The following is a 64,028-nucleotide window of genomic DNA, read 5'->3' as shown; positions in this document are numbered from 1 at the left end:
GAAAAAGAAAAAGAAAAAGAAAAAGAAAAAGAAAAAGAAAAAGAAAAGGAAAAGATCTCAAATGCTTAGAAGTCAGGACACATTTCATCTGAAATAAAATCCCATGAGTGGCAGCACTGGCATAAGTGGTTTGTGGTTATCTATTTCACACACACACAAAATGATATGATTCACTTTAAATGCTCAGCCTTTTTCCTTCTTGCACAAAACAATTCCTCTTGACTTTATACAGATGAATGAAGAAACTAAGCTATTGGAAGGGCAAGGAATGAATGATTGTAATGAGATTAGAAACATCAGGATTTTAAGCTTATATTGTATATTAACTAATGGTCAGTAACTAGTGGAGCAGGAAAAGATCAAAAAAGTCAAATCAGGTTCTTCCTTCCCTTGATGTAATCAATACCCATTAGGATTTTTAATTTATTTTTATGAAGATAGCATTTGAATGCTTTCTTTCTGCCTCTATTCACAACCATGCCGGTAGGAAGAAGAGCTCAGGACTGTCAGCAAAGGAGGAAGTTGTCTGAAGGCTGCCAAAGAGCTGAGGGCATAGGGAGAAGATAGAGGAGAGCTCACTGCCAGACAGGGCTCTTCTGAAGAAACAAACAAACAAACAAACAAACAAACAAAACACCTCCAACAAAAAACTGATGGGAGAAAGCATCAAAGTTTCTTTGTAATCTAGAGAGGAGATTGGTGGGAAAGCCATGAGAATACATTGGACAGGGATAGCCTGCCAGCCCACACACTTCAGATGAATTCTTAGGAGGGAAGTGAATATAAAATTTCAGGATACATTGTCTCTTACCCCAAGGTAAAAGGTTAAAAGAATTTCATGTTAAACCATATGTCTTAGTAAAAGATTTCACTTTTATTTAGGTGGGTTTTTTCTCCCCATTCTGGTAGATAAGAGAATGAATCACTGGAATTTCTGTACTTTCCATTTCTAAACAGTGGGAAGGGAGAGCTTGTTATTTCTAGTAGGATCAGCGTTTGTAGTGGTTTCACTCTGCATATTCCTCTTCTGCAAAATCAGCTGCTCTTTGCCAAAGTTCAGAGCAAAACTGTCTTACCTAGAAGAGGACAGACACACTTCTGAGAACTACTGGACCTCCTGTACAAGCCACCACTTAGCCTGCTGGGATCATTGGCACAAAATACAGCCTTCTGCTGGAGACCTAATTTCTCTGCTACTTCCCAGCAAACAAGAAAGTCTGTCACTCAGACCACATCGATAGTGAAAACAAGAACTCCACATGTCTTTGAGTTCTCCAGAAAAATCACTCAGGTTGGCCTTGACTGTTTACCACTAATACCACTGACTTGAGTTAAAAGCCAGCCTTTGGCACACACAATATCATTGTGGTTCATATAGCTTTTCCTAATAACATGTTTCAGTGCTTAAGCAGTATGAATTGCAGAATGCATTTTTTTATGATTTCAGCAAGGCAGCAGAGGGGTGCTTTTCTGTCATGGGCTAAATGAAAACTTTTCAAAATGTTGGTTACCAGCCCACAGCCTTGCTCAAGGTACGATCCAAGACTGAAGCAAAGGAAAGTCTGTTGACTGATTGCAGCAGCTTTGAATCAAACCCTTGCTCTTTCTTACCCCTCTGTTCCATGACAACAATGAGTAAAATCTACAGAAAATAAAATAAAATAAAATAAAACAAAATAAAATGAATGAAAATCAATATAAGAGCATTCTGCGAATATTGAGCTGCTTATATGGTAACAGTGAAGGGCAAAATCATTAATTTAACTTTGTATCTATTTGAATATACCCCACCTTGGCAAACTACTCTGCTAAATGGTGGATAACGGAAGTGTGCTTTTAAAATACAGGTGAAATGAGATGCATGAGACTACTAACTAACTGCAAAGTCTAAACACTCAAACTGCACATAATTTCTTGCTATTCTGCTTAAAGTGGACCCTGTTCCCACTGAAATCAAGGATCTCATTACCATTAGCTTTAGAGGAGCAGTCTCAGACCGATTTTTCAGATACTCGGAGGAAATATTTTGTCTGTAAATTGGCATGTCTCTCTGTATGTGGTGAATAGACGAGGCAAGATCTCAGGAGCCTCTGCAATGGAGTGGCAGAATTACTCCGGTTGCAAACAGCTTTGACCTCAACCATGCAGCACGGATCTAGACCAGAAGTGATAAGGAATATGTGCCTTCATCAAAAAGGTGGGATGATGGTTTAGACCCAAGAGAAGTACCTAGCTCTAAAGAATAATCAGAAATATAGTGGCTTTTGATAGAGTCTTGAGTATTTACTGACAGACCAACCATAAAAACAACAGTAAAAGCTCAGTGTTAAAATGGGTGTCCCAGAGGGGCTGTATAAGGGCTTTTACACACAACCATCCTGTGATTGCTTAACCTTTTGTTGATGACACTTAGGGATTTTCCCTTCTTTCTGTGGCTACACATTTTTTTTTCTGATGCAGGAGGAATTTACCTGGGAAGGCAGGGAGGGGATGAAGTTCTCTTACACAGAAGCTGACACATTAGCACTGCAAAAAAACACTTTACCACTCACAGAGAAAGTATTAGTGTTATTTCCTTATTCAGAGATATAGGGATTCACATCCTTTTTTTATCTAGAGACACTTTCAGATCTCAGCCGAGCACAAGGCATTCCTGCCATTCTCCTTTTAAGTTTATAGCCCATAGATGCCCTTTTATTGCTAAGCCACTTTACCTTAAGAACCAGCGTATTTATATTCAAAGCTGGAGACTGATATTCCAAGGAGAGGAAAAAGGAACAAGCCAGGTCTCAGGATTCCAGGTCTTGCCTCTGTCACAAGCTCCTGGATAACCTTCAGAAAGTTATGTGTGAACTTTGGTCCTTCTTCCCATAAAATGAGGAATATGTTCTTTTCTTTTATCGTGTTTATTTAAGTTGAAAAAATCTTGAGTACAGACACTTTCTTGCATCTGCCTCTGTGCTATGAAGCTGTTTGAACCCTCTTTGGAGTCAGAGAGACCTCCCTTGACCACCCAGGTGAGGAAGACTAACAATTTTACACTGCCTGTATCTCCAGTGCACACAAGGCCGAGTGTCAGACAAAATGTAAGGCAGCTGGCATAATCTGTAGTTGCCCAAGGTTTTTTTTAGTGGTTTTTCACTCACAGAGGATATAATTCCCTTGCTGTGAGTGCAAGAACCTGGCTGTCCTGTAACTGTCCCTTCCACTGTTTATAGGTAATTCCTTAACTGTGTCTCCTAATTCAAACAGGAAGGCTTGGCTCAAGCCTGTAATGACTCAGATCACTCTGTTATGTCAGAACACAGCACTTAGCTCAAATGTTATCTTGCTCTCTACATACATGTGTGCTCAAGTCTGGCAGTGTGTTGCTTAAAAAAATTGCCTTTCTCTCTGTGACTCAGAGGTAAACAACACGGGCCATTTCTATGGGTTTTACCTGAGATTTCAGGTGCTTTTCCTCATCCGTGCTAAATCTCTTCAGTATGGTCTAGAGCACTTTCCACTGTTCAAATTAAAGCTGTGCTGCAGTGAAAAAGGGAGATAATAGGACCAAAGAGGGGCAGAAGAAGAGATGTGGATATGTAATCTAGTGGTGTTAACAGTCAGGTGGAACAAAGGTGTTTTGGCTTCTGGTCCTTGCTCCCAGACCTTTGTAGTTTACCCAGTACCTATAATCCACCTAGCTGACATAGAATTAAAAAAAAATCACATCAGTCCTGTACTTAGCTCCACTTGGAATAAGGACTGAGGCTCACCTGCAGCTGTTATGGAGTGGAAACCTCTTCTCCCTCTTCTTTCTGCAAGTCTGGTGCTGTAACATTTCCCTTACTGCCTTGCATGTACAAAACCCGGGCTCCTACAGTATCTGCATGGTTGTGCAAGATAATGGCAATAATTACATGATGCACACTGGTAACTCCTTTCATGGATGGCTTACAGAACTCCTTAAAAACATCCATTCATTTTCACAACATGCCTGGCAGGTAGATAAGGGTTATTATGCACACAAGACATTATTTATTGTGAACTGAGAGGCAGTACTCTATTGCTGGTACACCAAAGATAAATTACTTGCCCAGGCAGAACCTGGAAGGGAACTTAGGGTTGCTCCAAACCATGTGTTTCAATCCCTGGGCCAAAGCAGTTCTTTCAAAGTTATTCAACCTGGCAGAAGTTAAAGCACTTGCTTATGCCGATGCGATAAATCTTGGACTCCTGGTTTACCACGGTGCGGGTGAGAGAAGAAGTGGAACCTGGAGAGGTGCTGATAAGGCCCTCTGTGCTCCCCGAGCTGCTCCTGGGTGCATGCATGTGGTTCAGCTCCTGCCCCCCCGGGGGGAGCGCTTCTTCTAGACTGCGTGATGAGTCAAGGTATTGTGGCCGAGACTACAAGCATTGGCTCTGTCACCGAGCAGACAGACAGACATTCAAAGAAACCACAGCCCTCTGGTTGCTTTGCCCTTGTTTGCTTAATCAAATTCAGGTTGTGTGCGCGCACAGGCATTTTTCACCCACAGCACAAACAAATGCTGCTCAACACCTGAGGGAGGGTGGCTGGCTCTTAGAAATGCCTCTGGAAATGTGACTCACGGAAGAAGTAGCGGGAGGCTCCTATGGCATTCGCTCTAACGCGGGAAAGATCATTCCCTCTTACTGTAAGTGAGCTAATTATATTACTGTAAATCTCACTCTCACATTTTCAGCTACCTCCGCATCAGCTCACAGGCTTCACTTATGTAATTGTGGAAAACTTTCTACCAAAGAGAAGATTCCTTCTGAATGCCACGTTGTTTGCAGAAGGTTTGAGTGTGAGCGTAGGCGGGGATGGGAGGCTTCGGTGCAAGTCGTAGAATGCACTTCTTTGACTAAAAGTGGTACCTTTTCTAAAGGTCAGGAGGACACAGATTTGTGCATTAAATTGCACCACGAGCCTATAAGAATAACAACAAAAATGAGCATGCTAAGAAAGGAAATATTTTTCTTTTTCTGTGGGATAAATCCAGTTTACATTCAAGTTGTGGATGCCCATTCTCTGGAAGTGTTCAAGGCCAAGCTGGATGGGGCTTTGAGCAACCTGGTCTGGTGGGTGGCATCTCTGCCCATGGCAGAACGTTGGAGGTAGACGGTCTTTATGGTCCCTTACAACCCAACCCATTCTGTGATTCTATGGTACACAAATAGGCCAAGTTTTTTATCCCTAACTTTCAATGAAACACAATATTTCCTTCTACATCCTGCCTTGGTCTTGCCTACTGCCTCTGACCTTATCATTAGGCAGTCCTGACTACATTTCAGGGGTCCCTGTCTTACCACTTACAGGCGCATCCTAAAAGTCAGCTCTTCCTACATAGGCCCCCACTAACATCGTGAGAGGACCTGGGACTTTGGTCAGGAGCATTTGATACACAAGGATGCAGATGATGAGCTGAGATCAGTGAGCACTTTGGGGATAAAGGGTACACCATAGCTGTGTCAGCTGTGATCACTATAGTGAGCTGGGTTAGGCCTCGTTAAGGGTGGTGGGTGTAGAAGCGATTCTGCCATTTGGGCTAACGAGGCAGCAGGTAATGTCTGCTCTGCTTGGAGACAGGGAAGGAAGGAGAGCAGTGCCTGCAAGCCCCCCTCTCACTGAAGCTCACAGACACCACTGCACCTTAAAGGATTTCTGGGAACAAAACACTGGCACTGATGGATGCAGCTGTGTGTGCCAGCTCTTGCTGGAGCAGCCAAGGGGAGTATCAGAGGGACAGAAGTATCACGGACACAGAACAACACTATGAGCATGTCCTGAGAACATCTGAGAGAGCACCTGGGGCAAAAGGCTGACTGGAAAACAAACCTGCATGGCAGGAGAATACTCAGGGCACGATTACATAGCCCGGTGCCCCTGGCTGGTGCTTTTCCACCTGTGCACCCAGCTGGCCTGGGAGGAGAGTCTGAGCTCTTCTGTGCTGCCCCTCTGAGGATGCTGTTGTGCTCAGCTGGTCCGGGTCCAGCTGCCTGGCAGCCCATGCGGAGCAGCCTGTCCATGCCTGATCAAAGGCATGTCTACACAGCCACTGAGCTGCTCCCTTCTTATTTTTCATTTTAATGTCTGCTGTGTTCAGAAACTAAAAGAAAAGAAGGAACATTCCTTGTAAATAAGGTAGAAAAGCTCAAGCAATTGACACCACCGTATTCTCCATCTAACTGCAGCAGCCCACTGAGCTATGCATTTGACATAGATGGCTGTTGTGTAGAAGAGACAATGTTATTTGAAAAATACGGTTTCTAACAGATCACAGAACTTCATCCATTGCCTAGGAATCCAAATGGCAATAGGCCATAAAAAAGGGAGGGAAAGGGTCACTCTAGCCCATTCTTCTAAATTAAAAACAAGCAAAGAAAAAAAAAAAAAAGTTGCAGAACATCAACTGAGGAACTAACATCCGAGTCCAGGAAATTGTCAGACAAAGCAACTACAATTTATATGTACCCCTTGCTGCTTGTTAGGATTGTGTCCCTACACTTGTACCTCTGAACAGTGTCCACATGCAGACAGTGGTGAAACTAAGGAGGGTTGAAGAAGTCATTTTCTGAAGCTGGCACCAAATGGAGGCATAAATAGGGGATTTGTGCCAATGCTGGGCCACAGGAAGAGGGAATAGAAGGCTGTCGTGACAGCACAAGCAAGAAGAGTCTGAAAGCAACCTGGAAGGCACAGAGTATGTGTTTAAGCTCTGAGTAAAGCCTTTTTCCTGTAGCTTTTATTGTCTCTATAAATGCCTGATGAAGAATGTTACATTATGCTGTTTATAAACTGTAACACAGTTCATACTCTGAAGAAATTTTTTATTTTATTTTTTTTAAACTACAATAGTTGATTATTTCATCCTGTGAATACTTCATAAAAGGATATACATAAGCTTTCTTTAAATTGTGATACTGAATTCGTATACACAGGTATTCTAATTCATCCATCAAAACAAACATTTTGGATTTGATCTGTCTTACACTTTATAATTCACACATTAAAATGAGGGGCCAAATAACATAGGGCACTCCTTAGGGCCCAGTCCTTCTCCAGTTGAGTTGAACTATGATGTTTTCTTTTCTTTTATCTTCATAACCTTTAAAGAATAGCTAGGCTCAGGATGCTTTATACTACCTGAGGAGCTAGCGTTACTTCTTTAAAAAAGAATAATAATCTGTTGATCACAGTCAAGATTTAGTGCTCTTCTTTAGCAAGGTACATGTGACAGAAGTCACCACCTCTGCATCCGCAAATGATGCAGAAGAATGCATCTGAAGAAGTGGGGACATTTGATGTTTTCTGATAGTGTCTCCTCCCACACCAAACCCCCATCCGTTGGTGAGGTGAATAACTGATCTCAGATGGCCTTTAAGAATTAAGTTCAAAGATCATAAAGCAAAAGAAGGACCTGACATTCATCGTTTTTTTGTCAGCCAGAAGTTTTTAACACCCACCACTCCCCTTCACGATTTTGAGGGACTAACCAGACAGGCCTGAAAGTTGTTGACATGTTGGTACTGGGCCAGCAGGAGTGGCGGAAGGAGAGGCCGTCCCTTGTGATGATGGCACCTCCTCTCTCTGGGAGCTGGGCGTATCTGTTCTGCCCACGAGGCGCTGGCAATACGTCTCTACTAAAGCCACGTTTCTAGATTCCTATGAGTCACACTACTTTCTTATTAAAGGAGCAGATATTTTTAGAAATTTAAGAGGATCAAGCAAATGGTGCTACTCTTTGTTTTAGGTCCACAATATGCTCTAACATCTTTGATCCCTTAGTTTTTCAACACCCTTTTAGATGTGCAAATGTGTTGTAAGTTAACACACAGTTCTGGATTGTTTAATTGTTCAAGAGAAAAGTATGGAGATTATGGCTAGAAAAGCATAAATATGGAAAAATCTCTGTAAGGCCTGAGCATTGATAACAAACTGAGTGTTTAATCCTTTTATTCACGAGTGACAGACCTATGCTCTCTGTGGTTTACCAGACTTAGAACATCAAGTGACAAAAGGAAAATAAGAGCACTAAGGACATAAAATGAAGACAAAATATTTTATTATTATTATTTTTTTTCTTTAAAAAAAAAAAAAAAAAAAAAGACCTTGTTTAATTCAGCACATTCTTATGCAGCTGGGATGAACCTAACTAGAAGTTTAGTTTTCTAGCTGAAGCAGGGCCGTATCTAAAAACATTACTCAAAATATATTAAGATCTACTACTTATCTTCATTTCAGAGCTAACAAGCATGAAATCTATCTGACCGGTTTAAAATCTGTACAAGAATACTATGACAAATCACAATCAGCTGTCACATTTGCCTGTTTTATGTTTTTATTGTTCATTATCTGTGACCATTTATTCAAGCCAAGTGTTGTTGTATGAATGTTGGTTTTCATTTAACCAAGAAAATTGCTAGGATCAAATAACTATCTAAACACTTGTTGCAAAGATTGATGGATAAAGTGTATCTCCAATAAATTCACAAAGCTGTAATATAGCCCTAACTAATGCTGTGAAAGAACAAGAAATTTCTGTTTCCATAGGAGTTCTACGAAATTAACATTTACTTTGGTTTAAACTAGAATGAAAACAAATTAATTGCCATGACTGAAAAAAAAAAAAAAAGTCCTTCTATCACAATACTCTTCTTTCTGTGACAGAAAGCAAATTACAGTTTGAAACTAAAAGTAGCTTTGCAAAACACCTCCTCCCCCATAGCTTCCATTCCAGAAATGTTGAAATGGAATATTTTGACCTTCTCACAATACTTCTTCCCAATTTTTTTCCCCCAAACAAAAGGTTGTGAAAATCAACATGCCTCAGAGAGCAGTTTTGGTTTGACAAAATGGCATTTTCTGATGGAAAAAAAACATTCCATTGGAAAAATTTTTAACCAGCTCTAGCAATAACTCTGGATTTCACACTCTGGGCTAAATTCACAACCCTTCACTCTCTGAAATGAGCTGGAACACTTGAGAAGTAAGGAACTAATCAGGGGAAAGAAGCACCCTCCCAGTATGGTCTGGAGACTACAGGGGGGCCTACTGGAATGGATCCGCACAGGCAGACTGCTGTACGGGTTCCCATGGTGTCTGGTCCCACCAGCCCAATTACAGGATCAGAGGCAGATTTGTAAGAGTCAGATTTTTTATTATTTTATTTTATTTTATTTTTTTTCTGAGGAAATAGCTTCATTTTGTTTTGTTTCTTGCTGTTCTTGGCATGAAATTCATGTTTTATTGGTATGAAATACAAGTCTGTTTTGACACTTGCGGAGACAACGCAGACAGAGAGAAACATCTTTCTAGCTATAAACTGAAGTTTGTATGCCTTGTAAATAGTTTTTTATTGCCCATATAATATAAAAGAAAAAAAAGAAAATTTGCTACAAACACAGATAAGTTATCTATGTCTTGCTGTGTACTTTCCTCTGTCTTTCAAAACAGGAACCTGGTTCACTGAGAGCATCTGATCCTTTCGTGTACTTCAGCATGAGGCAATAAGCAAATCCCTAAAATCTGAGCACAGCTTCAGTGCATAGCTGTGAAATGTTGCCTCCCATCAGGTTGGGGAGGAAGTTCCTTCTCCCCATGCCTGCCAGCAGCAGAGACAAGACGATCTCGGTGTCTCTTTGACCTGAAGTGGCTCAAAACCATGGGACTAATAAAAAGAGTCTGGAGGTTTGATCTGTGCTGTCAGAAAGCCATCGCCCCTACTTTAAGTTACTTTTGATCTACTGTAAGAGCTACAATGTACAGGGCTGAAGCCAGCACATTTTTGTCTTGGAAGAGACACAGATCTCTTATCTGCATGTTGCTTCCATATCTAATACAGCATAAATGCAACTTTCATCCTATAAGGACTTGAGGCTAAAGCAGGCAGGAAACAATGTTTTCTATCTCTGAAAACTTTTCTTCTCTCTCTCTCTCTCTCTTTTTTTTTTTTTTTTTTTTTTCCCAGTAAGTCTGTACCTCATTAAGATGAATCAAATGTCTTTAAACCCTTTTCTCACACACACAGTGCAGACTTAGCACCCAAGACAGTGGAGATGCAGAAGCCTCAAGAAATCACATTGGAGGACTGAACGGCTACATCTGAACCCAAGAGCGGAGTGGTGCTGGGGCAATCTCCAGCTCTGTGGCACATTCTGGCCAAAGCCACTGTGTTGCATGTCCCCATCCCCAGGAGCAGGGCCTGAAGCCCTGGGGCTCTGACCCATGCTGACTCCTGAGCAATGCTAGCAGGCCTGGGCTAAAATTGTGCCAGGGACCTTTGTAATGCTTTAATAGCATAACCAAGTCCCAGCACCCCAGTCCACAGTGCTGACGCTGTGTAATTAACTAGTATAGTTGTACTGGATCAGTCCAGGGGATGCTCTGAAATCTTCCACTTAAGCTTCGTGTCTCCAAGCTATTGGTGCTTCTGCTTTAAGTTGTTTTAAAACTTGATGACATTGGTTGATCCAAAGTTATAACAGGAGGACACTTTGCCATGACATGTTAAGGGCTCCACATACAGTCAGCTATTGTTATTTCGGATAATGGGAGGCAGAGTTTTGCCTAGGTAATAGAAAATCTTGTATGGGCTCCATGGGATGGAGTTGAAAACCAGCTGGCTATGACTAATCTGCTCAGGTCTACCAGGCTAATTCCAGCTCTGTTGAAATTCTGGTAGTTTTCTGCAATGTACTTTAAATATCGCTGTGGTGTACTCACTTTTCCTCTAGGTTATGGGAGAGTTTTTAAATTGGTATACAAATGTTCCACATATTTGCAAGAGGTAGGAATTACAGACAAATTTTTTAGAGTATTTGTTCAGAGCTGGGGCTCCAGAAATACTCATTTCTTTGTGAAACTTAAAGGGAACCTTGCAGAACTTTGCACTTCACCCACACACCATGGATTTACCTTTTTTTTTTTTTTTTTTTCCTCACCAAAAAGGCATGAGAGTACTGTCTTCTCTTCCCAGAAAACTGTGGTACAGTTTTGTCTCTTCTCCCACACAATGAACCTACCTTTGCCTTGAGCTCTTGAGCTTAAAAAGTTCTTGTTCAGGTTTATCCTGATGAAATCCTCTGGTATATTCCAGAGGCTTTTCTGCCTCCTTGCCAAAAGTTAATTTGTACCTGTTCCTGTACATTTTAATACTCTCTCCCATAGCTGTAGAGATTAGCCTCAGTATGTTTCCTAGCTCCCAGCCCTTTCTCTTAGACTTTGACTTTTCTTCAGAAACCTGACTGGGACCTTTCTTCCAAGGCTGTGTGATCTCGGATGGCTTCCCTTGATAAAAAATACTTAACTGATAAGGGCATGGATTGCTGTATGGTTCCTACAGGTCTGGGAATGAGCTCACTGAGAGCTCAGTGTTCACCTAACTTGAAGCTACCCTTCTCTGGTCTATGAGAAGCAACTCTGGGTGACTTATAAGAACCTGACTCATGTAAAAATGGTCTGTGCCGAATCTGTGTGTGCCTGTCCCCAAGTCTTCAGAAGAAATATAACCACATCATCAATTATCTGTCCCCCTCCAATGACAAGTAGAGAAGACCAGTTATTTGAAGCTCTATCAGACTGAAAGTTGATGCAGAGTAGATTACCAAACTGTTTACTGCCTTTCTATAGTATAATTTGTATACTTTCTAATGTATAGCCTCTCCCTGTGCATTTTGGCTTGCAATCTTAAACAAAAACTCCTAGTCTACAATAATGAGAATGTGTATACATGCTATTTATCTATATCTTTATAGCTTTTATTTGGACAACTCATTAGATTATTGTCTGATGAGTTTAGAGCCTGACCATTATCTCTTAAAAGACTGTGCCTGGTCAAGCATGTGGACCTGAGCTGCCGATCTAAGGCTCAAGCAATGCTAGTAAAAATCGTACTTTGCTGGATGTCAGTGATTCACTCCCAAAATATGAAGCATGATAGAATGAGATGAAAAATAAGTAAAACATCTTTCAGGAAGAAATCGCAGAGATCGCATTTAAGAAGAGACATCTCAGCACCAGCTTTAAATGTTTACTATGTGGAAATCAGAGCTGTATCTCAAACTCCTGTGCTGGATTTAGCCCTTTCACTGAGGCAGAAACCTGTATCAAATGGACATTTCCCAACATTTCATTGGAATGTCATACCTCTCTGAAGGCTTGAATACAACATCTTGGCCTCCAGCTGCAGCCACAGCTCCAAGGATTATTCCCCTGGCACAGAGGTGGGCTGGCACAGTGACTCAGGAATGAGCAGTGGTGGTGTTCACTGGCATAATGTGGGAGATTCACTAATGTCATCACCAAGGACTTGTTTATACTTAAAAACTGACAGAGGTGTAATTAGATTTACTTAAAGCCAGTGTAGTTACATCACTATGAAACTTTGGTTTAATAGTATTCAGAATGGTTGAAACCTCAGTTACAACAGTTTACTTTAATTGTGATTACAATATAAATGAGGTTGAAAACTGATTTAGTTATTACTGGTACTTCTATTTTGTGGTACATCAGGATAAAAATACTCATTCTAGTGTGGTTGCTTTCTTCCCCTCCCCCAACAGAAGTCAAATCTTCTACATTGCTCATGTTTTCAATATCAAAAAATAACCTTTCTCTTACATTAATACAGGAGATGTTTGTTCATTGGAAATTTCACCATTGCATGAAGATGTAAAAAAGCCCAAGATGTTTCTGTTAAGAGAAGGCGATAGATGGAACAAGATGAATAGGAGCTGGACTCGATGATCCTTGTAGGTCCTTTCCAACTCTGGATATTCTACGATTCTATGAATATTTTAAAACTCTTAGTAGCCAAGTAATAAAGATATTTTGGTGATAGAATTGGTTTTATTTCAGTAGCATATCAAACAAGAATTCCTTGTGCCGAGCTCTTTATGTGCATGATCTAGATATGCTTCATTTGATGGATTTCATGATTCATTTGTTCTGCTTTGTAGGAAAGGGTTTCTTAATACATGTGGTGTTTAAATTATATGTATGTAGAATACATACTTCAGCCCGGTGATGAAGTGTGATTGAATTCATTCATGAGACAGTACTGGTGGTTCCAGTCCATAAATATAGTATTACTGCTGTATTTATTTTGGAAATGAATTGGGCAAAAACTAAACATAGAAAATCACACCTACTGGGGCCTATTTTACTTGTTGTTCTTTTAACTTGTTTGGCAAAGGTCATCCATGTAATGCACAATCCAAGCCCCAGCAAACTGGACTGCAAATCTTCTGATGTAAAATAACAGTTGGGGACATGGGACGGGAGATTTCCTGAGCTGTTCTTGGTGCATCTTTACTGATAAACAATGTGAGTGTTTTCCAGCCCCCTCTCCCTTTCATTTACACACATCCCCATAAATTTGTGTTTTGCCACCTCTCAAGAAAGAAAGACACAGGCCCCAAGAGCAAAGTCACAACATGATTTGAATTTTAAAAATGTCTAGCCTTTACTACTGGATTGCTTTTTGTCGTCAGAAAAGCTGCTAATCTAAGGAATAGGTCTAACATGCTTGAAACTCCATGGGAAAAATGGCATGCAAGATGGACTCCAGACTTTATGTAATGTTGCAAGTACCCCATTGTATTTTGAGTCATAAAAAAGAAAGGTTGCATGCACTCCTCTGTGACTCAAAGCTACATGTCTGAAAGTGAATTGTATTTGCTTATCATTCATGCATGATTGTGTTCTTTTTTTGTTGGCCAGGTTTTTGCTTCCTGGAAAGCACTTTTGATTTTCAGTGATCTGCAAGAAATTGTTCTTTCCCAAGGCAATGCTGACATCACACCACTCCTCCATAAGATTGCTCTGGGCATGGCCCTGTGTGTTTTTCCCAAGTGCACCCAACACTTGGCCCAACTCTATATCCCCAGACACTCAAATTGCAACAGACTCACTGAATGTTCTGGATATTCAGAGTATGCAAAGTGGAATCCTTGCATAGGGACTGAGAGGTAATTTTATATTGAATTTTCTCCCTTATTATCTGAGTTCAGTCTATGACCATCCTAAAAATATTTTTAACATTTTAAATATTTTTTTGCCTTTCATCCTTTTTCTAGTCTGCAGTGCCTTGGATCTTCTGTCTCAATCCCCCGTTTCCTCATCACACTGTTTTTCTGGTTCTGGGGTTTTGCTCTGTTGATATTTCTGTCTATTTTTGTCTGTTTTCTCTCTTCTTGTTGTTTTGGCTAAGTTCTTTTGCCAAATTCCATGACCCTTTACTTGACTTACCTCTCTCAATTTTATTTATTAATTTATTTTTAACTAGGAGTACCTTTTCTTTCATTTTTCTTCTCGGTTATCCTGATTTTTCCCGCCCTTTTCTTGTTTGTTTCTTCATTCTGCTATTTGTACTGTGGTTGCTAGAGATCCCTCATTTGTCATGATAAATACATAATATGCGATTAGATACATTCCCAGTTTCAAGAAGTTTCCAAACTAAATTGAAAAGAAACGCAAAAAAGATTTCGGAAAGAAGGGAAATACTACTATCTCCATTTTACAGAGGGGAAATAGTGATAACAAGAAAATCTTCACTGTTTTTTAGGTCCCACAGAAAGCCTGTGAATGAACCAGAAGGAAACACCAAACCTCTCAGGTTTCATTCAGTGTCTTACTTGTAACTTCTTACCATTTTTTTCAAGCATTTGCAGTGTATTGATTTGCAGTGTGATGAAGATAATAATGGCACTGTCCACAAAAAAATGTATTACCTACATTACTATTTTTTTACCATAAAACTTGCTGATTACTTGGCATACACTGCATTACAAAACAATAATTATTTTAAGAAGAACGGTTTTATTTGGTGTATTTTTTTTCCCATGACCAATTCACGTCCTATTGTGAAAGCCCACTAGATAGCCAGCCCTGTAAGTTCTGCATTTAGACAACAAATTCTCTGAAGACAATTTGAATGATCTAGTTTTCCTAGTTTGTCAGTTCCATTAAGATGAACTGTGAAACACATTATAATAAATCCATAAATTCACCTCAGTCTGTGCTCAAAAACTGTATGTTAACTGAAATGGGAGTCATTATTAACAAATAATGATTGTTTCTGTGAGCATTTAATGCTTGGCACTAACTGCAGTATCAGCTGACAATTCTAGTGTTTGTTCTCATGAAGGAGTTGTGGGTACCCAGGTATGTGTCTGTGGGGTTAGCTGGACCTTCATCACCAATTACTGCTTGCTCCTTGCTGTTTTCATCTGCTACAGAAAGGCCACTTCTCTCTGTATCCATTCATCTGGGGAGCTTGTGCATAAATATGTAAGGGGACAAGTCCAGAAAGAGCACAGAGCTTCTGAACCTCCCTATGTATTACAGAGCTACAGGGATTCTGGGGTCACTCAACTTCCTAGGTCCCTAATTATAAGTATGCCTCTGCAACAACTGGGAGGGCCAAATGGGCTCCAGGTGCATGGCAGTATTCACCTTTCCTCATCTAAAAGTAGAGGATTAAAGCCATGATTTGTTGGGTGCACTCAGAGATTCAGCATGTGCTGATCTCAGAATAGTCCCCCTGCCCAGGACATTGGGCTTCCAGACACCTTCTTCCAGCTGACAGAGCTGCATGCTTGTCTCCTGGTGGTGCATAACCAGAAGCAAATCAACCCTGCATTCAGATGTGTCAGCTGTCTGGCAGAAGGGCATTGCTGTGACAGAGTAAATCCCTCTGGGACTGCTAACATCACCTTGTGCAGAGCTTTCCCCACCTGCACTGTGGCCTTGGCCTTTCACAAGCCATAACCACCATGGGGCACACGTGCCTTTGGTGTAAGTCCATTAGCTTGGGTGAATTTGTAGCAGAAAAGCATGTGTATGAACAACAAGACATGTCTCAGTTCAGCTGTGCTTAAACTTCTCTCTTTCCCCTAGTGCATCTGTTACTCCTGAGAGTAGACTGGGAGAACTAGTCATGCTATTTATAAATATAGCCATGTAGTACAGCATAAATATGCTTTAAACATATTTATGCCACCAAGGGGATTTCAGGATTAGTGTAATTGCTCTGCAGTTGCCTCAGTAAATGTGATGTGATGAATTTATATTGGTGCTGCACTGAGGCATGGGGATGGGAAGCGAAAGCAAAGTGCAGAGTCTGCTGAGGCTGCCCCCACTGATGGAGAAGCTTCTCAGATGTCTCAAAGAAGCCAATGCTCACATCCATTCAAACCGAAAAATCAAAAATGAGTGCACTGACATTAAAACAAAAACCAAACCCACCAGCAGCCTTCTGATGAAGACTGAGAGGTGCCAGAGTGAAGATGAAAGCTACGCCAAATTTTGATCTCACAAGCACTAATGTAAATACAGAGCAAGAAATCTATGAAGTGGGTTTGAAATGGGCCTAGAAGGGCTTATTTACATCACATTAATGTAGACACTGACTCAAATCCACAACTTATGAGGCTACATGATCCCTCTACAGTTAGGAGGTAGCTCAGAGGGATGCAGAGGTACACAAGGAAAACTAGTTCTCTAAACTATTCTAGAAGAACCAGTCTGTCTCTCCGTTAATGGTAAAGACAGTCTGTGGAGATAGTCTTGTCACGTTGGTGACTAAATTAGGTGCACAAAATTAGGCAGAGTAAAAATGCCCTGAAGTATCCAGATGCAGAATCCCAGAAAGAAAAAATGACTTCTTTTAAAAAGCTGTGGCTAATGCAAAAAATGTTGGGTGTCACCGTTATATTCCAGATCCCCCCAAAGCCTGCAATCTGCTCCCAGGCTTTGATTATCATTAAGACGATCTTCTCTTTAAGAAGAAAATTTGCAGCTGTTAATCCAGTTTCTCTCCTTCCCTTGTCATTGGTAATCTCACTGGAGCATTACAGCGAACTTCAGTTAGAAGAATACTTGCTTGTAGATGCCACACCTAAAACTCTTGAGGCCTGGCTCCAAGTGGATGTCAGCTAAGTGCTGTGCTGTTTAGCACTCTCTGGTTGTATTGGGATAACAGAGGTGCACCTGCAAGGACGGCCTTTTATTTTCTCCATCTCATATTAGCTTCTTGACTTGTACTCGCACATGTAAAGCCAAGCATAGGTGCATGTAGAGGAGCATGGTCAAAAGGCAGAGCAGGACTCCAGTCCTACAGCTAAGCACACACCTCTATGACACTCAGACATGCTACTCATTCAACTTGACTTACCAGCTATAACCACTTCTACCCTCTTTAAGACAAAGTAAACATCTAAGCTGAAGGTGGTTTACCTAACCAGCTGGCCTCCACCCTGTAATGCCCGAGTCAGGCGATGGCAACTCGCGTTGGAGAGATGGCAGCTTTGTCTCTCCATTGCAGTGGACCTGGTGGCTCCCATGGCCAGCTGTCACAGGTGAGGAGCATTTAGGAAAGTTGCTCCTTGTGAATGCTCAGTGGTTAGTTACCATCTCCGTGCTGAGAGAGAAACCTGGCGGAAACAATGCAGATGGGCTTAACATGCACTGTCTGCACTGTCACACTCGATTTGGCACATTGGCAGGTGTGCAACCACACCTCTGGGTCAAGAGTACAGTCACTTCACCCACTGACACACACCCAGTGTGCTGGGATCAAGGCAAGGACAGGCTCACAGGCAGCACTGGGTGTGAGGGCAGCCTGCATTGTACTGGGTTCAAGACAGCATCGTCAAAGCCTGAATTTCTGCAGGTGTGAGAATAAACCTCTGAAGATTGACACACTGTTGTCAACCACACACTGAGCTTTCTTCACCAAAAAGAAGTGATGGTAATTCCCAAAGGCCTTAATGTGGACACATTTCCAGAGCAACCAGCCATAACACTAATACATCTGCTACAGCAGTGAACAGGCCTTGTTACCCAAAGGAGAGATCTCCCCTTGCTTTTATCCCAGTGGCCTCACAGGCAACCTGCCTGAGCTGACCTGGTTAGAAGTAGGCAGAAGTACATGCTTTTGAAGAGATAAGAGAGTTTTTCTATTACTGTACTGCCTCTGCATTGCCTCTGCAGCTCAGTGCTGTGCTTCCTGCAGATTTCCTGGAAGGTGGCCCGTGTCATCCTGACCTGCTGCAGTGACAGTTTGTCATCCTGCATCTGGAACACAATCTTTTGCCATCAACTGAGGTTTCTTCCCTCAGCTTGCACCCTTCTGAAGTTCAGCAAGTTGTGTTTTTCAAGCTTGAGAAAAGTCCCTTACTGAAACAGCTTCTCAACCTAGTTGTCTTCCTCAGCCTTGTTTACCTCCTTGCTCTCTGCAGCTTCTGCAGCTGTTTTGTGCAGGTGGAGGCAAAGCTGGGGAGATGCCAGCTGCTGAAAAATGCACAGCTGTGTCTGCTTGGGTGATACTGGGGCAAAACTGTTGCTGACCAAAGGTAAAAATACTTTCATCAGCATTTCAGCAGCCCTTCTGGAGCCCTTGGGGTGAGCCTCAGGGTGCAGAGACCTGCCTGCTTGTGACAGACTCAGGTGTTTGAGTCAGTTACTCCAAGAGACCTTGATCCTGACACAGGGAAAGAAAAATCGTGTGATTTTGCCTGTGAAATGCAGTTAGAGTTAGCATTAAATTCTCCTGGGCATCCTGCTGTGCACATCAGAAGCTATCTCACAGTGCACAGGGACCTTGAGCTCTGAGCAAATATCTTAGGGGAAAATCCCTCCACGTCGAAATAAATAGTAAAGTAGAAGTTGACTGTCTGCTTAAACAAGGCTGGGACAACAGGGCTGAACAGATTTCCATCTCCTTCACACTCAGCCCCTGACTCTTCAGCTTTTTCTTTTTGACATGTGACTGGTACCTGGGGCCTCCAGCTGCTTTCTCCTCAAGGACCAGACAGACTTGAGCTGCTTAATCTGCAAGACTGAGTAAGGCTGAGTGCAGTCAGGTCAGGGCAGCCAAAGCCTAGAAGAGAAGAATTAGAATCATAGAATCATAGAATATCCTGAGTTGGAAGGGACCCTTAAGGATCATCAAGTCCAACTCTTGACACCGCACAGGTCTACCCAAAAGTTCAGACCATGTGACTAAGTGCACAGTCCAATCTCTTCTTAAATTCAGACAGGCTCGGTGCAGTGACAACTTCCCTGGGGAGCCTGTTCCAGTGTGCAACCACCCTCTCTGTGAAGAACCCCCTTCTGATGTCAAGCCTAAATTTCCCCTGCCTCAGCTTAACCCTGTTCCCGCGGGTCCTGTCACTGGTGTTAATGGAGAAAAGGTCTCCTGTCTCTCGACACCCCCTTACGAGGAAGTTGTAGACTGTGATGAGGTCTCCTCTCAGCCTCCTCTACTCCAGGCTGAACAGGCCCAGTGACCTCAGCCGTTCTTCGTACGTCTTCCCCTCCAGGCCTATCACCATCTTCGTAGCCCTCCTCTGGACACTCTGCAACAGTTTCATGTCCTTTTTATACTGTGGTGCCCAGAACTGCACACAGTACTCGAGGTGAGGCCGCACCAGCGCAGAGTAGAGCGGGACAATCACCTCCCTTGACCTACTAGCGATGCCGTGCTTGATGCACCCCAGGACATGGTTGGCCCTCCTGGCTGCCAGGGCACACTGCTGGCTCATATTCAACTTGCTGTCTACCACGACCCCCAGATCCCTCTCTTCTAGGCTGCTCTTCAGCGTCTCATCACCCAGTCTGTACATGCAGCCAGGGTTTCCCCGTCCCAGGTGCAGGACCCGGCACTTGCTCTTATTGAACTTCATACAGTTGGTGATCGCCCAGCTCTCCTATCCAGATCCCTCTGCAAGGCCTTTCCACCCTCATTCGAGTCCACGACTCCTCCAAGTTTGGTGTCATCAGCAAACTTGCTCAAAATACCTTCTATTCCTACATCCAGATCATTTATAAAAATATTTAAAAGTACCGGCCCTAAAATGGAGCCTTGAGGGACCCCACTAGTGACCGCCCGCCAGCCTGACGCAGCCCCATTTACCATAACCCTTTGGGCCCTGCCCGTTAGCCAATTGCTCACCCATTGTATGATGTTTTTATTTAGCTGTATGGTGGACATTTTGTCCAGTAGGATCCTATGGGAGACCGTGTCAAAAGCCTTGCTGAAGTCCAAAAAAATCACATCAGCTGGTTTCCCTTGGTCCACCATACAGGTGATCTTATCATAAAAGGAAATCAGGTTAGTTAGGCAGGACTTACCCTTCACAAACCCATGCTGGCTGGGACCAATGACTGCTTTGTCCCCCAGGTGCGCCTCAATAAGTTCGAGAACCATCTTCTCCATGATTTTACCAGGCACTGATGTGAGACTGACAGGCCTGTAATTGCAAGGGTCTTCTTTCTGACCCTTCTTGAAAATCGGCACAACATTTGCCAGCTTCCAGTCTACCGGGACCTCTCCAAATTCCCAGGATCGTTGAAAAATAATTGAGAGAGGTTCCGCGATGACGTCCGCCAGCTCTTTCAGCACCCGGGGATGAATCCCATCCGGACCCATGGACTTGTAGGGATCCAGGTGGAGTAGCAAATCCCGCACATGTTCAGGGTCGGTTGGGAGTTTGTCATCCCCACTGTCCCGGTCCTCCAGCTTGGGGCACCCTGGGTCCCAAAGCCCATCATCGGCAATGAAGACAGAGGCAAAGAAGGCGTTAAGCGTCTCTGCTTTGCCTATGTCATTGTCTGTGAGGAGACCTTCCCTATCAAGGAGCGGCCCTATGTATTCTTTAGTTCTCCTTTTTCCATTCACATATCTAAAAAAACCCTTTTTGTTTTCTCTCACAGACACAGCCAGCTTCAACTCTAGGCGTGCTTTGGCCACACGAACTTTCTCCCTACAAACACGAACAGCATCCCTGTATTCTTTCCATGACACCTGGCCCAATTACAGAGAAAGCTCCTTGAGAAATACCAAATTTTCACCAATGGATCATCCGTCTCCTGTGGGATAACACAGGTCTTCTGCAAAGCCTGTTCCTCCTCAGGTTGAAGCTTCAGGCACATCAGTTTTGGGGAATTACATTTCAATTTGTTCTCCATTGGGCTGAGAGCCATTCACTGAATCTTTTAATATCCTGCATTTCCTGAGCATCATCTCTGCTGCAGATGAAGTATGGGACTATATGAAGACAAAAGCTGATTTAGCTCTCTCCTCCTAGTTTGAAAGCCTTAGGCTTCATCCTGCTTTCTTCCCATTGATACTCTGGCACCCTGGAATCATATTTCTGTTTGGCGCAATGACTACAAATATGGCAAAATGAATTCTGTTGTCAGGCAATAATTCCTGATAGCTGATGGTGGACTTGCAGTGGTGTAATCACGCATAGAGTTTGCTCCAATGTGTTTTTAATACAACTAGGGAGACTCAGGCTATTTATTATGGGAGTCATATAAACAAGTCATTCAAACAAAATCCTTCTAATTTTACAGCAGTCTAGACATGTAGCATATTGCAAAGCCATGTCTAAGGACAGTGTCATTAAAGTTTTTATCCTTATTGCCAGTTCAGAGGAGAACTGAGGATAAATGTGGCAGTCTGGCACCTAACATATTATCCCACTGTACCTAAAAGGAGTGTCAGAGTCATCTGAAAAGCCCTTTGATTATTACACGATAAGAAAGGTTTATTTCATGTTTGCTCTGCTGGGATAACATTGGCTTTACTGTGTTTTGCCAAGTTTGCACACTTTCTGTGGGAAACCTCCTCATTCCAATAAAATGGGATGATAGGAAGCATTTTATTAGAGCTTACTGGAAAAATGTGCCATAAGTGCCAAGGAGCTGGGACTGTTGTCCAGCTGGCTGCAGACAGACACTGTGTAAGTTATAAAAAATTGCAGGATTTCTGGGCCACATGGAAATTCCCATCTCAGCTGGTGCCTGGTCTTCCCAAACCCATACACCTTCCATGAAACACATGCAAATCCTCACACACAAATCCTAAACAATGTCTAAGAAATGCAGTGCAAGGGTTACTTTAGGTCAGTGGTATTTGGAGGAGCTGGGGTTGTGTGGAGCCGACCTCTCTGCTGGAAGCCCCCTGTGCTCCCTGGGACATGGTGACAGCATGATGCTCCAATATACCTTCAGAGTGCCTCCACTCTTTCTTTTTTTCTTTTTGTTTTTATTTTATTTTTTTATGACTGAAGGTCATTTTGCAAAGTAAAGCTCAGCACAGAGCTCTCTTCACAGACTCAGAGACATCTGGAAGTAGAAATTGCCTCCCAAACGTTTATAAGATGTTAGCAATTGCCAGATTACTAGTTTTCATCTAACCTGAAACTTCCTTACTGCATTTTTAGCTTATTGTATATTGTTTATTCATGAAGATATTGTAGTAATTAGAGTTTAGGGCTAACCTTCTAAATGAGGGAATAAAATGAAGTTCAGGGGACTGCAGACCGAAAGAGAGAAGTCCTGAGGAGATGTTTGGAAGAGGAGACTAGGTCTGAGCTGTCCTTTCCTGGCACAGGAAATGCCACGGGGTGAAGGAAGGCAGAAACTGGTTGTGGGAAGAGGCAAAGGAAACTGCAGCCACTAGTGAGTGAGCGGCAAGAGTGAGAAGCATAGTAGTAAAAGAAGCCTCATGCTACATCTGGGTATGATGCGTTATTGGACACAGCATCAGTGGAAAGGCAAACTGAGGTAGAGGGGGATACGGCTTCTTAAGCTATTGTAAAAAGGTTTTAGCTCATTGCCATCACATAAATATTTTGAATGAAGTTCAGGCTCCACTAAAATCTTTGAGAATTTCACCATCAACTTCAGCAGGGCTAAAACTTCAGTCTTTGAATTTTATTGTTTTTGTGATATATATATATATATATATATATATTTATGTTTTGTTTGTTGGTTTGTGGTATCATCCTCCCCCCCCCAAAAAAAAGTGCCAAAATACAGACAGATTGGTATTAAAGCTCTGAATCCATATTTAGATCTACATTCCTGCTTTAACCAACTCAAAAGAACAGAGGCAAAACACAGAGTACTAATGGACTGAACATTCAGATCTAATGTTTAAATCCTTCAGATGGAAGTAGTCCAGTCCTGGAGTGCTGGTGTAGCCTGGGATTGAGATAAGAGACACAGATCACCACTCTAAGTGTGGATCACATTTTATTAAAAATAGTTGAGGTCAAATATACCTGAAGAAAAATAACTAGAAAAAATAGTATTATTATTTTTTTTTTTCCCTGGTCTTTCTTTTTATATCTGGTCACTCCTATTTTCATATCAATATGAAGTAATGATACAATATTGGCTATCACATGTATTTCAGTTTAAACTTTCAAATTTTATTTTCTCCTATATACTATCATTTTAATAAAAATGATGCATAAAAGTAATGATTCAGTGAACTCCCAAAGTGCTTCCCCTTCTATTAGTATATGAGATATATATTTGTGTGAATGGTAAATATTTTATAACATTACTGAGCTGGAAAAAAATGAAGGATGGAATTTTGTGAGAAGGTAAGCAAAATAGAAAACCTATAATATTTAATTTTTCTTTGATCTGAAATGTTTTATCTGAAATAAACAATTTAGTGTTGAACTTATTTAGCTCTTTAAAAAACAAAAACAAAAAAAGCATAAAGTTAATTCTGAAACACAAGCACTGTTTCAAAATGAGAGACTGACCTTTCTGTACAATTGTCCACTCCTTTTTTTTTTTTTTTTTTTTTTTTTTTTCCTGAATGCAACTGCGTATCTTCAACAAAACATCAATTAGCCTCACTGCCATGTAAATGACCTTACACTATTCATGTGATTAGAAGTTGGGCAACATTAATGTATTTTGCAATATTAAGGTGAAACAAGAGCAAAAGAAAGTCTCTGCATTGAGACAGGAAAATAAACTTTGGGAATACACATCAATGTGTGCAAAGAACATATTCTAGCATGTAAACTGTCTGCAAAAGTTTAGCTAGCATACAAACAGTCTTACAATGTGTTTGCATTTTGCAGGCCAACAAACACTCATCGTTAAATCAGTGAGGCCAGTCAAGATGTCTGTAACACAGCAAGACACACAGCAAAAACAGCAGCAATACCAGCAACAAACTTCTCTCTCCCTGCCTGCACACATAACGAACAGCGATCATGCCTAGTAGGCTGTTGGGAAGTGCATTATCTTCTGACCTTAATATCGTAGCAGAGAGAAATCGTCTTCTCAAAGGCTGGTACTTTGATCACACTCAGAAATAAAGATCAGAGGATGACTAAGAGTCTTGGGAATTGGGTTCTTGCTCTCTGTCTTGCTCATGCAGGCACACAAAAATTCACACGAAGGCACATTTTCATGTATTTGTTATTGACGCAGACACACATCAGTGAGAGATCCTTACAGTGCACGTACTTAACTGACACATTACACAAATGTTTGCTGTGTACAGAATAATCAAGGAAACAGACTCATGTTTATTATTACTGAATCAGCAGCAGTCTAATGGATTAAAAACATCCTCATTTTTTTTCCTCTCTCCTGTTGTGAAAGTGCCAGTGTTGTAAACTCTCCCTGCAAGAGAAGTGGGTGGAGAGGCGACTCATGACCTCCATGATCTTTATGCTCCCAATCTCTCAGGTTAGGTCTTCTGGCCATAACCCAAAATCCCAGAAAATCAGCCACAGATACTTGGAGCGAATTGGATTGGGAAAGAAGACAGTAAATGTCTGTTTCCGGTTCACAGGCCCCTTAGCGTCACCACATATTTTGGAAGTCTGTCTGGCTTCCTGACTTTGAGAGCCTCTTGATTTAAACTTCAGGGAACGGTAGTGAAAGGGGGGAAAACAAGGCTTACCTAAAACCTCTTTAATAGTCGGAACATTTTATTTTCTCTTTTTTCTTTGAAAATTTTTAAAGCTTTAATTTATTTGATTATTTATTTATTTATTGGTAGGGCTATTTCTGCTAACTCCTGGTACTAGAATGAATTGCAGTTCTTTACATATATACTCTTCAGATTGGAATAGATGTCCAGAAATGAGTCTGAACTTCTCCTTATCCACTCAGATTTCCACTGATTTCCCTGGTATCAGGGCTGGATCTTAAGGCCACTGTGACCCAGTACAAGAAGGCATTTGGTCTACACTGAAACAGTAATTTCTTAAACCTGCAACTACTGCCAGTCTCATTTAAACACATATGCAAATTGGTCCTTGTGAAGCTTGTATGCATCTAAATTAACTCAATAAATTTGCTCAATCTGATTCAGTCTGTCTGAGCATCTGCTTTTAATATGGGAAGAACGGGATTTAGCACTGCTTTGCATATTGTTATAAAACTATTTTTAATCTCACTGTGATGAGCAGCACAGTACAGTGTCTTGGCTACCACTCAGAGTGGGGAAGTGGTGTGTAATTATGAGGGACTGTACCTGTTCTGGCCCATTCAAATAGCTCATAATAGCACAAGAGCAAGAACTGAGGTCCTACAATGGGCTGAAGAGGGAGAAAGATGATGTGAGAGTTGGCAAAAGGCCAACAAAGCATTGCCCAAACTGGAAGCAGTAGCTAGAGAAAAGCAGAAGGTGAAAGTAAGGGCAAAAGCAAGAAGGGCCCTTTTACCTTTCTAATGGCAATTCCCAGCATTGCCATTCCTGTCACTATTTGACAAGATCTGTGTTGGTGGAGGGGCTGGGTTTCAGGGTTTTGCATCTGCTTGGGTGCACGTGATGGGGCTGTAATTTCTGAAGCCTCATGCTCAATACTGGGTTTTCTTTTATTGTCGTAATCAGAGTACAGACTGTTCCTTCCAGAGCAAGGACAGCATTCCTCATGGGCTCCTCACCACCCTGGCACTATTACCCCACCTCAGCAAGCAACTCCTACCCACGTTTCCATTATTTTCAACATTCTTGCAAAAGTGACTCTGGAAGGGTCACATTTCCATGACCAGGCCTACTGATACGTTTACTTTCCCTTAGTCAGAGAGCTGAACTGCTTACACTTGGCAGCTTGCCTGGGCAAGCACACAAAGCGCAGCATTGCCTTTCCATCCCAGGCATTTATCAAGGGACACAGAAGTCTTCCTCATCTCTCCTTGAGCTCCTGTTCCTCCTGCACTGAACGCCTCTTCCAAGCCTGTTGCAGTTCTGCCTGCTGGTAGCAAACGTGCAGCAGGCAGTGGTGGAAGGCAACCTGCTGCCGTGGAAGAGAATGAAACAAGCTAATGCAAATAGCCTATTGCCTGCTTTGGAAAGGGTTTCCTGAGGGAAAGGCCCTGTAATTTTTAAGAACTGTTTTTTTTCATTTAATACTATGAGAACTGCTTGAAGGCACTACACTTGCAATTGGTCACATAAATCCGCCTCCCAAGTGTCCACAGTGCTTTCTTTTCTTCATCATTTAGTATGCTTGTGAAGGCAGCTGGCAGAGGCTGGTCCCCTCAGGGCAGCCTCCTGCAGATCAACCACAGGCCCAGGGGACATTTAGGCCTCCCCAGGCCCAAGATGGCAGATGCATGTGATGCAGCCATGGGTGTAGGGCTGCACAGGGACCTGGACTTCCTCACCCTGCAAAGGGCAAGGGTTGTGTACATGGCCAAACTGACCTTAGGAGACAAGATTTCCACAGAAGTGCGAGGTGGAAATACCTCGTTACACTTGCTCTTGGGCAATTTCTGGTCCACCTGCTGCAGAGATGTGTCTGCTCCTTGCTCATCAAAGTGCAAGGCCGCCAGCAGGAAAAGGGAAGAGGGCGTTTTGGTCCAAGGAGGTGTGGGGCACAGAAACACTCCTCCAGACGAACTCTGTCACCACAGGTGTGTTCAGGCCAAGCCGTCACTTGGCCCTGGCTGCTCCCCAGAGGCGGAACCTGTTGTGCATGTTTGTCATACTTAGCTTTACTGTGAATTACATGCAACAGAAATAGGAGGAGGGAAACACTTGGATGGGCCAGGTGGCATCACCTTCAGCACTTCCATTGAAAATCCTTAGAGAATGGCAGGGCAAGTGATGAGAAGTGTTCCTATTGCCACAGGCAGTTCATGTCCCAAAGCTGCTTGTGAAACTTTTTGCTACTCCAACAGCTTGGATGCCAAGTCTCTGAAAATGGAGTTGTTCTGTCTAACTTTTCCAACTCCATATCATCAAAGGTAGATTCTAGCAAGTGAGAAATTTGTCATCAAAAATTTTTACCAAATATATGTTTCAGGCTTTTTGTATGACAAACAGGTTCTTGCCATAGAAAATCATTCCTTAACCCTGAAGAGCTAAATCCCTGGCCTTGTGTAATCATTCCTGATAGACGCCAAACTTCTCTGTTTGGCTCCATTTCCCAGAGGCTCCTTGGCAATATTACATCCTGTGCTGGAAAATCATGCAGGAAGCTTGTCCTGGCAGCTTGTGACAGACCTGAGCAGCAGCTGCCATCAGGTATTAGTTTTAAACTCTGGAGGACACCTAGGTGGCCTATCAAGCTATGCAGTAACACAAACATAAACAACACTAAAGATATCAATCTCTCCGTGTTAAGTGTCTTGCACTTTTTGATTTTCTTGTGTCTGTTGGTTACGCTGGTGAGGATAATGTCTTATTCTGCAGTGCACGTGTGAAATTCAGAGAGTGAATGGAACTGCTTGAAAAAAAATCTCAGGTATGCTTATGCCTCCTTTCTGAAGGAGACTAGTATGGGCCTAAATCTGTCCTAAGTCAATAACAAATTTGCTTGTGTGAGGACTTCAGTGGAGGTATAGAATGCTTCTAAGCCCCTTCCTTGCTCACCTCTGGTTTACCTCTTTGTTGTGCATGCTCTGTCTTTCTGATTACTTGTCCTCCTTTTCTACCAAATATGCTTAACTGCGACACTGAAATTATCGATGACAGTGAAATATCCTTTGGCCCACTTTACCAAGGTTTTGAATTTCTTTATATTCTCATTTATATTAGTGTGAGTCTGCATTTATTAGTGGAAGTAATATCCAACAAGAGGTTTAGGGACCTCACATCATTTCAGGTACCTTGCTGTCTATTGACGTCATCTAACAAGGAACACAGAGCCAAAACAACTTGTAGATCTCTCCAGATTTACAATGGGGATAACAGAAATTGCCTTTTGTAGCTCTGTCATTTATTTTAGAGGACTGTGTTGCATGTTTGCTCCTTGGCAGGATGAGAGCTACGGAGTGAATAAATATACTTCAACCACAAATGAGCAAGCAAATGGAAGGAAGTGCTGTTTGAAAAGAAGCTTTCAGTGACTTATTCAAGTTACAAGAATGGCAAGAGGCATTTTCTAGGAAGGAAGAGAGTTTCTAAATTGTTTTATGCAAGATGGTCTGATTTATGACTTCATTCTGAAAAAAAAAGTTAGAGGTAACTACTCTGAATGGAATAGCTCTGGCAGAACATAAGCACTGTGGAGTTTGGTTTCTTTCAGAAATAATATGTTATATCACCATGATCATTATTGGTTGCAACATCACAAAATATGATACTGAGATTATATTGCTGTACTCTGTAAGTCCACTTAGTCTTTTTTTTTTTTTTTTTTTTTTTTTCCCAGTCTGACCTCATTCTAGAGAGAGAGCCAACGGCTTTTCCCCACCGTTGTGGCCAATAACTAGCTTCATGTATGACTTATTTGTTTTCTCATCAGCCTTACAGATGTTGGACATTTCTCTAGTTGGCAATATGTCTGATGCCAGAAGAGGATTTGAATAAAGACCTCTTACTGTGAACTAACTAGTCACTCACTGCCATTAGTCACTGAATACCTACTTCTGGATTAAATAAATACAGAATGTTACCTAATCAAATTATGTCTATAATTTCAAAGCAAAAGCTGAAGATGGGCCTTATTGCAAACTACAACCATCTCCAGTTCTGGATTTGCATATTAATCAGGCTCCAGATTTACCTCTATTAACAGGCACAATTTAAAGTACTGTAGATTTTAAACCCCATATTTAAAAGCACTTATCATCCAAAGCCTTAGTTCTCACTATTTTACAATGACCATATTTGGTTCAAATTCAGGGTTCTGTTCCATCTCTCTAAATTACCTAATATATACATTTCCTTTATAAACATTAACTTCTACTGAACAAAAAACCACTACAAAATAGCTGGGTTTGACTATTATCACACATAATAACTAAACCTCTTTATCATCCTCACTGTTGTATGCTTGGGTTAAGCTAGCTAGGAAACTGTTCTTGCTTTAAAGTCTCATCTAGAGATGAGCCAGTTTATTACCAGTAATAGCTGTGTATAGAGGACTAAGCCATGCCATGAGGGATAGTCCCTGACAATTCTGGCTTCAGTGGTAAAGTAGGTAGGTAGATTAAACTGAGATTGTTTTTGCTATCTATTGCAAGGTACCAGCAAGGCTAACGAAGAGACTTTCTCCAGCAGTGGTGGAGGACAGCTAAAATGAAATGCTGGAATGTGGTCATCTACAGACACAAAATCAGGTAAGTAATCTTTCTGATATTTCTAACAGCTGATACATTTAATTACATCCATAAGACAGTCTACAATCTAGTTTTGAACAGATTTCACCGCTTCATTGCTAGTCTGAAACACATATGTGTTCCATTCCTGAGTCAGTTTGCAATGTTCCGTGGCCATCCTCTCCTAGTCTAGAAAACAATTAATCAGGAGGGAAGATGAAAAAAAAAGGAACAAAATAAATAAATAAATAAATAAAGTTTTCACTTGTGAGTGCAAAAAGGTGAGGGGAAAAACAAACAAACAAACAAACAAAAAAACTGTTCCCTGCAAGAGCTGAAACATATTATGCAAATGTATAGAAAATACAATTTAATTTTCTACTTCCAATATAGTATGTGTTGCTTAAAGACAGGATTGTATTCTTTGTCACTGTTCCTTCTAATAGCTGCATATATGTGATAAAATGTGTGCTCTTAAAAGCACTTCTTATTCTCATGGAGGTTGCACTTTCTCTGATGAGGCAAGTCATCCTTATTTTTTGATTGAACAAAAGGAACAAAAATTGAAGATAACTCAGTGTAAGAATGTACTTAAGGGAACATTGTGGAGTAACAGTATGAAGTGCTTCATGTCAGCAGAATGCTCTTGGAGGACAGATCCCTGCTCTCTCCATGGAGTAATCTCTTGCATTATGCAGCATTGGTAGAGCTGCTTCATGCTTCTTCACACAAACACTGTACTTTCTCTGTCACTGAAAAACATTTCAAATGCCTTTTTTGTTGTTGTTGTTTCTGTTTCCAATATTTTCTTGGATTACTGAATGTACAGTGAAACTTCTTATCTTGTGCAGGAATTATAACAGAAAAGGAACTCAGGGACTGAATGCCTCAGGGAGTTAGTTGAATGATGGGATGTAGAGACTTTTATCTTAAGGTTGCTTTCTTGAATTAGACCAGAGTTGGTCATGACCTAAAATTGCCTCAGCCTGATGACTTTTTGGGTCTCCACTGTGAAATGTGTTTGGTGGTCTCAGTTTAATTCCTGGTAAACAGTTGCTTGAGTCCTAAATTGCTTCCATAACTGGTATCCTTGTTGGCAGTCTCACAGAGAGGTCAAGGGTTTGATGGGAACAGGGACTGAGCTATTCTTTCATGCTGGCCCCTTGCAGCCATGCGAACTGAAGACCAATGCAGTTTACAGTGGGTCGAAGTTTGGTTGCTTGTTTCCTTTCATGAACATAAATTGCAATATTCTAACTCTGAAAAACTACTTATGATTTAAAATAAAGCTTCATTCATCCAGGGTTCTTTTAGCATGCTGAAGGCCAAGGTATCTCCAGAAGCTTCAGACAAGAAAAGAAGATTTATCCCATTTCAGGTCATAGTCTGATTAGCATAGTTGATGATATGTATCTGAATATAGATACAGTGCACAAACAGTATAATTCACATAAATAATATGCCAGCACTCCCCTCTCTTTTTCTCTTCCCCCAACTGATCATTTCTGTTTTCTCTATTTTACTGGCATTTGTATTCATGTGAATATGTAAGATACCAGATCAGGAAGATCTACAGGTTACAGAAAAGGAACCAGCAAAAATAAATACACGATGAAGTAAACAAAATCATACTGTTTGGCACATTCAGCTAGTCAAAAAAAAAAAAAAAAATTGAATTAATTGAAAAGCCTTATGTTATTGCACACATCTAGAGATTTAAGATAAACAAAAACAAAAGGAGTATTTCATTGATGATTTGCACACATTTTCACAAGTGTATTGAGGACATGTTCATGCAAGTGTGCATTGGAGATTGATATGAGTCAGAAGTCAGTAGAAAATTCAGCTGTTAGATGGTAACAGATATATGCAAAAAATTAGTAGGATCCTCTTTTCAGACTGCACTGCCAGAGCTTACAGTAAAGCTTATTTTATCTGTCAAAAAAGGCATAATAAAATGCAGCCATTGGCACTGTCAGAGTGCATGCCAAGAAGGTCCAAAATGAGTGTTAGTACTGAAAATAACATCTGCTACCTGCATGGACATAGCGTGTGATAAGATGTAAAGTACAGACAGAAATACAGATAGCTTGCTGTCACGCAGATACAGACAGTTAAGCTCCAGACCTGAAAGTGAGGTTTGACCACAGCTCTAGCCTATGCATGCAAGTTCTTCAACAATTATTAGGGTAAATTGTATTAAATGCACTCCTACCAGCTGTTTAGGATTTTCAAGACAAGTCTCTTACTGTGTAGTTATAGCATTTACCATTGTAATTTTTAATTACAGGCTCTCATATTAACTGGAGCCACATGATATTACCATGGTGGAAGCGAATAACAACAGTGCTGTTGGAAATCTGTAAGGCTACATGCCACCATCTGAAAGTACTGAGCCATAATTCATTTTATAGCAAGGTAGGTAGGATCAGTATTTTCCTATTCTATATGCTGTCATATTTGTACATCTATTCTATTTAAATGTTTTGCAACATAGATGTAAATTATCTGGAATTATTTTTCCAAACATGCTATCTTTCTGAATTTTGAAAATATAATCTGAAGTAGATTTTGCAAGTAATTAAGAAACCACAATGTGTAGTATAAGCATACATACACATATGATAAAAGGACAACATTTACAATACTATGCCCTTTATTTTCTTAATGGATGAACTAGAAACCAATGTTTGCCTTGCATTTTTCTTTACCTGAGGTGAGACCTGGAGTAATTTCCTTAAATTGAAGAACTCTAAATGATACAAAATGTGTTAGCAAATGAATATCTAAAAACATAATAAATTTGGCATCACCACAAACACTTAAACGAGCAGAAAATGCTTATGGAATAATGAAACAAAAGAGACATGAATGCAGCCAGCCATATCATTAACCAAATTTTATGAATGCACTTGTTTGTATCTAAGAAGTGGTCTGCCTTGAATTTTGCCTGTTTTTCACCAATTTGTGTAATAAACAGTATTACCTTTCCCCACCATTTTTCCTTGCTTTATTTGTAAAAGCATATTCCATTATTGAAATGGCCAGAGTGAAAGGAAGTCTGTGATCTTAGTATGTAATATCTTCTCATCTGGTGTTTTTCAGAAGAGATTCCTCACCAATCCGCTGATTTTCAGAAAAAGCCTGCTGGTGAAAAATCAAGCCTGCACAGCTGCACCTGGATGCAGCACAGCTGTCAGCCAGGGAATTTGAGAAATTATTTTCAGTCTACAAAGGTAAAAGCATGATTTCTTCTCCTTTCTCTGAGACAGTGTAAGAATGATCTTACACCACCCTTGCTTCTTTCAGGCAAATCTACATGATTTCAGTGAGAGCTGTATACATGAACTGCAAGGACCACATGGCCCAGCACAGCAATTATCTTTTTAACTTACAGAAGTCACTGCCAAGTAACTGGTAGTGATTACACATCTCTCCACTCCATGCATGCAGCTTCACTGGAAAGGAAGAGCACAGCAATTCTGCCTTAGTTTGCACAGAGACGGCCTGTTCCTGCTTTTTCTAAGCCCCCAAAGCTCTGGGGTACCAATCCACTCTACACTGACTTACAAATAGCAGCAATGGGAGAGGGAGCAGGTCCTAGCTCATCAAAATTTTAGAAAGCAATTTTCAAGCTGCTGCCAGAGCAAGCCAAAATGTCTTAATAAAAGTTTCATCTGTGCGTAGTAGCTGAGAACAAAACCAATCTGTTTCCCAGCATTGTTTTGCTTTGCTGCTGTGCTCGTATAATGCAAACCCATCACTACCACTCTACTGGCAGTTTCCATGAAGCTGATTTTCAATAAATCTGCGTATACACTGTGCTAAATTGTTCCTTCTCCTGCATTGCCTTGCAGAGCAGTATTACTCAACACAGTATAAAATTCTTAGTCACCGCTATCACTGGGCTTTCTGTGGCACAGACACAGCTTTCTGTGCTGCATTCCTCATTTTACAGAACAAACTGGAGCTCGTTTTTGTTTGAAGAGCCTTAGCCAACATCCCAAACACTACCCATTAGAGTCCAACATGGAGAGTTTTGCCACCTCCCATTTCTTGGGCTACACTGTTCGATATCATTAAATTTGTACTTGGCAGGAAACTGAGTCATCCCTTCTTTCCTTCTTTGATACGCTACAGTCAATGGCCATTCAAAGTGAGGATCAGAGCCTAGCAGTTCAGCCCTGTGATATGTTAGTTTCTCCAGAGGAAACAGAGTGATCTTCAAGCTCAGGCTTATTACAGTGTTAAATTTATACCCTCCACTTAAGCTAATGATAGACAGTTCTGCTGTCTGATCTGACTGGTCCTCGCTGCCCAACCGCTAAAGCACTTTCTGTCATTATCAATTAAAGAGAGGACTGGCAATTAGGGGAAGAAGAAAAGAGAGCAGAAAAAACATCCAAGATTTCAGTGATATATGGAAAACAATAACATCCCTGCACACTCTTCCAAATGCCCAAAGACCATCAGGCAGAACAGCCTGGGAAGCTGTTGTAACATCTGGTAGAGATACAGAGACAGGAGGAAGGGTGTGTTTGGAGAAGGGTCTTTGGTAAAACTGAGGAGAGGACCTCACTGCTTAGGACCGCTTCCTAGAAATAAAGGTTCAGGAGGACTTTATTATCCCCCAAAATCTTGTATCTCAGAGAAGAAGGTGGGGGGGAGATTGCACATTTGCTGTCAGTGAATTGTCGCACCAGTTGCCAGCACACAACCAGAACAAGCAGGACATTTTAGGCACCAGGCTCTCCCATGAGACTCTGGAAGGAGCATGCCCCTTGTCATAGGAGTCCTGGGGTACCTTACCTCCTCCTCTTCCTGTAAAGTCAGGCCACTATGTGTGGGACTTCTGCACCTGATGACATAGCATTTTGATAGACTTCAGACACTGCAGTAGAGACACACTCCAGATTGTTCTTCCTACTGGCTTAATCTGTGACTTAATTAAGCATGGCAGAGTTGTTATAGCAAACTACCTGAAACAGTTCATGCTCTCATCGTGATGTATTGGGCTTGGCACAGCTACACCACCCACGCTGAAAACATGCTATTGATGACAAAACCTGAAAGTCACCACAGGCCTTTCATAATCTAAATTACAGAGACGGTGTCTGAGTAGTAATCACATGGCAAAGATTCTCTCTCTGCATGTTCAAAAACAGTTGGCCTGTGCAATCAGGCAGAAAGGTCAGGAGATGGACAAGGTTATATCTCCCACAAATCTGCCGGGTTTTAGTCCTCTCATTAATGTGGGCTGAGAAGGTTGCACTCCCATAATATGTGAAATGGCTCTGCTCGTGATCAGAGGCCTGTGAAGATTTCCACTTCAAACTATGCCCTTGTCTTCCTTCATATAGCTCCATCGGCTGGGGTTTGTGTTGCATTATCACATTGATACCCACAAATATAGGTGACAGCGAACTCAGCTGATCGTTGTGAGCCAGCATGTGAAGATTTACCTGTTAAGCTGAAATAAGACGTCCCCACAACTGCTCTGATTCTTAGGCTGTCTTGTGAGCCTGACTCCATCGCACACAGAATTTCCCACCCCTCCACCCACTCTCTTCTTGCCTGGTTGGTTGAAAATTAGAATTTGTTTTTCCTCTTAACTTCCTGGTAATTTGAAAGAAACAAAAGCTCCCAGGTCACCAGGGAGCACCAGTGGACATGAGTGGGTATGTCCACAAGGTCCCCCTTGCTCTTTCCAGGGTGCAGTCCGGATGCCTCTTGTGGTCAATGGTGTACTCGCTCTGCCTGAAATCAGACCTGGGATGCAGTTACCCTGTTAATGATTTAGTTGAGGGCAATTCTGGAAAGAACAAACACAGCAAGAGTTACTTACAGGACTCCAAAGTTCTTCAATCAGCTAAAGAACCGGAGACATGTTTAGTTAATCGCTAATAACCGAGTGAAATGCAAGCAGGAAATGTCATTTTCTTCAGATAAGGTGCTGAGGATCAAAAGAATACGGACTTGTTTCCACTGACCATACAGCAATAAACATGGTAACTTCTGAAAAGGCAGAATTGTTTAATATTTGTTGTATCCTGCAGGTTAGGGTTAACGGATCAGGTTTCCGTAGCCAATTTAAATGATTCAGAAGGATGAAATATTCTGTCTTCATTCAAAAGCAAAGTCTCACATATTCACATCTACAAATGCCGAGAATGCTCAGTCCAAGGGCTAAACTCCATGTCTGATCTTTATGGAGCCAAAATTCAGAGTAAAGATGCACATTTATTTACTGAAAATTTGGTATCTGATCCGTAAAACTGGGTTGGGGGTCCTCTCTAATAAAACTAGTTTCTCTGTTTAAATAGCTTTTAATTATAAGTTGGCTTGTTTTGCAATTATAGAATATCCTGACTTAACAGGCTGAACAATTTGGATTCTTCTCTACTAGTGAAATTCTCTTCCTTGTCTGTCTTTTTTAATGGGAAAGGAAGAAAGGAAAAAAAAAAGAAAAAAAAAGAAAAAAAAAAAAAAAAAAAAAAAGCAGTCATGGCAATTTTGTGGGGAACTGGAGTAAGGAAAATGTGAAGCAGCAGTAGAGGAATTTTAATATTTGTCACGTTGACTTATTTCAGTACTATCTGTAAACTGGGTTTCTTTATTTAGACAAATAAATTAGTGCTGGCTGAAAACATCAGAACTTTTTGTATTTCTATGGCAAATACTAGATTTTTCATCAAAACATACATTTTCCTTCAATACCTTTCATTTGTTAGCAGTTCTGAAGTATTTCTTAAAAAAACTGAAAATCAGAATGATTGTTCTTCTATTTTGCTAGAAAAAAAAATAACCACAAATCTTTAAATGAATTGTAGTGAACCTTTATTTAATTCACATGTGTTTTCCTCTTATTCACTTAATATTAATTGGATATTTATGAAGAAAACTACCTTCTTCAATACTCCGTTTATAGCATATTTCAATCCTTATAAGAAATTCCTAATACAAAACTAATGTAAGTACAAAGTCATCTCATTGCTTTTTAAACCCACTAAAGCTGTAGATTACCTTAAGTTCATCTTAAAGCAATCCAGGCTTTTTGCTATAAAACAAAAACAATACTTCTACAAACTGAAAAGTATTTCTGTGTTTATTTGTGTTGTAAAAATTCTTAAGACAACATTGCTGGTAAATGTACCTTGTTTTTATTCCTGGAGATGGTATTTCTAATGACTTGAAAAAAAGACTCTATCAAACTTATTTTTTTTCACCTGGTCTATCCATTTTCTTCCTCCACGCAGCACCCATCTTTAAACGGGTCAGATATATACATGCAGAAATGCTGCAAAAAACATGGAGTGTACACGTAAGTACATGGGGCTGAGGGCAGGCAGCTGACCCATAGCAGCATCCCTGGCCAAAGCCTGCAGAAGCTGGAAATGGCTCCTGCAGAGCCTCTGACTGGGATCGGAGATGCTTCAGTCTGTACCAGAAGTAGCAGAGCGATGACGTCTGCATGGCTATGGCCAGTTTCACTTTGAGTTTTCAGGTTCACACAATACTGAAACTCAAAGTACAAATAGTAGAGGGGATGCCCCACAGTACTGCAAAGTGAGCACACCAGCTCCATTTTCCAAAACCTATGCAAATTGAAGTTGGGTTTTGCACAGCCTTGCCAGGTAAATCTTGCTACAAAGCCAGCTAGCACATTTTACTGTTATGAGCTCAAGCTTCCCTCAGGGTTGCAACAAGTGACTGGTCATCTAGCCTCAAAAACTCCACCTTGCACTCCTCTGAAGCAGGAGGCAGAACTAATAAAGTGCTCATTAAACACTCCAGAGAGCCCTCAGCAGAGACTTATGCTGCCCGCTTGCCATACAGAGCTCACTGAAGCAGAGTAGGATTTAGGTGACAGCTTTTGTACTGGTTCAAGCCATGAAATGAATTTCACTGCAAAGCAACACAAAAAGACAACACAACTGGCTTCATCTAAAGCTGCGTGTAGATTGCGACCCTCTGTAGCTACTGCCAGCCTGATTTAGGTATCAGAGTGTTTTGTGAGGCTTATGCATCAATGTCTTATTTGAATATGCAGCAGTCACAATTTTTGAAGGAAAAGATTTCCTGAAAAACATGTTGCAGAAATATCACTTTTGAGGAAAGTTGAAAAGTTGAAAGATGAAAGACGAAAAGTTGAAAGATGAAAGTGTTTTCAAAGGACAAATGTAAAATTAAATGCTAATGCAGGCTGAGAGTGTGAAACATAGAAGATGCCTAACGTGTGATAATGCCATTTAATAAAAGTGTTCAGTTGCAAATATTGACATTTTCTCACACTGGAACGAAGTGTTCCTCGGAAATTTTGACAAATAGGAGCCTATTGGAATTTATATTTACTTGGATCCTCAGTTGAAAAGGAAACTTATGGAGATACCATTTCACAGAGAATCATCTTTGTAGACATTAATGAGCACAAGATAGAACAGGATTTAATGAATCACTGACTTGTGATTCTATTCCACTAAAAAAGTCTGTATTCCTTCCTCTTCTCATTTCAGGAAAAGTGCAAAATATCATGTGAGTTTTCAATTGCACGGAGAGTATGGTTTTGACTGTCATAGGCTTGCAGGTCCACCGTCTATTACCGGCTACCACTGCAAAGTTATATTATGGAAGCCACATTAAATAGTGCCAAGGCACTAATCTGAAGTCAATTAACGATTGTTACTAAGGGGTATTTCACTCTAATCCTTAAATAATTCACCTTCCTTTGATGTTAATAAAGTGGCTTAGAGAAGTAAGACTTGATGGAAAAAAGCCACAGATGCCAGAAATAACAGTTCTTAATAACTTAAAGCAGTTAACAGCTGCAAAGCGAAGTGTAACACTAAAATGTATTAGTTAAAGAGATGTATATTTATTTAAGTGTGCTTACATTTTATTACTAAAATGTATGATGTGATACACTGCAAGATTTAAGTGGTAGAACTTTTTATTACCATTTAAAGTGCTCAGACAGAAAGCAGTGGAGAACGAGGGATAATTCACTGCATTTTTGTGGGCAGCACCCACATGTTCACATTTCCCAATGTTTTATTCTTTATGGGAAAAAAAGCGTGCGCTGGGCAACAACATGTTTTTTTCCCATGTAAAAATCATGTGCCAGTGATTCACTAATTCCTATTTTTCCTTGTGCTCATAAATGGGCAGAGGGATGACTGACAATGAAACTATTAAAGGATGGAGAATACCTCAGAGAGTCGACATTCCAAATGATATATTTAAGATAAGACAGATTCGAACAGGTCACTGGTTTGCAGTTGCACAACTGTCTGGATTTTTTGGATATAGTTCATTTCAGGGTAGTATCCTGAAATTCTGACTTACACACTGTTAAAAGCAAAACAGTTTGATGAGCTGACGTTGCAGTCACTCCCAAACATTAAAAAAAAACATGAGTCAGGGAAATCTAGGGAATGACTTTAAGAAAGACTTACATTCTTTGATTTGCCTTCTGATTTCTGAGCCGAGTGCACTCCCTCCACGCTTTCTGGCTTTGCTCTACCCCAATGCAGACTAGAAATGCAAATTCATGATCAAAAATACAAACTGAGAGACCCATGCAACCAGTCATTTCCAAGATCTGGATTCACAGTAAACTGGCAGTGTACACTGCATAGTTTTATAGAAAAATCCATTCCCTCCATCTGTATTTTTATTTTATTTTATTTTTTATTATTTTCTTCATTTCTCTTCAAACTTATGAGTGATCAAGTTTTATTTGTATGTGTCTTCACAGAAAATCAATGGTAAGCTTATACCCTGGAGTATCATGAGTGGGAATTAGAGAAAGTAATAGTCTCAGAGAGAAGAAAAGCTGCTAGGCATTTTAAGAGGTCATCAAGGGCATTCCCTCCACTAAAACACCAACAACGTCAGAACTGTGACTTCTGTACTCAGGCAATATTTCTTAACAAAAACACATTTTTTTTCTGATTTCAGCACCTGTGTGGTAAAAAAGTCAAGATGGAAAAAAGTGAAGAAACTTTTTTTTTTTTTTTTTCCCCTGAAATATATATTTTTGTCATTTTTTTTTATATAACCAGGGATTTCCTCATTGTGCTTATAAAGATTTTTTTTTAATTATTTTTTTATTATTATTATTTTAACAGTAGTGCTAAAACAATGTGGGAACAGAAATGAATCCTTGTGATTTATATATATAGTTATTACCAAGTCAGGTAAAACTTCAAATAACAATATTGTATATTACACTTTTTCATCCCTGCAGTCCAAGAAAAGATGGTGGAAAATCTCTTTAAAAAGGAAAAAGAAAAAGACAGGGATATAAAAAGATAAAAAACACAAATAAAAAGCAGTTAAGACCATCTTAAGGCAGCTAGCAAATTGCTAGGTGTTGCATATGGCTCATGCACTGAGTAGAAGCAGCTCCCATGAGAAAGAGCTGAACCTCCGTGGTTCTTCTGCATGACTTCAGTCCTGCAGTTATATCTCTGACATTAGAAGCAGCTTTACTCATGGAAGCTTAGAGCTACTTCCCAACAGAAAATGTTCAAGAATGGCCATATTTACTGAGCAGCTCCTTAATCTTTTCCCTTTCCTGTGCAATTCTTTAGGAGATTTACAAATGAAAATTACATTAACCTCTGACTTTTGTGTGATGCACTTTGAATCTCTATAATTTTCCAAAAGGCTAGTATAATTCAATAATCAATTCAAGAAAGTACTGATACTATAGAGTGGCAATAGTAGAAAATGAAAGGGTAAAACAGTATTAAATGATCTGCTAAGAATCAATTAAGCACAGAAAATCTGAACCACAAGGTCTAATCTGAACTGAGGCCTGCAGGGGCTGTGATAGGTGTGAACACTCTTTGATGGGCTACTCCTTTCAAATAGTAGGGAAATAATTTTGTGTGAAATGGACTTTGGTAAAGAGAAACGGTTATGATATTTGGCAGGGTGCTTGGGAGCAGAGAAAGAAAAAATACTGTCAATTAAATGAGAACATGCTGAGTGATTGAAGGAAGAATACAGAAACTAAGCAGAGGGCAAGAATGGGTGCTGTGATGGTTATGGGTAAGCTGTTATGTTTTCTCACAGGGCAAGAAATCAAGCATTAAGCTTGCCATAGATGTACTTTGTGATTTTGAGAGGGCCAGATAAATCTGTGTTTCTGTTTCTCCATCTGTCAGTCACAAATGAAACGGTACCCATGTTAATGGATTGCTACAGGATTCCCCCTGCTCTCGTTGCCAGAAGGTGTTCAAGTACCATGGCCCTGAGAATCGTAGGAAAAGATAATGCTGACTGTATCAGTAGATTAGAGAAAGATGGGAAGGAAGACTAATGATAGGTTAGAAAAAGTGTCATTTTTTTGAAAGCTTTCAGATTTCCTATTATGCATTATATGATACCTCTCACTATGCCTTATCTCAACACAGACTATTGGCATAATCAGGATTTACTCTTGTTACAGCAACCAGCACTACTTTTTTTCAGACAGTGGGACTCTACTCATAACACTCTCTAATATGAATGAAGATCACACTTCCTTTATTACATGAAATGTGTTTCTATGGAGAATTATCTCCAGTCAGTGTTGTCCTTTGTCTGCGGGCACTACTGTGTTTATGGAGGAGATGGATAGGGCAAAACTGTGGGTACAGTACATGCATTCTGTAACCAGAACTTCTGAGGGAGAAAAAGGGAAAAATGCAATAAGATATACTGAGAATATTTCATAGTCTTGCTCCACTTCTGTTTGGTTTGACTGGATTGAATGCTTTGTTTTAAATCTTTGTATGCTTGGCACTAGATGCAAGGTTTGGACCCAAAATGTGGCCCAAAGAGTATTTGAAAAGATTAACAATCAGTTCTGGGTATGATGCTGCTGCCTCCCCTCACGTCACTATTAACAATACATTATCTTCAAATATATCCTAGTAGAGTGGCTTTCTGTTTTTCATATAATGTGTAGGTAACTGAGGTATCCAAGATGAAGGAGAAGGGAAGCTAGTAGGAAAGGAGGTGCTCAGAGAGCCAGGTTGACTCTCCCATCTCTGCGTTTTGTTTCTAATGTGATCCAGTCCCCAGTTAAAATGTTGTTCGTCTTCCAAATAAGTTTTTATTAAGAAAAATAAAACCACCAAAGAGGATGTTGTGCAAGCTATCTGGAGCTCCAGAAAAGCAATGATTTACACGCATACGTAGTGGACAGTTGCAGAGGTTTTACTCACCCATCTTCTGGTACATCCCAATGCATGCTGACTTTCCCTTGGGGAATTGTTTTTTCCCATTGGCAAAACTGGGGACGAGAAAAAAAATAAATAAAAAAATTCCAGAAATAGACATGCCAGCATGTCATGCAATTTTTGGGCTTTATTGCAAAGTTTTTAAGAGAATGGAATATGGAGGTTGTGTTCCAATAGGTAGTTGTTATTGACTAAGATCTTTCTTTTTATAGCATATTTTAATGAATGTTCAAACGGATTTACCATTCCCTATTTTGTTATTGTCTCTACTGAAATTAATACAATGATCTTAGGACAAATATTTTACTACAAAAATTTTAACTCCAAAAATTAGAAAGAATAATGAAGATCCTCTTTTTTTTTTTTTTTTTTTCCCTTCTTTTTTCTTCTTTTTTTTTATTTTTTTTTATTTTTTCTGTAGTAGCCAGGGCATTGTTTTTTCTTTGTGTATAATGCATTGCTCCATCTGCATCCTGGTGCTAAGGGAAAGGAACAATGAGGTCCCCTTCCGAATCCCTTTCTCTAGTTCATTGTACAATGTCTTCCAGTGTCTAGAGGACAGAGCTGGCCTACCTCTTCAGCACCCATGAGCAGGGATCCTACAATGACTGATGTCTGAAGTCATCTTCACAATGAATTGTAGCTTCAGCTCTTTTTAGCTCTTCTCCATCACAGGAGAGGAAAAAAAAAAAAAAAAAGGAAAAAAAAAGAAAAAAAAAAAAAAAGGAAGACTTGTTCTCTTATTACTTTGTTCTTACATCTCTACTCTGGAAGGGAGTAACTAGCCACAGAGTAACACAATGTTGATATTTTAAGACTAATGTGAATATATCTGTCACAAGACTACTTTTTAAAATCATTAGGTTCTTTGGAACTATAGGTAGCCCTTTATACATCTTCTGTAAAACAGTAAATACACTGTTGACATTGAATAAGTACTAACAGCAAAGTAGGAGTGAGATACGCTGACATGCTGACTGGATCTGTTTAGATCAAGCCTGATAAGCTAGATTCAGACTTCAGTGATACACTAATGTTTCCAAATGAAGCCCTCTGCACTCAGTGGAATTACAAGAAAGAATTTACTCATGAATTCTTCAGAGCAAAATCTATCCTATGACATTTATAACTCTAGCTTGGTGCAGATGAAAGGAATCCTAGCAGCCAAATATTCAGTAATCTTTCTAAAAATGAGCTACCTACTCACTTCAGTGAACAAAACTGATGTCTTTCTCAGACTGAAAAATGAGAAATGTCGTTATCTCTTGCCACCTCCCATGACAAACATTTCCACTGCTATTGTTATGTATGAACCATACATAGGCTCTGTACCCATTTCAGAGCTGGCCACTCAGAGGGACCACAGAATCTTGCTGGAAAGATGACTGTCCTCCATCTCCAGTTATATTTTAAGTTTATGTGTGAGATACCAGTACTTCCTCCTATGCCAGCACTTCCTGCAGATGCAGTCCCCTTTGCTGAATGGACCAGTAAGATCTATTTTTACATAATGAAGAAGAAAAAAACAATCGTTCAGTATTAATTTACTACCCAGCTCTAAAAGTTGGTTCTGAAAGCAGTAAAACTGCAGGTACTGTGGATAGATTTACAGGATACTCCAGGTACTCCTCAGCTGTTGATGACTCAGGTAACAAATCTTATGCAGCCACTAAGTCTTTTCATACAGAATCAGTAATATCATGTTGCTGTATTTTCTCTGCTTGTGTATTTACTCCTGAGTGCTCATCAGCCGAGCTAACAAAACAGGCCAGATCACTTAGATGAGTTCTTAACATAGAATCCAGGCATGTTTACCACAAAGATACCGTGATAATGTAACGTGTACACTTAAAGGTTTGTTAAAAGTGAACGCAGGGTCTTTAGTGGCTTATTTGATCTAGCAAAACTAACTTCTTATTAGAAGGTTTGAAGTTATATAGAATTTGTTTTATGATTTAAGACTGTCTAAAGCCTGAGTGTAACCAGATACCCATTTGCTGCTACCAACAGAGAACTAACTTCCTTTTTCCACTGGTCCTGGGTGGGGGGTGATTAGTATGCTTTGTATCACAGTTTCAACAGAGAAAAGCAAAACTATCTATTAGGAGTCTGTTTAGTCAGTATGGAAATGACTGCTGCTGCGTGACATGAGGGGTGCCTAGCTGACTTGAACTAACTCATCAGTTAGACCTGGCTTAGCAATTCCTTACTTACACTGCCACTCCTCCAGACAGATGATAACTAATTCTGTCTTTGACTAATATCTGCAGTTCACAGAGTCCAAATGGAGTTGAATTTACACTGATTCTACCGGGCCAGTTTGGAGTAAATCTCTGAGAGTTCAGATGGAAAATTGAGTGGATACTGTATATGCAAAGCGCCCTGTGCAAGCATCCCACGGACATTGGTAGGCTAGAATGTGGCCAGCACCCTTTATCTTTACAGACATTATTTGAGTTGAAGATTAATAAATATTCCATCACACTTCAGGAAAACATATTAATATTTTTAAAGAAAATATTTTGAGACACTCAGAGGCCTTGTGTGAAACTAATTTTCTTGCCAAATATATTTTCAAGGAACTAAAATGTGATACAGGTGGATATGACAAGATCTTCTACAAACACCTTTCTTATTCCAATTCAGCCTGTTTTACTCCTCTGTAATAGGCTCCAAAAGAAACTGCGCTAATCCTTACAAACTCCAGGGTGAGGCATCCATAAGCTTCCCCCAAGTCCATTATAGCTGTGCACATACACCCAGGTTTAGCAAGCTCTAGAATTTGCTGCAAAGTAAAGGCAGGAAAGAGTTTAAATAAAACATGGAAAGTTCAAGCAAATTAGAAGAGACAGTAATAATTACAGTGGACTAAATTGTCATACATCAGTGACATGTATCATTGTAGCTTCTCTGAAGACCATGGGATCCTGACCTTAGAATACAGGATGAAATCCAATTGCAAATTAAGGAAGATTAGTCGGTTTTCCTCATTTGCTTGCTTGCTTGCCTTGAGAAAAACACATGCTATTAATTTTGCCTTCCATCTGTACAAGAAGGTAGCAAGTATGCAGGCCATCTCCCTGGACAGAAGTAAAAGGAAAATGGGATCAGTTGCTTTCCAATGGAAAGAAACATGGAGCAAGCAGCTGCTGTTTGTGAAATGGCCACCCAGGTGTGAAGTAGCTTGTCTGATTTAAAGGACCAGCAAAAAAAGACAGACAAGAAGGAGTTCCTATAGGGGTTAGTCCTACTAGGAGGTGGGAGAAGGAAAAGGCACTTTTGGTGCTGTATTTCCCACTGTTGTATCACAGTGGAAGAACTCCTTTGCCAGCTTCTTGCCTTAGATTTATAGGCAAATTTGGAAGTTATATGCTTCCTCCATAATGACCGCCATCAACAGGAGATGAAGAGTACTCAGCAGCATGCACAATGCACTTAGCCATCTTTCAAGTTGTATAGTATCTTGGAATATCTTTCGAGCAGCACCAAGTAGCAAAACAAAATAAATTTGTAGGACTGTTTCCCCTGACGGCATGACTCATGCTGATCATCCTCCTTTTCAGTTAACCTTCTAACACCATAATGATTGTCATCTTTATCAGATGTGGTTTATTCTTACAGAAAGTCACAGATACTTGCCACAGTCACAATCTATTTCAAAATACAGTAACACAAAGGATAATCTTGTGGCTTTATTTTTCATGACGTTTGCCCTCAACATACAGAAATTCAGATAAAATCCTCAGATGGTAATTCACCTATCCCCCTAGAGACCAACCACGATACAGCAGCTGTCTCAGTGAGAACAAATAAATAGCAAATAAATAAATAACAGTGCTGATCAAATAAATGAGGAGTTAGTATATACCTGCAATAGTACAAGATGATAGGCATCAACACAGCTGTAGTTTCAGTTTTCACAGTAAATGCTGTGGTTCAAGACAGAGAAAAAAAAATAGCTAGGATAACCCATGCTACCTGCATGCTCTGTGTTCTCTAGCTCTGCTAGAGGAATGACATTTTGGGATGACCTTGAATGGCTTGGAGCAAAAGCCCTGAACTGGCTTCATAGTCCGTTGAAAATTTTCCCCTACCACCTGAACACTTTCCTAACACCTAGACTTATCTATAAACTTGAAGATGATACAGTTCAATCTTAAACCTGTAGCAGAAAATCCAAAGAAGGATTTATATGACATCTTTGGTCAGAAATATATTTCTGAGATGTCAGAGCACACACATATCCCTTAACAGCTTGGTTCTTCTAATGAATTTGGTGGCCTGATCAGTATAGTTCTGCTATGAAGATTGTACTCTGCTGTGATAAGACCCAGTATTGTACTCTACAGCAGCAGCACATTGTGTGCTGGAGGCACATCCTTGTGTTTCTTACGGTCTGTTCCGGTCTCTTGTAGGCCAATGAGCCCACATAAGCCAGCAGAGTGCCCATTCCTTCTTTTCTTTGTGTGGAATATCTTATTTGACCTTAAATTTCAGGAGTTTATTTATTTATTTATGGGAGCAGGGTAAGGATGTACTGCACTGGTGTCATCCCACTATGAAGAGGGGATGCTAGCAGCTCTTAGAAGAGGGCCAAATACTTCTTTGTGAAATAACGGAGATGTTGTCAACGCTGGGTATGCATCTGACTATCCAAACCTACTTAGTGTTTGTTATCAAGAATCTTCTATTCTCTTAAGCTAATCTCTCCTGATTAACCATTTATGTTGCTTATCCAACTAAGTTGACACCTTATAAGTCTCACAAAAGTCTGTACTGTGAATCACAGATATCATTTATGTTTCTGGATGATCTGTTCAGGTCATGGGAGGTCCCAAAGAGAGAAGCACAAGGCATTTTCCTGTCCTCCAAGTCACAGCCCTATAGAGAATTAATTTGAGGTTTTTAACTACATCTGTGACCCTGTAGCATCCCAATATACATACCATACAGAATCCCAACAACACAATTAAACGAGCTTCTCTGTACTGAAAGGCCTCACCTTCATTTTGACTCTAGATGGTTTTAGGCAGGTCCAAATGGTGATTCAGGGTAGTATCACCAGGCTCAGTTGGTGTCCGGCAACTTTAAACTCTTCCTTTCATTCTCTTCACAACTGAGCTTTCTCTAGTCTTTACTATGAAGGGTACTCCCTCCCCCCACTCCCTTATTAACAGAATCATAGAAATGTTAGTTGGTTGGAAGGGACTTCTGAAGACGTCAAGTCCAGCCTCCCACTCAGTGCAAGACTACCTCCTACTCAGAATCAGGTCACCCATGTTTTTTCTTTCCAGGTCTTGAACACGTCATGGAAGGATGGAGATTTTCTGCTGACCTCCTCAAGTGCTGCACCACCTTCCTAAAAAAGAAAGCATTTTTCCTAATACCTGCTCTGAATTTCAAAAACCGCAACCTGGGGCTTTTGCCTCTTTTTTAAGTGTGAAACTACCAAGATGAGTTTTTCTCTATTGTAACGTCCCTGAAGGCAATTGTAGGCTACTACTAGATTGCCCCTTAGCTTCCTCTTCACCAGGGTAAATCTAACTCTCTTGGTAACCTCCTGTTGTCACCTCTTTAGTTTATCAACAGCTGTGCCCTGAATTTGCAGGAACTTATGCAGCATGCCTATAGTTTTGTCAAAATGTGCTCTGTACAGCAAAAACAGTCTGCAACAGCTACCTGTAGAGAAGTGATCCTGGGATCATAAGATGCTTTAGTGATTTTCAGCATCTACCTGATTTGCAGTAATCATGAGATTGTAATTTATCTTTAGGGTTGTAAAGGCAGGGAAACCCAAAATCCTATACAAAAAAATTTGTCAGAGATCCTCAAATATTTTCATTGAACTATCCAGTTTTGTAGCAAGAGAGAGAAGATGCAAAGGAAATACTCCAGAGCTGGTTGGTGATGGAGCTGTGAGCATGTGGGAGAAGCAGGTTCAAATCCTTGATGTAGAATGGAAAATCCTTGTCTTGAATCAGGTAGAACAGGAAGCTGTACCTGGGTCTTCCACATGCTTGCCCCATCCCTTCACCACCCAGCTATTAAAGTGACACATTTATCCTACCAGTACACACAACTCATGGAACATTTCTGTTTTCATTTCAGCATGGAACAAAAACAAATTCTTAAACCTCAAAGTAGTCATGTAGCAAAACTGATGTCCCTTGCCCAGCTAGTATTTGCTGACATCTTTCCTGACCTTGGTTACTTGGGTTATTGCTTGCCATAATTGTCTCTTGCCCATTAGACAATTAAAAAAAAAAGGAAGAAACTATTACAACTATTAAAAGGGTCTTCCCACTTCCAACAGGAAGCACATGCTTTTGAGCAAGTCTTTGGTTCCATGTAGCATGAGTCGATGGTTTTTGGTCAGCCCACACTGAAGAAGGGTCTCCATAAGAACACCTCTGGAATGCAGTTAATGATACTTCTGAGGGCAAACTTCTGGAAAATGCTTGTTCCTGTGTTTTCATCTGAACCACACTAAGCTAGCATCATCTTGCTATATCTTCACACTTTATTTGCGCTTGACCATGACTATCTAAACTGGTCTTTAAGCCCTTAAACAGTCTGAACTTTGCTGGGGACTACAGTACATTCAGAGTTATTGGTATTAACAGTAGAAGCTAGTTAATAATGATAGTAGATGTAGCTATCTGCAAATATTTCAGCTACATGAGGACTGATGTGGCTGATTTGCTGAATCACAAAGGACGTCTAGGTAACAGTGAGAAGGGGCACTAAAAAAAAATTCTCAAATTACTTCAGAAATCCTGACTACAATGCACACTTTTCGTTTGTTTTTTTTTTTTGTTTGTTTCTGTTTTTGGCTTGTTTGTTTTGAAACTGAGGTTTTCAAAATAGTAATGAGCAAATCTAGTTGTCCTTGTACCTGAAGGGAGTCATGGTGTTCAGCCAAGCCTCATCTTCTAAATCAAGGGAGGATGATCAGCCTGCAATGGTTTCAATCATTATCCAGGATAAAGGGATTTACATACATTATCTAAACAATGAATGAACATTTCACTCTGCTTAACAGTGCTGGTTTTTAAAATGATAAAATTGATGGAAGGACTTGAAAAAAATACACAGAAAGCAGCGTAAGAATATGGAATTAGGGTTTACAAACTTTAATCAGCTTTAATTAAGAATCATAACCTTTGTTTCCAATTACATGTGACTCACTTTGTTTATTTGTTCCTGTTTATCAAGGACATGTCTCTGATCCTCAGGAAAGAAATTCTGTGGATGCTTAAATATGAACCATGACTGGGGAGAACCTCTGAAACTTTTCACTTGTCAACACGTAGGAAAAGAACTATGTAACTTTTCTCTTGTTCTTTCTAACATGTGGCATGATCAGCCCAATAATAAATAGAAAAAGTTTCTGGTAAACAAGAAAGAATTAATTCCCTCCACAGCAGGAATTATTGCGTCAAATTCTACAGTTTATTTGAGACTAAGTGATAGTTTGTGGTGTGACTGAATCTACCAGTAAGTTTTATTGCTACATGCTTTTAGTCATAAGTATACTTATTAGAATGTGAAGAAGATAGGTATCACTTGAGTAGCTCTCCACATCTGCAGAGTGCCATGAGTCAAATTAGTTGCACACATTTAGTATCAGGAAATATGAATGCTCCAATAAGACTTACAGTTTTGTGCAGTTATTACCAAAAATATTTGTCATGTAGTTGCCCCAGTAAAGAACTGAGCTGTGCCAATACTGCCATAAGAGTGTCAGAAAGAGAGCATAAGTGTGATAAAATAGCAGTATCTCTTCAGTTTCTTCACTCCCTGGGTTACATTGCAGAGAACACAGGAGAGGTGCTCCAGCCCTCTGATCATCCTCATGGCCCTCCTCTGGACTCATTCTAATATGTCCATGTCCATCTTCTGGGGGCCCCAGAGCTGAACGCGGGGCTCCATGTGGGGTCTCACAAGAGCAGAGCAGAAGGGGACAATCACCTCCCTTGGCCTGCTGGCCACTCTTCTTTTGACGCAGCCCAAGATACATTTGGCTTTCTGGTCTGCAAGAGCACATTGCCAGCTCATTGCCTTTCATCCACCAGCACCCCCAAATCCTTCTCTGCAGGGCTTCTCTCAGTCCACTCATCACCTACCCTGTATTTTTGCTTGGGATTGCCCAGTCCCATGTACAGGACCTTGCACTTGGCCTTGTTGGTCTTCATGAGGTTCACACAAGCCCAGTTCTTGAGCCTGTCAAAGTCCCTCTGGATGGCAGAGCTTTCCTCCCTCCAGCATGTTGACCACTCCACACAGCCTGGTGTTGACCACAGATCTGAAGGCCCTTCTCTTCTCTGAAGATAGAGTGGCCTGATGAGCTCAGGGAAGCTCTCTGAATCATCCAGCTAAGGAAAGTGCATACTCTCTGGGGTTGCATGCTGTATTAGAAATAGTAATTCATCTCCTGTTCCCTAACAAATTTTAAGATACATTTTTTCAAAACTGGGCTTTAGTGAAGAGGTACTGCAGTTCTGTGAAGGTCTCTGGGCGAAAGAGAAGAAGGATTGGAATGAACTTCTTCGGTGGTTCTGAATTCAGAAAGTAAAGGGAAGTCACTTCCCTTTGACTTTGGAAAATAGCCTTGCCTCTGGCCTAGCTGTTTAGTATTTTTTGACATTAATAACACCTTGGGAGTCTTAATGATTAATACGAATAATGGCTAAAAAGACCCAAGGAAGAGGAGAGATGTTACAGTTATGATTTAGCCATCAAATGAGCACTTTTGTTGCATAACATAGTATGGTGAAAGGCAGGGTCATAAAATATAATTTTCCTTTGTATTTCTTTTTATGGAAAAAAACATATGCAGTGGTTTGAACAATTGTGTATGGTTTGCCACAATGATTGTCATGTAATTAGACCAGTGGTTACTTGCAGAGCACATCTTCATATGCATTCATGCATGGTTTTGTAACCTGGCTAAGTGACTAATCGTCTAAGATGTTATTTGAATATTCACTTAGAATCCAATCAAAAGCCTATCTATGTCAAGAAATTGTTAGTAACAAGGTGGGCTCACCAGGAGCTGGCACACTTTGTACAACAGCATGAAATCTGGCTGGTTCAAGATTGCTGTCTGTTTTTGTACAAAAATCTTTCTACTATGCATATCTCACATCATGGATGGTGGGTCACTTTCTCTTGCACATACTTTACTGCTACATTTTTATTTCTAATCAAGATGGCCACATCTGTGTCAAATTTCTAAGAGAAAAAAAGAGAAAGACACCCTCAAAACACACTTTGTAAAAACAATAGATGTGAAGATGATAGAATATAATACTCAAAATATACAAGGAAGAAAATAAAGACTACATGACAAAAAGTTTTAAAATGTATAACATTTCTTTCAAAGTTGAACGCTTGAAGAATAAGTAGCATACCACAGGAAAGGGGAGAAAAAATATACACCAACTTGTCTACAGTTCATATTACCCTTAGCTACTCCCCAAATGCAGTTTTCTGTGACTGCACAGCAGACAGGTTGTCACGTCCTTACCCTTCTGTCAGTTACATTTGCTTAGCTTTGTAGTTTTTGTATATGTGTAGGTTTCTGCTTGATCTGCTACTATAAAAACTCCACTACAGTGTCTGTTCTGCTTCTCTCTCTTTCTGAGAGAGTTTTTATTGCTAACCTTAAACAGATTACGAGCATACTCCCGGAAAGATTTATTAATAGAATAGATACTGAAATACATCAACTTGAAAGTAAACATGTCTGCATGAACAAGTCCAAGAGAGAACATTTCTAGAGAGCTCCACCTCCACAACCGCTGCCATAATGGAAAGTCCAAACTGCAGTTTTTGGTTCTTTGATGTCACTGCTGCTGTTTCTGTTAAAGTCCTCCCACAGATAAAAATGATTTGGAGGTACAGGAGTTGTTGTTAAACTCCTCTGCTCTTTAGTATGTTTTATTGCATCAAGATATTGGTAAGTCAGTTGTAGAAGTTGAAAATGTTCTTGAAACTATTGGGTCATTGGTGAAAATGCTTGCAGAAATGTTTTGAGAAATAATCATGTAATTTATACATGATTATGTTATTTTAAAGCAGAAGGTGCTTATACATTATTTGTTTTCTTTCTTGGGAGCTGTGGGTTGGGCTCTGGAAGATAACATTGGCAAATAAAATAATGGTAACTAATTTTATTATTATTATTATTATTTTTTTTTTCAAAAAAGGGGTTTAGATTGAGTTTTGGCTTGAGGTTAGGATATGTTCTTAGTTTAGCAGAGCTACTTCAAACATTGCTAATTAGAGAAGCATTAACATCAGAACAACATTTCAAATTCATTGATGTCATCTTGCTAACAGATTTGGATACATGGGCCATAATCCCATTGGAAAGCCCGGAGCTGGTTTTTCCCAGAATGGGGAAGACCCACTTGTGCAGATCTGTTTTCATGGTCAGAGGGAGTGGGAGAAAGGAGAGCTGTGGGATCTGTTTTCAATGGTCAATTTTCTTCCCAGGAGCTGTCAGCAATAATGGACTACACAGAGCATATTTGGATCTAGCGTCAGACTGGTTTGGTTTGTGACTTTTTTTTTTTTTTTTTTGGTCAGAATTAGAGCTTAATGTAAGATCTCAAAACCTTTCATATGGCATGTGACGTTGGTATCACTTGAGTATGCTGTCCTAGCATATAACTATTGTTCCAGCAAGAGTGGCCATTAAGACCAACAGAGAAAACAAGCTCCCATAGCCCCACTTGCGTTTAGAAGGTTTTAGACATACCTCCCCAGTTTTCCACCAGGAGACAACTATACAGTGTGCTACATTTTTTCTCATATGAATGCACATTAAAATGTATTTTTCTTTTTAAATTAGTGCCCTTGATATTAATTTGTCCAGGCTGGTAATAGGGTTCTAGGATAAGCAGGGTATTTCCATTTGCTTTAGTTCAGATGTATAACATTCAGATGTATAGTGCCTGCACAGCAAATGTCACATTGGCAAGACTGAAAGAACATGATGCATCAAGATGGTTTATTACCAACTCATATGGTCCCAGCCCTCCAGCAATCCAGTACCTAATAAAATTATTAATACCTAATAAAAAGGCTTATTGCAGCTCTGAAGCTAGTGATTGCTTTTTAATTACATATTTCTTTTGATTTAATAAGGTAGTAAATATTTTCTTCATCTCTCTTTAAAGAAAAATATGCATTTTATGTATTAGTACCCTTTATATAGGTTATTTATATTCCACACATAATCATCACCATATTTACCCTGGGTCACATCAACCTTTTAGCCACCTTTTTACATTATTTTTGCTATCTTCACAAAACATAAGTTATTTTACAAGTTATCAAAAGAATTCCTTAAAGGATAAAAAATACATAAATTCTTCCTTGGTGTGAATATACTGCAGAGTAAAGAGGACTCTTACATAAGTCATGGCATATTTGCATTAGCTCCAGCTCATTCTTAAATGGAGTGATGGGATCTAAAGCTGTGGGAACACTCACATTTAAGACAGGTCTGTAGCCTACCTACATATATGGCATGTTTGAAGACGAAAAAAGTGCATCTTCCTTGGGATAGGATTCAGCACAAACTAAAGAGCCTCCAGGGGACCAGACCATGCACATAGCCAGTCTGCTGCATCCTCACTGCTGCAAGCTTGCTTCTAGTTAGATCACTAGTTAAGCCAGGCATATGTAGGTATGTCTAGACTCACACACCTAGTCACAGCACATCTTGAGAAGGTGTCCTTGCCCAAACTGGCCTTGTACCTTGCTTTATTCCTTCTATTCTGTATGTTTCCTGCATCTGCAGGGTTACTTTTGCACAGCAAAATTAAGAGTCATCTGAAATGTAAATTTGAGAGAGTGGCTATCTAAGAAACCTGTGTGCTTCCTAGTTACATTGGTTGGTTTAATGCGAGAATGAGGTCTAATGCAAAGCATTAGCTTTGTGGTTATATAGAACCAAATTCAGCAACTCTAAATGTACCATTGGTTATGCTTCTCTCATCCATCTTGATGCTATCAGAACAAGAACCTCTACTAAATGTCATCTTGTTCAGGCTCTCTGCATGCAAATATGTCTGCAGTTTTGCCTGATTCCACTCCTGGGAACACAATGGCTGGAGTATTTAATTTTCGAACCATGGTCATTGCTATGATTCCCTCTACAGCATGGGCCCACGGAAAGTTGCACCAGTACTTTCATTGCCAGTTGGCCCTGAGGAGACAGCAAAGAGCAGCACAAGGACAGGAACAAACAAGTGGGGTAGGAGAAAAGTGTGGAAATTTCTTGTCATGGACAGAATGTTAAAATATATATATATCTGTGTAACCACATTCTGAAAAATGGTCAAGATCACTTGGTAGGCCTTGGCTTGAGAACCAGCTGAGATTTTCTTTTAGCTGACATAACCTGTGAATCTACTATGACCCATTCATCTTGGTTAAATCAGCAGCTTTGAATTCAACCTTTCCTGTTACAAAACTCCCTAAAAGAAAGAAATCTGTTAAGCAACAAAACATGCAGTATGTTACTGCAAAGGAAGAGCTGTAATTGCAGCCTGTCCCTAGGCATTACTAGAAAAGCCTAGCATGCACTAAGTAGACAATTCTGTTATCCTCTTCACTTTTTCTTAGGAGAGCAAAAATTATGTAGCAGAACAGCTTATTTAACTGTGGCACACACAAGACAGGAACATACACCAGGACATAAACTACATTTGCAACAGCACAAAATGCGTAGTTGGAGCAACACCTAACCTATTTTCTACTAGTATAGAATCCCTCTGTATGCAGCTTTGATCCTCTACTCAATGAGTCACATTAGTGGTTACAGTTGCTGAGGTGTAACACTGAAAGGGAGTAATTCTGTGAGTCTGAGGCCACCTTGAAGCTGAGGGCTGCAAGCCCAACAGCACGTCCTGTCTGCAAAGGTCATTCCCAGCTGGTGCTGCCTTCACATTGCTTCTAGCTGTCAGCTGCTCAGATAGCTTCTTTTTAGTCTAGGCCTGTGCAGCTGACATGTTTAACATGGGAGAAAACAAAGTCTCTTTCTCCCCACTTTTCCATCACCAAGCTGTATGGGTGGAAAATGGGGACAGAAATGGATCACGGCAAAGTGATGGAGTGCACGATGCCCAGTTAATCCTTGCAACAGAAAACAAAATAAAAGCCCTCAACCTTTATTTGGGAGTTAAGAAACCCCTTCTCATTGAAACTAATGGGGTCTTGCCTCTGTCAACTTACAGGCTTTGATCCTAAAGTAATGTGGGGAAAAGAATATATAGACATTAAGAAATAAACTATAATGAAGCCACGTGTCACATTTTTCATGATTCTTTCTTTAAATATAAAACTATTATCTGGTGGGCCATGTGCGAAGGAAGTACATTCTTCTGGTTGGAAGGGCAATCCTGGGATGTGTCATGGAGCAGCATACCTCTCTGGGCTACAGTGACATAATATGAACCACAGATTTTGCTCCATCCCATAATAAGTCTGCTTTCCCTCTGCTATTTGGTCTAAAAACAGCATATGAAGGGAGAATGCCCTCATGGCTTAGGCATGGCTGTGTCCATCAGCAGTGCTGGGTCTTCTCCATGGTCAGCTGCAGACCTGCTACCTAAGTTGAGCTGTAGAGCTGTGGTCTCTGCCTTTTGCTACTAATTACCCAAATGGTACAAAAACCTCTCTCTATCTTCAAAAACCTCTATCTTAGTGATAGCTTTGAAGCTACATTACTAAGGGATGTCAAGAATTTAAAAAATCCCTCTGTTAAAATCCATAATTAGTGCCAATGTATTATAAGAAGAGGCTTTCTCCAGGCCACTCTTTCACTGTCACTTGGTCAATTAGGGTAAATGAAAAGACAATGGCTGTGATTTTCCACTCCATCCCTCTAGTTTCACATTAATGTAATAGAGCAATTAACACTTGAGGCTTCAGCCTCTACAGCTGCTAGGCAGGAGTAAGCAGTTGTGGCTGGGCCACAGGGAAGTCTGAGCTGGGCAAACCTCAGGGAGTGAAGGAGGCAGAGCAGTGGGCCAACCACCTGGCTGCACAGCCCGTGCATAAAGTCCTTTTGATGTACTCCGAGATGCAAAGAAGAAGCTGAGCCCTCAGTAATAAATAGCAGCGCTACATAATAATAGCTGAGAATTAGTAAGTGCTTTATGCTTATATAATGCCAGTTGTATGAGGCACCCCCAGCATTTTGCAAATGTTAACCTCTGCTATTAATTGCGCGTACCATGAGCTTATTAATTAGTTTATTTTTTTCTGGTTTATTTTTAACCTGGAGCAGTTCCTTGATCCAGCTCGCAACATAGCCCCACACATAGTTACATGAGCGTTACTAGCTAGACTTTGATGATGTTGATAACAGAGGGGAAGGTCTTTGCACCAGTGTAGTCCCTGAAGCCTTCATGTTGTTAAACCACAGGTTTAAGCCAAATTATTTTTAATTCCTAACTCCAGCAATGTAGCTGTGATTAACATTTTACTGCCTTTCATTACAGCCTCATTCCCCAGAGGTGTAAGAACAATTGAAAGGCCTTTTTTTTCTGTGCCCTTGACATGACCCTTTCAAAAGTAGGTTAGGGCTCACCTTTCGCCTTCTCCTGCCTCACTGGTATTAAAGACAGGATTGAATTTTACAGCTAGTACATCTACTTAGAGTTACATTATGATTCACAAATTCCCTGAGGCAGAGACTGGAGCCAGATCTTTTGCTGGTATAAACTGGCACAGCTCCACTGCTTTTGACACTAATTTGCACCACCTCACCTATGTATGTTTTCAAAGGCACCATGATGCTATTCAAGCAATAATAAAATGAATGGGTCATTATCATGCATGCTGCACTTCTGCTGGCTACAACAAAGGTACATGAAGCATGAATTTGACTCAGTATATCTTTGGCTGATGGGGAAATCATGGTCCTGCAGATAAACAATATGTTTTCTGTTTGTTCTTTTATCAATATCTGGGTAGAACATATGGAGGAGTTTTTGAAAGCTTTCTTCTGAGCAAGGTTGTTTTCCACTTCTGAACTGCCAATTTACCATGAGAAATCCGTTCACTGGAATGACAGAATGGGCAAGATGTACAGCAGAAATAGTATGGTCTGTTGCAATAAATTACAGGTTTCTTTTTCATGTGCAGCAGTAGAGGCGGCACTGATGCAATTAGCTACAGCTGGTTATAGAAAGAAAACATGCATCTGTGGATGGCTCAGACTGGAGGGAACCGACATGTATTTTCTGGAATTTATCACTGTAGAGAGAGTAGGAAATAAAAAGGACTGCAATTTTCATTCTGGGGTGCAACAAACTTTAATAACCTTTATTTCCCCCATGTTAAATGAATTTAACCTAATAAACACATTCAGTCCATTACACAGCAATTAGCAAATGCATCTAGATCTTCACAGATGCTCCAAAGGAAGGATTAGAAAGGTCCATTTTCTGGAGTAAAGGATCTGAAGTAATTATTTGCTGAAATAAGGAACTGAAGTGTGCAGTATGCTGTATGTCCTTTTACCTCTAGGCTTCAGATATCCCATTTAATTTCATTACAGCAAAGGCTTGGGGCTAACGAAGAGAGAGCTAGCAAACATCTTGCTTTTGGTGGTTCAGTTTCCCTGTATCCCAGATATCACAGTCTGGGTTTTCCAGAAATATAGCTGCAGAGGGTGTGGATATATCTCACATTAAATGATTTTCAGCACCAGCCTCATGGTGCAGCAGCATCTTTTTTTTTTTCTTTTTTTTTCTTTCTTTTTTTTTTTTTTTTCCCTGAATTGCCTGTTCACAGACTTATTTTTTCTCTGCCTGTTTCAGCTGCCTTTTGTAACCTCAGTGCATTCACCATCTCCCACCACATTCTTCCGACAAAACAGGTAATGTCTTTAAATTTGCTCTTTGAGAATGAAACTAAAATTTTCCTAAGAAACTTTCTGTGTCAAGAGTTCTCCTCAGTCTCGTGTTTCTTTTCCCTCTCTCTTTGTTCTGGCCCTCATCCTTTATGTAATATTCCTGTCTGCCGAGGTCAGGTCTGGCAGACAGGAGTGAGAGAGCTGGCAGACCAATGCTTTCTGCTGTTGCTTGCAAGAGACTATGATACAACTTGGTTGCAAGCATTGAATATTTTCTTTAGATCAAAGTACTCTTGCCACTACACCCCAATTTCTCATTATCTGGCAGTCCAACAGCTCATCTGCTTCTGTGGAAATGTCTACAATGGGTGCTTGGCTTTGTATTGTACTTAAATTAGTGGGTTGGATCTTTTCCATTCCTTTATGCATGGGACACTAGCAACTGGGGAGTATAAGAGAGTGATAACAGTGAGCATGGATATTTCCCAGTGAAGCATCATGTTTTCATCCTCCAGCTCCACCAAAATCCTTCCATGCTGTGTTTGAATCATAGAACGTATTTCATGGCTTTGGTATCATAGAAGCAGATAGTCAGCTATTTTTGCTCTTGTTTTGGGTCAAAATAACTTGGCAGTTGCTATTTTGTCCTTTCCTAGAGTAGACTCAGAACTTGGGCTGAAAACATCACAGTGGGAAAGGAAAGATGAGCTTGGACAAGGGCATTCAAGCCCAAAATTCAAAAGGGACTTTTGGGCTTCTGTCCCATGCATAGTCCATGTCTAAGCTGACAGTCCAGCAGAAAATCACAGTCCAGCAGAAAATCACAGTTACAGCAATGCAGCACAATCACTTGACTTGCCACTTATTTTCAAAGCTGTGTTTAAAAGTAAAATGCCACTTCTTAGACTTCCTCCCTTGTTACATAGCCTGCTTTAATGTTCCATCAAAACAAAGAAAACAACTGTTCCCACATTAGGCATACATTAGCTATGGGGAAAAAAAGAAAAACAAATCATTATTACATGCTTTGGAAAAGGAAAGGAGCCAGGGTGTGTGCCTAGACGACAAATTTCTATAATCTCCAAACCTATAATTTACTTCAGAAATGTGTGGTTACCTTGAAGAAGAGAGGGATCTTCCCAGCTTGCCAGTATAATGAATGATTCAGGTGTGAATGGAAACACATGAAGGGAAAAGTAAAGATCTAAGGAAGACAAAGTTTCAAAACTGTAACGCAAAACAATGTCTCCTCAGACCTCACCCACTCAAATTCCTGCCCCACAACTCAGCAAAAGGAGACAAGCCGTCTTGATACTGGCACCCTGCTGCAGTCAGAGGAAAAACAAGCACTGAAACCCACAGAATAGATGGCAAAGGCGGCATTTCAAGTACCCTCAGATCCTCCTGTGAGCTGAAAACAGATCTTGACTACAAGTTATTGAAAATGGATCCAAGCAAGAGCTGAGGTTGCTGCCAATTTCTCTCTTCTTAACAATCAATTTCTGCTGTGTGCTCACCAGGATAACAAAAAAGCGCATATATTGGGAATTGGGATGTACAACCTGTACTCATACATTTCATTTGTGATGCCAAATATAGATGTTCGGAACACAGAGGAACAGTGGCTACTTAATTTGCTCAGGAACAGAATAATTCATGTCAACTGCTCCCACAAGGGATACTGGCAAGGACTGTTTTCCTCATTACTTGCTTTGGAAACAATTTTTACAAATCCCACCAGTAACAGGAGACTGAAAATGAGTCCAAATAGATCATTTAAATTGAAAAAAAAAAAAAGTCCATATCAGGAGGGTGGTGCATGCTGATGTACTTGGTTATGATAGTCTCCAACAGTTGCCCAAGAATCTGGTAGCAATGAAAAGCAAATCCATTGAGCCTGGTATAAAGACTGCCCTGCAATCTACTGCGTTTGTTTAGCATTTCAGGGGACCCCACCTCAGCTGGCTTAAACTGTCTGTAAATTGGTTGTCCCAGGTCGCGCTAATCACACGAGGGCTTCTTTGTAGATAACAGTAAAGAAGATGCACCTTCCAGAGACATTTTAGCTTCTTTTCCTCATGAACTTCTCTCAGGATGAGAACAGCTTTCCAGAAATGCATATTTTTCCCTGCTGAATGAGCAGGAAGCCTGTGGTGTTCAGGTCAGGCTGAGGCCATAGTTCAGCAGTAAATACAGCTTCAGGGTGCCAACCTAAACCTGGTAACATTTTTTGATGGCTCAACTTCTTATCAGCAGGCCTTGCCACAGACTTGGCATCATTCGTGCTCTCTCAGCCAGCAGAAAGCCAGCATAGTCACCTAAAATGGCATAGACATGGTACTGTATGCCCCGGCTAACTTGGTGGGAATGCTGCATGGGATGAGGCTCAGGTTTGGGCACTTTGTATGGGTGCAGTGTTTGTGATGGTAAAACGCCTCCAGGGACAGCTGGCCTGCAGGCAGCTCCCAGACTGGTGATCTCCATCTTGTGTGCCCCACGCTCCTGGCAGGAAGCTGCCTCAGGGCATCACTCCTCTGGCAGCTGGAAACCACTCCAGGCCAACTTTATTCATGGGTGGTTTGCAACCTGCTCATTCCTGGTTCCTGAGCCAGCACCATCTTCCAGACTGAAAAGCTCCCCTCTTCCCTACTTGTTAACCCTCCTAACCTGCTCTTGTCTCCATGGCCACTGTTCCCAGCCTGACCCACCCTGCTCCTCAGTTTCTGCCTTCTCCATGCGGGAGAAGGAAAAAAAAAAAAAAAAAAAAAAAAAAAAAGGAACAATCAGCTCTTCTTAAGATTTTGGGCCCACAAGCGATTGACTCATGTCAGCCAGCCCTTTGAAGTACTGGGGCTGTTTGTGGAGACAGAGCATCAGAGCTCAGCCCTGGACAAGCTGATTGTTTCAATCAAAGATTTAAACAACTGCCACATGCAAATACACGGGAAAAAAAAAAAAAATAAAAAAAAAAAAAAAAAAAGGAAAATTTCCCGCGGGACTGCATTCTCCTAGGGATCCCTTGAGCACCCAGTGGTATGGCGATGCTGCAAGAGCAGGGAAGGCTGTTCAGGGTTACAGATGACTTCCTGCTGCATCTTGATCCACACATTTTCAGAATTGTAGGAACTGAGGTCTTATGCCTTAAAACATTTTTCTCAAGTTTCTGTAGCCGCTTGGAGTCTGTCTTCAGCGGGACAGTGCTGGGGTGGGACTGCAAAGTCACCCTGTGCTTCCTACGGGGAAACACTCCTGAGCAACCTGCTCACAGTGCAGGTGGGTCTCAAAATCACCCCAGTGCACCCTCGTGTTGGGTGCCTGGAGGTCTGGACCACACCTTGAGTAGCCTCCTGACTCCAGCCTTGTGTGTGTGTGTATAAGTGGAGGCAGTGCTCACCGCTGGCAATAGCGGGAGTCATGAATACAGTAAGACATCTGTGAAAGTGCTGTGAAATAACTTGGTAAGTGAGCAGGGGAACTGCCATTTGTGTATCCAAAATTCTGGTTAACTTACTAATACGGTACGGTAATGCCCAGAATTGCAGATTTCAATTCACTTCCCTGTTTGGTTCTAGAAGAAGTTGATACTTGCACATAATTGCTTTCTTTGTCCTTCCTCTTGGACGCAAGTATTTCATATCTATATGAATGCCATGACAGTATCCAAACAACACATATAAGGGGAATGCAAAAAAAAAAAAAAAAAAAAAAAAAAAAGAGACATGTTCTTTGTCTGAACATAAGGCAGCTCTGCCTGGTGAGAGTTTATGTCTCTTATGTTTCCAATAAATGAAATGAGCTTGAGAGCCATCTGTGTTGCTACCAAGTTGCTACTCCTCACCTGAGCAGGTCCAGAGCTGATTCATCTTTTAAAATGTATTTTTCATGTTCACGATACCCAAAGATGAGTTGCCAGCTAATTTAGGTGGAAAGTTTTGCACTGCTTTTAGGAATGTGAAGCTAAATCTTTTAATCCTGGTCTGGCCTTCATAAACTTGGAGAAGGAAAAAACACACATGACAAGAATAAGCATTATACAAAACCCAGTTTAGTTTATTCCAGCATTTCCCAAACATCAAGCACTCCCTCTGTAGAAAATATGAAAGACCGGAGGCATAGGAATAAGTGGAGGTAAGGGGAAAGATGCAGGAGGCTCCAGAGGTACATATGTGAAGACTTTTTCTATTGTAATATAGCAAGGATATGATTAATTTGATGTGAAGAGACAAAGGACTGAATTTAAGCAAGTTGCTCTTGTTCAGGGCTCTGTCTTCAGAATTGATTATACCAGACTCAGGCTTGTTTTTGAGTGGTTTTCTCCCTTTTACTGCACAATAAAATACTTTGGAGGTGTGAGCAGACTATGTTTGATGTAGATGTACTTTCCTGAGTCATCAGATAACCTGAAAGAATTATTCCAGTGATGCAACTCATTCCCTCTGTCTCTAGGAGATATTTACTCTGAGTTGTACTGTCCTGAGATGTTGCTGACACAACCTACACTGGGAACATTGTGTGGGACAGAGGAAGAAAGAAATTATGATGGCTTGTCTTTCCTAAGCAAGTAGAGCCTCACCTGCTGCCGGCCACTCCAGATGGGCTGCCAGATTGCCTCCTGAGAGGGAAGATGACTAGATTGAAGCTTCTGGGAAAGGAGAAGTACCCTAAACCACTTCTTCCATTTCTCCCCTAAAAAAGCCTGGCCGCTATCACACCATCTTGTGGGAGTCCTGGTGTGCTGGTCCATGGATTGCCAAACACAGTTCTCTGGGAAAGAGAACAACAAACAAATGTTTGTGAAATCGTAATCGGAAATGTAAGCTCATCCTTGCAGTGCCACTTGTGTAAGACCTCCAGCCTGCATCATGTTTTGCCCCAGCACAGGGGTCTGCCCATCTTGAGCAGACCACAGGGTCAGGGCCTACTTATGACAATAGCACTGGGCAGATTAATGTCCCACAGTTTCTTCAGCACCTCCGTTCGCAGCATAACAATTTCACAATAGTGTGCATGTAAATAAACATCAGATCCGAACTGAGCTGGATGAGCAAACCTCCAGCCAGAAACACCACACTTTGTTGGAGGGAGCCACTTGGGCTGTCTTGCTAATGATATGAAAACAAACACAGAACTGTGAGGCTTAATATTGGTGAGCACTTGTTATTGCTCCGCTGCGCATGGGTGGGTCTGGTGTGAAAAAATGACACCTAGCAGATTATTTTTAATCATCTTTTTTTTTTTTTTCTTTTTTTTTTCTTTTTTTTCTTTTTTTTTTTTTCTTTTTTTTTCTCTCCCTCAGTTTTACCCTCCTCAGACCTGGAAGTTAATATTGAACCATTGGCATGTTGTGATTTCTTTTCATCTGCCTTCTCTGACTTCTTAGCACATAAACTATTGGTGCAGGGACTGTATGCATGCTATCACTTCGTTTGTACTCTTCAGAAGTACACAGCAATACGTCTGGATCCTCAGGGAATTCATGGTCACAGCAGGCTAAGGCAAGGGAGGCAAAATGCAAGAACTCTGTATAGAAGAGGGGCATAGCAGCATGCCAACCTTAAAGTACAATCCCTGGAGCTGTGAATTGAAGGCAGAAGGGAGATAAGCTTATAAGTGCAATGTCATGGCTTGTGGAGGGCTGAAACATAGCTCCAAAGGCTGCACACCCACACGCGCTGAGCATTAAGGCTGGCAGTTGGGGAGTTGCTCCATCTTCTCCTGCTGTAAAATATCTGTCCTACATGAAGCTCCACACCCACAGCATTTGTATCACAAGCCCTTGTGGGAGGTGGGAGCCAAGCATCATGCATGTACAGAAATCCAGTCAACACCACCACTGCTATTAAGACATTTGTCTACAACTTTTGAGCATCACAGTGGTTAAAACTTGTGGCATTGGTGAGGAGCAACAGCAGATAGTAATGTGGGATTGCTCAGGATAATTTTTCTTTGCATTGAGGCAGATTCACTGCATGCAAAATGAGATATTTGCCATGCAGTGAGTTCTCCACAGCCAGTGAAGTGGAAATAGACACTTCTAGGGCATGGGTAATCTTGTCCTCACATAGACACATAAAATAGGTCAGATGAATCATCGCCTGTGAGTATTTTTTTCCACTGACTATAAAGGGAGTCTGGGCTTAGATGTAGACTTCTATATTACGAATGTCTAGAGTTAGGTGTACTGAGTTCTTCACAAAGCAATTCACTCCAGACATGTGCAGAAACAGCCTCTAAGTTTATACTTTAATATTTTATGCATACAACAGACGGGAAATGTAAGTATGTCCTCAAGGCTGAACAATGGATATTAACAAATTTCCATTGCTCTCTCTGGGAGAACAGGCATCTAGGAAATCAGCAAGAAACAGCTAAGAGATTTTAGTATTAGCATGTAGTTCACAGTGGCTCTCATCACATATGTCTAATGTTGATTAATTTTATTTATTTAAATATTTGTTAAGCCCTGATGGGAGACTTCATGTGAGACCCAGCCCTTGGCTTTCTTGGGAAGAAGAGTGCTTTCGCTCACTGCTCTGGGGAGCTTTCCATTCCCTGCAAGACAAGTAACAGGTTACATGCTGTGGCTGTCTTA

The 64,028-nt window shown here is 40.7% G+C and overlaps 1 long non-coding RNA gene across 1 annotated transcript; it reads left to right on the top strand.

Moving 5' to 3' along the window:
• The first annotated feature begins 4,555 nt into the window (after window positions 1-4,555).
• On the top strand, window positions 4,556-24,083 carry LOC118163965. The gene is made up of 3 exons (XR_004749272.1): window positions 4,556-4,658; window positions 7,232-7,359; window positions 23,905-24,083. It is a non-coding gene; the product is annotated as an uncharacterized LOC118163965 (long non-coding RNA).
• Window positions 24,084-64,028: the final 39,945 nt, after the last annotated feature.

Source organism: Oxyura jamaicensis, chromosome 3 (assembly GCF_011077185.1).
Source record: "Oxyura jamaicensis isolate SHBP4307 breed ruddy duck chromosome 3, BPBGC_Ojam_1.0, whole genome shotgun sequence".
Lineage (NCBI taxonomy): Eukaryota > Metazoa > Chordata > Aves > Anseriformes > Anatidae > Oxyura > Oxyura jamaicensis.
The sequence above is the reverse complement of the archived record's forward strand: the minus strand, read 5'-3'. Positions and strand labels throughout refer to the sequence as shown.